The following is a 72,089-nucleotide window of genomic DNA, read 5'->3' as shown; positions in this document are numbered from 1 at the left end:
AGTAAGCCATTAGAAGATAGTTTGAGTTCCAAGTCTTTAAGCATAGATGTGAAAATTGAGGAAAAGATAGATGATGAATGTTTTGAAAATGATGTGAGTGATTTTGATAAGAAATGAGGAGGTTGATATTAATTGTGAAATTGTAAAAGACGCTTTAGATTACTCTTGTAGGAAAAAATTGAGATTTTAGACTATTAAGAAAAAGAAACGTAAGAACTACAAATGGAGTAGAAAAAAGGCTTATTCAAATACCCCAATTTGTATTCCTACTCATTCTGCAATGTTGGAAAGTGATAATTGTATTTCACATAACAATATCCGAAAAAGAAATTCTATCCATAGAGATGAGGTTATCAAAACTTAGGAGATTGGAAAAGGTTTTGGGTTTTCATTTGCAGGTGATGAAAAAATCATTATCGAGAAATTGATAGAAATGGAATGAAGAGATTTGGATGACAACGATAACAACTAATGTTTTATGAGTGTTGCACGAAGGATATAGTCTATACTTTGGTATGAGGATTTTTCAATAGGTTTCATAACTTGGATTGCTACTCATATTTTGTTATTCACACTTATAAAGCATATCAGTAACCTTTCATTTTCACATATGTTTCCTCAAAGTTCTTTTTATAATTAAAGTAGGGTGGGCTTTATCATAAGTGTTCATATCATAAAGTGTTAGGTGTAATTATTCTTTGGTGTAGTACCTAGACATTAGGTTCTTCGTTCTAGTATTCACATTCATGTTCTCTTTGATACTTCATATAAGTTGTGCTAGAACTATGGATCTTTTTTTTTTAGCAACAGCTAGCTCCGTAACCTTTGGGTTATATAAATAAATTTTGACTTAGCAAAAATAAATTTTTTTAAAAACATGTCTAAAGTGAAATTGCAATTATAAGTATTTGAATATATTTTTTTATTTGAATTTAAGATAATTTGAATATAGCTTTTTAAACAAAAGAAAAACATGTACTAATTATTGAGTCAAATTTGCTTAAGTGCATAAATGAATAATTGAGTATACTATGAATAATCCCTTCTCTTAAGTCTAAAAGTCTACTTTAAAGTATGAAAAGTCAAAATTCAAAATTATTAAAATACTAAATACATAATTAAATAAAAAGTTATCAAATGAATTTTTCTAATAAATGCTCTTAATTCACTTTTAAGTTTAGTGAAATTATAATTTTTAATAATATTCTAGCTAAAATATCAAAAACTCCTTGAACTATTTCATTTTTTAAAATAAATTATTATACTTTTATTGTACCCAAATAAGTTTTTATGCTTTGATTTATATTCAAATAAGCTACTGTTTCAAACCAAAGATTGAGTTGTGTGAAGGACTAATTTAGGTACAAATTAAATATTATGGGCTATTTGGATACAAATTAAAGTTTAAATGTTTATTTAAGTACAAATTAAAGGTTAATGGTTTTGTTTAGGTACAATAAAATTATATGGGCTTATCTAAATAAAATGGTAAAGTTCAAGGTCTTTTTGTTAGCATAATATTTTTATATTAAATGTAATCATGATAATTAATTTGATAAACTTTAATTGTTTTGAACAAATATTACCTAATATGATAACCACAGATATTTTGATACAACAATGAAGATTATTCAATTGATATAATGGACAAAATGAAGAAATATACAATGTTTCTCTTAATAAAAGAGTTTAATATGAATCGTAAAAAATTTGAAATTGATACATTTGTATATTATTCATTGAAATATCATATAACACTAACCTTGGTTGCATATAGATATGATAGAGCTATGTATAACAACTCAATCTTTCGTTTTATTTGTTGCTTGCTATAATTTTTCATTGATGCTTCCATTAATTGAATGTAATTGTACATTTTGCCAATTGAAAACTTAAATTTCTTTTTTTTTTGAAAATTTTTATTATATAAAAATATTAAAATACATAATTTTAGAAATTAAAATGAAATAAAATAAATTCCTAGCCTTGGTAATTGTCATGTTTTTTTCTTCAAGAAATTCCAATTCACAAAATAACAAATTTGTTATATAGTACCTATATGATTTATAATGATTTCATTTTTAGTATTAGCAACATAAATTTTCACAAATAAATATAACATTGGTGGTGGCAAAAACAATATAACTTTGACAAAAACACATTCAAAGGATGATTCCAATGAATTTCATCACACTTTGGAAAAAATTAACCAAAAATAATTAATCTTACTTCACTTGATAATTCTCACCTTAGAATAATTCATGTTAGGCATTCAAATACCTGGAAAACACATTATTGCAATTTGATCTTGAGTTACCGGTAACTCTATCACCTCCAAAATCAACTAATTCTATAAGTGGGAAGTCCAATTGAAGTGTTCAAAATGTTCAATGGATCACATAACGTTAATTGTTGGTAAAAAGTGCATATAATTGATTTGATATTAGTTTTTATTCATGAAATAATAATTATAATAATTCTAGAGAAAAAATAAAAAATAAATTAATTATAGAAGTAAGGTTAAACTATAAAAATGATATATATTAAAAAAATTATTTCAAGTGATTAAAAAGATTTAATTATGTTATTAATGTTCAAATGATTTGTATAAAAAAAATTATCAAACGATTAACTCATAAAATATACAAAAAATAAAATCATTAATATACATATGGTTAACAAATCAATTAAAACAACAAATTAAAAGGTAAAAAATAGAAAAAAAATAAATATGCTTCAATGACTTAATTATGATTATTTTAATGAATTTATTTATTAACATAAACTACATTTGCTATTGCTTTTACAACAATAAAAAATATACTCTATATAATTGTCTTATTGCTATGCAGACTAATAAGTTTTGATCCCATTTATTTGTATTTTATTTGATATGAAAATCATATTTTGTGTTTTAATATGAGTCTAACTAAAAAATTCATTTAAATTAAATTTTATAAAAAAATTACTACTAGTATTTTAATCTATTACTTTTAACATTTATAAAATTAAAAATTTTATTAAAAGTATTTTAGTCAAAATTAAAAAAAAAAATCACTTTTAGCATTTTTAAGTCTAATTATAAAAAGAGTAATAATAAAAAAGAAAATTATTTTAAATTAAAATTTGTAAAAATTTACTAAAATATTTTAGTCAATCACTACTAATATTTTGGAATTAGGCACCGTTTGTTTCGCAGCAAATAACTTTCAAAAAATGATTTCGCAATTTCTAATATTTCTTTGGTAAAAAAATTATTGGTAAATAAAAAATAACTTACTAATAAAAAAAAAGAGATTAATTTTATGGAATATAGCTTTCTATTGATAAGACTATTTATCTTCTTAATTTGACTCGATCTAAATATTATTATATTAATAAAAATAATTTTGTTTCTTTTCATTTAAAAATTTCACAATATTAATAAAAAAAATCTTCTAATATTTTAATTTTAAATATTTCTATAATTCTACTCAAATCAAATTTTGGATACGATTTTTTAAATTCAATTCTAATTTTATCTGACTTAAAATATTATTATATTAATAAAAAATATTTTTATCTAAATTTAATTAAAATATTAATATTAATAATAAAATTAAAATTCTTTTAACATTTTAATTTTAAATATTTGTATTTTGTGTATTATTAAAAATAAATATTTGTAATATTCTAATAATAAATAGTATGATATTATTATTTTAATATTAAATATTAAATATTAAATGGATTATTGAATAATATTTTAATTACTTTAATAATTAATGTTATATAATATAATAATACTATTTTTTAATAATATGAAAATTTTTAATCATTTTTTAATAGTTTTCATTTTAAAGTATAATATTTTTATTTTATTGAAAATTTTATTTATATTTATGTTTTAATAAATATAAATAAATAAAACTTTTATTATGATTTAATAATAAATACTTACAATATAAAATATAATTATTTTAATAGTATAAATATTTTCAATATTTAATTCTAAAATGATTACTTTTAATATTATTATATTAATAGGAATAATATTTTTAGAATACTAATACTATTTTGAATATAATTAAATATTAATAAAATATTTTAATAATAAATATTATTTTAAAATAATAATAAATAGTTTTGTTATAAGTGTTTAATATTAATAAAATAGCTTTGTAATATAATTTTAAAATATAATTATTTTTAATATTGATAATTTTAAAAAATATAATTTTAAAATTTTAGTAATAAATAAATTTTAATATTTTAATAGTTTGGTCAATATTATTTAAAAAAGAAAAACAAATTTTTTCAAAAATCTCTCAAAGAAGAAAAAAATATTTTTTCGTTAAGTCATCCACATAACAAAAATATCTTTAGTTTTTCAAAAGATGAAAATATTTTCCAAAAAATATTTTTTAGAAGCTGATTTTCATGAAACAAATGGAACCTAAAATTTTAAATTTTCAAATAGATTAATTTCACATAGTCTCTAATTTTAATTTTAGTTAATTTGAATTAAATTGAAATAAATTAATACAAAATTATATATTTAAATATAATTTTATTAATATAAAAATTCATTAAAATATTTAGATAAATAACTTTTGACACATTTGAAATTCACACTTTTAAATATTAAAAAATAATTATATTTACGAGTATTGGAAGAAATAATAATTCACTGTCAATATTATTAATTAGCTTCAATCCCAATAATCGATGTTAGTTTGAAACACATTATCATTTGACTAAAAATCTTGTACGAAGAATGTGTTATGTATAAACCTCTTAAGATTTAGTGACAATTTAATAAAGAATTTAGGATGTGTTTTTTAAGTTTAAATTAAATAAATTTAACTATATATAAAAATAAATTTATTAAGTAGGAATAAATAATGAAAAGTGTATATGTTTAAAGGTAGATTTCTCATCAAACCTCTATTTTAATTGTATGATTCTTTTTTTTTTTTTTAATTTCAACAAATTTAATATGAAATTAAACTAATAACAAAATTATTAAAATAATAATAATAATAATACTAAATAAAACACATGTGCATATTAAATTACTTTTAAAAATAATAACGAACTATAATGGAATTATGAAAAAATAAAAAGTGCCAAGTTTGATCACGCATTGATGTTTATACTGTTTTAGTATTTTGTTTGCTTAAGATAATCAAACCGAAAGCGTGACTAAAATTTAAATAATAAAAAGAGTATATATTAAAAGGTGGATTTTTCATTAAACCTCTATTTAATTGTAGGATAAACTTTTATTTTTTAAAATTTCAACAAATTTAATATGAAATTAAGCCAATAATAAAATTATTAAAATAATAATAAAAAATAAAACACACGTACATATTCGATTACTTCTAAAAATAATAATGAATTATAAAAAAATTAAAAAAAAATTAAAAAGTGCCAAATTGGATCACCCATTGATGCTTATATTGTTTCAATGTTTAGTTTGCTTATGAAAATCAAACCGAAAGCATTACTAAAATTTTATGCTTTGATTTCAAGTCAAGTTTTTCTACCAAATCAAATTTTGTTCTGGTCTTACCTAAACATTAATTTTTATAGTAATTAAAAAAGAAAAAAACAAAATCATGAGAGAAAATGTTTTTGAATGATCACTAATTAATTAAGTGAAAATGAGAAATCAACTATGGTTTAATCAATATTTTTATTTTAGATGAAAAAGTTAATGATAATAAAAAAGGTTAATAATAAAAAACCATTTAAATTAAAATTTATTAAATGAGAATTTAATATTAAAAAAGATAATAATAAAAAATCATTTAAATAAAAATTTATTAAAATTTTTATTAAAAATATTTTAATCATTCACTTTTAATATTTTAAAATTAAAATTTTATTTAAAATATTTTAATCAATCATTTTTAATATTTTTAAAATTTATACTTTTAAATAAAATAAAATAATTTGGTTTTGTTATAATCTTTACTTCTCAAAGTCAATTGCCTTGAAATTTGTAACAAGTTGTAAAAAGCATAATAGAAAATACAATATGAGTGATAAGATTCTAGTATTGACGAACCGTCCTTGTAACCAGAAGGGCCTTGGCACCCCTTCCAAAGTTTTCAAAATTCTTTAATATATATTATATCATCATATAATTAGTTCATTTATGTTATTTGGCTAAAAAAAATTTAAATTAACTCTCACATTATAATTATAATTATTATTTATTAATTTATTAATTTAATTTTATGCAATTAATTTAAGATGAACTAAAATTATATTATTATTTGTCTATTTATTGTATTCAAAATTATAATTCACATATTCTTAAAAGTAATAGATTTATCATAAATATTAAATTCACACTCATTCAAACTTTAAAAAAAAAAGCAAACTTTTTAGCTTTCACCCATATGCCAAAAGTGTATGATTTTTTAGTCTATTACACTTATTTTCTCATATCTTTATGATTATTTTATTTTTTTTATTTGATACAGCTTCAATTGAATTATGTTAATTGCTTGAATTTTTTTATTTTGTTTGAAGCATTTGTATTTAACATATATGTAATAATTATGAGTATGAAATTCAACAATCCAAATATATGTAAAATTTTAAAAAATTAGTGCATTCATGTTAAAGATATACTTGTATTTAATACTCATTCTCGAATTCGATTTACATAACAAACAAAAAATATATATTACATAATTTTATTTGGCTCCTTCAAAATTAAATATCAAGATCTTTCATTAGATTTTATATATTATCAGTGAATTAAGATAATATCATCTTATTAATAAAGTGAATCAAATGATAATATTTCATTAATAAATAAATTTTAAAAAATATTAATTATTTTAATTGCTATAAAAAAAAATAATAGAAAGCGCTATTGATGCAGTGACAGCAACTGTAATTAATCCATACGGGTACATATAGTCAGCAAAAGATTCTTAAAAAGAGCGAGAGAAGAAAATCCCCTTGTTTTTGTAGTGTCTTGGGAGAGGGTGACTGGTTTGCTCAACTCACTCAAATAGCAATAAAGATGTTAAGAGGTAAAGCCAGCTTTGGGAATATAGATCAAGATTAACAAACAAGCCCTACATCATCTGTAACTTTAAAATCTATATCTTCAGTCGTATCCCATGGAAGTAATCAGACTTCCGCCATTAACATTTGCTCTACCCATATGATAAAGCAACTAACTTGCCATTGGAAAATTTTCCACACTGCCATAAAATAAAATATAGTAGGTTTTAAAATTCTTGTTCCAACTTTATATATATATATATATATATATATATATATGTATGTATGAATGTTTTCTTTTACGTAGGAATGCGCACTCTGTTTCGTAAATTGTCAACCAGCCTAATGGAACTTGAGCTTCTAGATTCCAGCAATTATAAATTGTTAATAGGCCTAACGGAAATGGAACCTTTTCTTCTATCGGGGATTGGTTGTTTATCCACGAGCCAAGTTATTATTTTCTATTCGTTTTTTTTATTATTATTATTAACATTATAAATTAACAAATCAAATAATCATACAAAATAAATGCCTTTTTTATCTTAAGAATCATTAATCCTATACCTATAAAAGAGTGGCTTGATGTTTCGTGTAAATTATTTGAAATGTAAGAGTAAAATAATTTTTTATGGTGAAAGAAAATATCTATGGTCTCACAAGTTTTATTGATCATTTAATACTTAAGAATTAAATATAAAAATAGCTCATGTATTATATATTTTTTATCAATTTGTATCTCAAAAAATAAAATTATCAATTTAGTATTCCAACTTTCATTCTATATCTATTTTAGTACTTGAGACTAATGTCACCAATCAACTTGTTAACTTAGCATGAACATCCAATAAAATATTTATATGTATAAAAAAAATCTAGTTAGCACCATATTATCAATTGTCACATAAGTATTAAAAGAAAAATTTACAAAAATTCAAAAAATTTAAAAAATTTAAAAAATATAAATATTTTAAAAAATTTTTAAAATGAAAATTTTTTAAAAAATTATAAAAACTTAGAAAAATCAAAATTTTAATAAAAAATCCAAAACATTCAATATATTTTGAAATTTTAAAAAAAATACAAAAACTTAAAAAATTAAAAAAAAAATCTTTTTTTTTTTTGAAAAAATCTAAAAACTTTTTAAAAAATTTAAAAATTTTAAAAAAAAATTTTTTTAATCATACAATTTTAATTTTTTATATATTTTATGAATTATTTTAGATTTGTTGGATTTTTTATTCCATTTTTAATTTTTTAAAATATTTCATTTTTTTTGAAATTTTTTAAATTTTCAAAATGTTATAAAATTTTTAAGAACCTTTTTTAATATAAATTTTTAGATTTTTTTCTATTTTCCAACTTTTTTCAATCAAATTTTAGATTTTTTTTAATTTCAAATTTTGCCAAGTTTTTGTGAATCCTTTTTTAATTTGAGGAAATTTTTTTTATTTTTTTTTAATTTTAAGAAAATTTTGAAAATTTTGGATTTTTATTAAAATTTTGAGATTTTAAAAAATTTTTAAGTTTTCATAATTTTTTAATTTTATAATTTCTAAAAATATCTCATATATTTTTTAATTTTTTTATTATGGCACTAACTAAACTTTTTTTATACGTATTAACATCTTATTGGATGTTCATGTCACATCAACAAGTGAAATAACGACATTAATCTGAAGTACCAAAGTGATGACGAAATGAAAATTTGAATAATAAACTGATAATTTTATTTTTGTAGGTATCAAATTAACAAAAATATATAATATAAGAACTATTTTTATATTTAACCCAATACTTAATTTCGTAGAGAATAGAAAAAAGATACGGTGTGCCCTTTCCCTTCCTCCATTCTCTATTTTTTTTTCTTATTTTATTTTTAATTTAATCTTGTTTTTTGTTTTTTTATTTTTTAATTAGATAAATTTTGTAAAAAAATCAACAACAATAAAAATGATAAAATAATTCATATTTGATTGATTTTGATTTATACAAATTCAACATAAGTGCTTTTTTAAAAAACTCAAGATTGGATCAAGGGTTTTTTTATTATTATTATTGGGATTAGGTTGGAGATGGATTTAAGAGTTTTGCCTCATCTCTAGTGTCCAAGTGACACTTCCCTACTTTTTTTTTTTCATTTTCTTTGTTTTTTTTTAAGTGTTTGCTTTTTTTTTTTTAATTTTTTGACTATCTAAATTAATAAAAAAATTATTTTTGATTAAGATTTAAAAAAGATAACATATAACTAATTTGATACCAATTTTGAGAGTTGTGGATATGTTAAAATCTTTTTTTTTATGTAACTAATTTTCGAACTTAATTATATTGATATAGATCAGATACCTTGTTTAAGTTTAATATAATTTTAAAAATAATAGATTCATATAGATAATCAATAACATCTAGATAAAAAATATTAGTGACATCTTCATATATTTTTATTTAATGGACATGTTCTCGGATCTGAACAGTACACTCGATCATCCGAGTACTTCTTTAAAAGAAAAAAAAAAAAACTCTTTTTCCTTTTCATCAAACTACAGTCAGCCTTTTTTAACATATGCAAGAGGGTAGATGAATTGAAGTGGGAAAAGTTCTACTATTTGTCTCCAAATACACATAATCCCTGGATGGAGTAGTCTTAGTATTATTTCCTCAAAGAAACCTAAAATTTTAATATATTTTATTTTAAATTATATTTTAAAACAAAAATTAAATAAAAATTTTATTTTTATTAATTAAATAATATTTTGATCGAGCTAATATTGAATTTGAAAAACTTTATCTAAAATCCAATCTAATTTTGATCAAATTTATCAGATTGAATGATAGCTCGAATCTTGAACAAATCTATATATAAATAGTGGATCTCTGTATTTTTTGTAATTAGATAATTATAAATAACAACAAAAAAATTTTTATTTTGATTTCTCGTTATGGTTTGATTGTACTTTATGTTAATTGCCATCTTATCATAACCCTCTTTGTTTTATCCGAGCTTGGGATCGGTGGTGCGGTAACACGCAAGTAAAGTTTAATTAGATAATTATAAAATTAAAAGAAAATTATAAGTAATATACTCTTAAATTTTATTTATTTTTTATTTTATATCATATATAAGTTGATATGATAATTTAAAATATAATATTATAATATGACACAAAAATAATATAAATAAAAGATACTAATATAATATTGTTTTAAAATTTTAATAAAAAAACCGTTTGAATCTCTCTAATTCATAGTATAATAGTATTTAAATTTTAACAACCACAATCAGATTTTTATCTTAAGGTGTTATAAGTAGTAGCATGGAAGAGTCAAAGCATCTTTTTTCTTTTATTTGAGGACTTTACTTTACTGTCTAGACGAAGTCAGACAGCTTATAATTACAAATCACCGATTTTGAACTTAAAAAATAAATGACTTAGATGGAGTTTTGAAACGAAATAATTGAATTGACTGTTGCTAGCATTCCTCCAGTAACTATTTAGTTATCGATATCTTCTGCAAAGAACAGACTTCACAAATTCCAAGTTTGAGTCTGAACGTTGTCCTTTTGCTCGTTTCAATCTGCGTATTCTTCTAGCTTTCCTGCTTTGTACAATTCCCCTTTCCCCTTTTGATCGACCGTTATGTAACATTAGCATGAAGAATAGCATTTTGTTTTTTCCTGGTGGTAAAAAAAAAAAATGGAAAATCAACTTGTCATGTGGCCAATGGATGATGGACAGGAATGCCCTGTCTGTCTTTGTTTAATTTCTGTCATAATTTCTTACAACAACCAATGGAATTACGATAAACTAGAGAGGAATGGATCCGCATCTATTTAACTCCTGTTACTACGAACTTTTCGGATCTACTGTATTTATATATTTATTATATATATAAATATAATAATTTATGTATTTATATCATATAAAAATTAATAATTTATATATTTATATAATATTTTATATAAAAATTATATATCATAATTTATATTGATATAAAATATATAAAATATTTTTTTAATTTTTATTAAATTTATATATAATTTTTATTAAAATTTTAACTCATATCATTTTTTGTATTTTTTTCTATCATTTTCCTGTCATGATATAGTACATTTTCCAGAGATAGTCTTTTAAGTACAATTTCGTCTCCAATCTAACTATCAAAAATTGTTTCTTGAACTGGGAATCAGTAAGGCATGGCATTTCTAGCTCCTGTATCATTTAGATACATAGAGGCTAAATTTGTCTTGCGAGTTCAAATATCCTTTTAATATTTATAAATCTTATTCACCTGCTTAATTGCTTTAAAAAAATTGAAGTTCAAGATCCTTGAAATTCCAAACTGTAGAAAGAGGTCTTTCCTGGGAATGCATAAACAAGCGCAGGAACCTTTGATGTCTCCCAATAGAAGTTTTTCGAAGTAAAGAGGACCACCCAGTAATCTAGGAACATGGAAGTTGTCATAACTCAAACGTGCTTCCAATGAAGAACAATCTAAGAAGGACGGAAGGTACCAACAATTTCCAAACTGCCACTATTACCACAAAAAATCATTTCACCATGTGATGATGACCTTTGCATCAAGTATTTGGTGAACTGGATGTCAGTGGATATATTCTGGGAGTGTAAATAGAAAGCTTAGTTTGCAGCTGCCTGCTACAACGACAGTTCAGATTCTTAAGAAATATCTTTTTGATATTTTGAAAATAAAGAACAGAACAAAGTTTTTTTTAATCATTTGAAAACTAATTGAGTATTAAATTTCTGTCATTTATCAGAATAGTTTATTTAGCAAATCTTTAAGCACTGTTGACTCCTTTAACTTTAAACAAGGACATCATGATCTAGACACATGCTTTTTAGCATAACGAACTGTCCTGAAAAAGAGAGGACAAAAGAAAATACAAAATCAATGTCCTGGACCAACTCTGGTTTTCTCATGTTTGTTGCCTACTTTCCCGTTAATTCACAACCAATTCACTTTCCTTTCCTGTTCAATCACACTGATAATAGTGAGAAAAAACCAGTGATAGTTAGCATATTCTAGCTAGACCAAGAGAATCAGTTGTCCAGACAAAATGGGTTGTCAAATGCTATGGCATCTCCTAGTATTGACTATTATGACAACAGCATCGGGGAGAAAGAGAAGCATTCTTGAAGGATGCGACCCTGGTGACCTGAAAGGACTCACCAGTTTCAGGGGTGGAATCCACTGGGACACTTCAGGTCGGCTAGCAAAGTGGGTTGGTCATAGTTGTTGCGAATGGGAAGGTGTTTCGTGCAACAACGAAACTGGTCGAGTAACGGAAATTCGTCTTCCAGGATTCATTTCCACGGATGACTTCGTCTTTCAATCTCAGATGGAAGGTTGGCTGTCCCCATCAATCACGCTCCTCACCTCTCTGGAAGTCCTTGATCTTGGAGGACTCGTAGGCCTTTCTGGAAGAATTCCACCAATAATTGGTCATCTCCAGAACCTCAGAAAGCTCTATCTTTATGGAAACAAGCTAAGAGGGTCAGTACCAGAAAGCATTGGTAAACTTCTAAAACTTGAAGAACTTCACCTGCATGAGAATAAATTATCAGGGTTTCTTCCTTCTAGCCTTGGTGGTCTTAAAAATCTTAATGCTTTACTTCTACATTCAAATAGATTTACCGGTAGCATTCCTGATTCATTCACGAACTTGACAAATCTCATGCATTTGGATCTTCATTGCAATTCCCTGAGTGGTCATATACCAAGAAATATTGGTGAGTTGCATCTTTTGAAAGAGATTGATCTTTCAGAAAATTTTTTGAGCGGGAGGATTCCAGATTCAGTAAACAATCTGACATCCATTTCAGTCATGTACTTGGATACTAATCATCTTGAGGGAGAGATACCATTTCCATCAAATTTCGGTCAAATGGCTTCTCTTGGATTTTTAAGGCTGCAAAACAACCACCTAAGTGGAAGAATTCCACCTAATTTCAGATATCTGGTCTCCCTCCAAAGGGTTTCTCTAGCAAATAACAAGCTTGAGGGATCAATTCCTCCTGGTTTGGGTAATCTAGAAGCTTTGACAGAGTTATATCTTAGCGGGAACAAGTTATCTGGACAAATACCAATGTCAATGGGTTTACTCTCTCATCTCATACTCTTGAGCATTTCTCATAATTTAATTCATGGACCATTGCCTGATGAAATGTCTGCCCTCAAAAATTTGCAAACACTGGATCTCTCATTCAACCTTTTAAATCTAACCTCCATTCCAACATGGCTAGCAGAAATGCCATCTCTTTCCCGAATGTATTTGGCAGGTTGTGGAATCAAAGGCCAAATACCTGACTTCTTGCGATCAACTCCAAGTCCAATACAGGAACTGGACTTATCTGTTAATCGTCTCACTGGTGTCATACCAACATGGATCGGAAGACTCACTCAACTCTATTCCTTAAATCTTTCAAGGAACTACCTCATCTCAAATATTCCAGATTCAGTTGCAGAGTTCCAGGAGTTAGGAGTGCTAGATCTCCACTCAAACAAGATAACAGGCTCCCTGGATCAAGTTTTCAAGATAGGAAACAGCTTTCCGGATGGTTCACTGACATATATCGACTTATCTGATAACAGCTGCACTAGTGGAATTGAGCAAATTGGTGTAGGAACACAGCAAAGAATCAAGTATCTTAATTTATCACATAATTTGCTCGAGGGTCAATTACCAACTTCGGTGGGGGAATTGAAGGCAATGCAGAGTTTGGATCTGAGCTACAATAAGTTGGGTTTCAGCTTGGTAAACGCCATAGCAAACCTTAGCCTTTTAGAGACACTGAAGCTACAGAGAAACCATTTTACTGGTAAGATACCAGTTGAGTTTTTGAACCTCAAAAACCTGAAGGACTTAGATTTATCAGACAATCTTTTGGTGGGGGAAATTCCTGCTGGAGAACCTCTTAGCGGCTTTCCTCAGAGTTGTTTCAGTGGAAACAAAGGTTTATGTGGGAAGCCCCTTTCTCCCTGCAAGTCTTGAAATAGTTTTTCCATCTCAAACAGAAAATTCAGCAATCATGGAAGACATGTAATGGCTTCCCCCAAATGTTCTATTATTTACAAACGTTTATGTCTACACATGCTTCTGATCTGTAAATATTGATGCTACAATCAATAGATTTTACATTGTGTTTCACATGAAGTTAAAACGCAGAACTTGAACCCCTTAAAATGAAAATAATACTTCTAAAAATCTTCCATCATGGGACTAGAAAGATAAAAGGATCTCAAGGGCGTACTTTTGGTCTCTTTTCTTTCCTTTCTGTTTTTTTTTTTTTTTAAATAAATTCATGACCATATCTCTCTGTTAGTACAAATTATTTGTGCATATCTCATCACGATTATTGCCATCCTAGCTGACACGTTTTGACCAAAAACCTCTTGAATTGCATTTGTTACCAAACACATTGAGCAGCAACGGCAGCAGTGACTGTAAGCTCTAAATGTCACCTGAGTAGGGAGATAAGAAGATGAAGAAGTCCACTTATCTCTGGCTAGAGGCTATTGAGCTCAGAAATTCTAGTACCAACAAGGAAAGCAATGAAATTTCTCTGAAATTAGCCTTCTATTAAATAATAGCTATAAGCATTACAACATTTCAGCACTTACATCAAAGGATTCTTGAACTAAGCCCAGTTGGTGGTAATTCATATAGTCAATGCCACTTAACCGTATACAACATAAGATCTGCTCTGGCAACTCTTCAGGTTTATTACCCTGTTTTAGAAGGCAAACATCAGGTGTAAGTAAATGATATTATAAAGCCAGTCCACTATCCCAAAAATCCAACAACCTTGTTTGGAGGGAGAGGGATCATTGAGAAAGTTGGCAGGAGGGATTGAAACTTGCCTGAATTGTGAGGCCAACGTCTAAGATGCAGAGCTTTAGCCTATCTAGGAATGTATCAAAACCTTTCCTAGAGATGTAACTGAATCTGTGCATATCTATATCAATCTCAAAATAATTTTCTCCCTGCAAAATTTACTGGAGTCACTTGTGAGCCTAAGAAGGAAATCATAATAAAACAATGTATTTTTACATTTCCAGTGCTACTCAAACTAGCTTCCAATGGCAGGTCATTTGATATTAGTAGCTAGAAATTTATTTTACAGTGCAGTAGTTATAACCTCTTAGGCCAATCGACAATTAACCCTTCCGCTTCCCACTTTTATTAATATACTTTGACTTGTGGGGGTGGGCTGGGGGTTGTTAAGAGATGGTTGAGAGATACACTTGATGGTGCCGCCCAACCATTTGACCAGAAAGGAAAAGAGACAAGTTAGTTTGAAACACAAAGGGGGCATGCAGAGACATGGTTGAATAATTTCAGAAGCTATGTGAACAGAGCACTCTCGCTCAATGTTAATGGGGATTCCAAACAGTCAATCCAATATCACATGTTATCAACCTGGGAATACAAATAAAATGCTTATTGCTGGTATTGATGATCTTGAGCTGTAACGTATCAGATGGCTTAGATGGAGATGCCACAGCTATCTGTCAGCACTAGCCACAAAATCACAGATAGTAAATTGTATTTATGAATGAATATATTATTAGTTGCATCCTAACTTCATATAACCTATATTTGGAATAATGCAACATACTTTCATAAGAAAACAATAAATTACAGACTTACAAAGTAGAACTCATGCTGTGGACGTGAAAGAAACGGCTTTTCGTTATATGCCTGCATAAGCTTCCTCTCTGCTGCACTCATATGAAGATCTTTCACATTTGCAACACGGCCTAATATTTTCAACCTTTCTCGAAATGGGACAATTGTATCTACAGGGAATCCTTTAACCTTTTCAACTTCATCATTGATTAACCTCTGCTTTAAAAAGAAATATAGATTCAATAAAGTAAACTTGGCAGTAGATCAGATAATGAGGTGGGGAATGAATACATGAAAAGATCACTTAAATATAAAAACATAAAGGAGCAGAGACAATAAGACAAATGCTTCAAATAACTAAGTGGCATTGGCAAATTGAAATTGGTAAAAGCTAAAATCTTATGGCATGATAATGAAGGTAGTAATCGAAACATTATGACTGGATACTATTATTGCATCTCTACTAGGATTAGGTTGTAGCAGTATAGCCACCTAAGAAAATATGTTGACAATTAGAAAGGAAAATATTACATTTAAATTTACTAACTATTCATCTTACCCTGATGTTTTCTTGAAAGTTAGGTGGCAGCTCCTTCATGTAAATTTCGGAAAGCTTAAAGTACAGAACAAAACTCATCCCTTCCCCATCAGTTTCACTCTGAAAAAGTGCAGCAGGATACAAGGGAATCTGCATAGTCACTAAAGGTTAGCATTAAACTCTATGGAAAAAGAAGTTCTATAAATGCTTAAGATTTTTTTTTTTTTTTTCATGTGGGATGGAGAGTCCACCTCATGAAAAAACAAGATTTATAATGTTAAATCAAACAAGCAACAATGCAAATATTATAGAAGAAAAAAATATTGACACGGCAAACTTAGCACCATTTTAGAAGGAGATGGGAGAGGAAAAAAAGTTGAGGAAGGCTCAAGAATCAAAATGATTTTGTCATGTGATGGAAGTCATTAGTCGCACTAAGAAGTGACTAAAGTGATCGTTGAGGGCATAGGGAGGACAAGAAGAACCATTACACTGCACTTCCATCCCAAGGAAAATAGAACAAAAAGCAACAAACGCTTATCCATTCACAAAGAGCAATTGTACAAAAAATACCTGAACATTTACAACAAGGATAGATGGTAGTTTCCAAGAATGGCTAATAACAGGGAGTTCAACAAATCTAGCTATGTGATCTATTTTTCGTGGAGATAAGAATACATCAACGCCAAAAGGATAATATGCAGCATGGTTAGGTGCAAAATCCTTCTTCTTATCCCTGTCAATTAAAACAAGTAGTTACCTAGCTAAGTGAGAAAGAGTCTTGGTAATAAGAGATCCATGTGAGGTCTAAATATAAAAACTTAAAAAAGTCTCAAACATTCTATTACTTCATAAAATCAATAATTTTCCATAAAAATAATATTCACATATATGTTAAAGTAAGGAATCATGGACAGTTTTACATACCTAGAATAATTTTCTGCTCGAACCTTGAAAGTACCAGGTTCAATATGAGACCAATAATCAAACATTTTCTTTTCTATACGGCAAAATGGTACTTGAGACCCTGCTTTTGGTCTCTGAAGAAGCATCTTTGACGAAACTGAGTTTAGAAAAAAAAATAATAAATTAAAAAAATTCTAAAAGAAAAACTCCTGTCCTTTTTTTTTTTTTTTAAATTCTTATGCAACATTGCTGCTTTAAAAAAGACTCCAATTGTTAACATGCATTAATTAGTAAATAGCCATCACAGAAGCAGACTGCTTTTGCTTCTGTATCCACGAAACCGAGTTAAGAAAGAAAATTAATAAATTAAAAAAAATTCTAACAGAAAAACTCCTGTTCTTTTTTTTTTTTTTTAAATTCTTATGCAACATTGCTGCTTTAAAAAAGACTCCAATTGTTAACATGCATTAATTAGTAAATAGCCATCACAGAAGCAGACTGCTTTTGCTTCTGTATCCATGTATTCCAGTTTTAGATGATTCCATGAGAAAAATATTGTAATATCTTTACTCAAATCAGAAGAGATAAATCTAATCAGAGCTGATACGTCATTGAAACTCATCCCAGCTTCACAGAAAACCACTTCACATAGATCCAGCAGTCCCATAATAAGACAGTTCAACAAATTTATGTTCAATGGATAAGTAGCATAGATACTCACATAGGGCAGCATTGGGATGTCCTTCTCTCAATTTAAATGGAAGTTTTAAGGCAGTCTTTTTCCTTGCACTTGGTGGGCTAGAGCTGAACAATCTTCTCTTTTCAACTGATGGAACAGTAGATGCAAGACAAGGTAAACAATTGCTAGGAAGAATGCCACAGTTATCCAACAATCCGTCCTCTTTTCCAGAAGCTTCATCCACAGAGGAGGCAATATCATCAAGGAACACATGCTGCTTTGCTTCATTTGAGGGCCCATCAGATTTTGGTTGGGGACTAACATCCTCAAAATTCAAGACCTGACTATTTGAATTTCTAGTGACCTCACTAGCAGAGTTTCGTGCAGAATTACCAGTTGATAAATCCTCTGGTTTCTGCATCTGTCCAATGAAAGAAGAATGTTCTCCATAATTAGCATCTCTTAGAGAAGAAATACTGGAGACAAATACACCTTCAAGACCATTTAAAGATAGCATATCTGCACATATGGATGCATGTGTAGTCACTGGTAAATATTTCATATATTCTTCGAGTAAAAAGAAAGTTAGTTTAAATGAGAGATTTCTGAGTAACATCACCAAGTATCATACCCTCCTGAACACTTTCAAACTCCTCATCACAGTCTGAGTCGAATGCTGCAACTGGATCAAACCACAACTCCTCGCTTCCTACCAAGGTGGCATCATAAAAACATCAGCTATTCTGCTATAACTACAATAATAATGTTCTAGCTGAAATACTGTAATAATGCCCATATTTATACATAACTTAATACACTAGCTATTCTGCTGTAACTAAAATAAAAACCATCCTAACTGAAATGCTGTAACAATGCCCATACTTAAACATGACAAAGTAAACAAATAAAATCATAAAACAGGGATAATTATAGTCCCCATATATATAAAAACAGGGTCATTACCCTATCATGATCACATCAAATTAGGGTCCAGGGAGGGTTGATCTAGAGCACACTTTTGGCTCCCATGTCCCAACTTAGCAAATGGCAAATTTTATATAGTAATACATAAAAATGAGAACCAGGAGAAAAAAAAAGGTAAATAGATTGGAAGTAAGTTATATATCCAAAAGGCAGAACTTACTAATATTAAGAATAAAAGATAAAAAGAAAATCTACTGGAAGAAAAAAGATAAATCACAGACAGTGAACAATGAAGAACCACAGTAGTATATGTAACAATTAAAGGAAACATTCTTTTAAATTTTAACTAATTTAACAAGCAATTCAGATACCCAGATGTAATTTTAATACATTTAGATTAATTTACACCGTTGTTCCTAGCTCTTATCAATAAGAAAATCAAGCAAATGTATATCAATATCCATTATGGTTGAACAAGTACGATTCCAAATTGCAAAATTGATGACCTAATATAAAGATAAAGCAGGCACCAAAAAATGCAGATCATATATGCATAGCCATCTTCCAAAGTCTAGAAAACAGGTCTGCTAACATATAAACAAAAAAAAAAAGAAAAAGAGATAGGGTATGATATATTTCTTATGGACAAAACCACAGTGAATGATGCAACATACCATGAGAGAAACAATGGAATGATATAGAATCTGCATTGAAGCAAAGAATTGAAGAAGAGAAGGTGGAGGAGAGGGGAAAATAAATAAATAAATAAATAAAAGGCCTCCAATCTTTAGCTTTTTTCCTTATTCCATGGTCAACAATTCCCATCTTGAACTCCTTGCAGTTTCTACCTCTTCAAGTGAATGTATAGCAGACTATGCATTAAGCCTCTAACACTAATATTTAAATCTTACCTCACAAACTACAATCCATAACACCAATGCTGTTAACTCAACAGATCAATATAAAATACAAATAATAACACTAATTGTCTTGATCAGCCTATAGTTTATCAAAAGGCCTATTATTTACCACTCGCACAAGGGACATAAAAAAAGAATTAGCTCTATCAAATCTCCGTACCAACTTTGGCCATAGAAGAAAACTGTTCAACACTAACTCATTGCTTAGAACAAATTGAAATAATAATCTTAGCAACAACCATTGTAGTCTTGAGACCACCAAAGAGAGCACTGCAACAGCTAGCTCCAACTCAAATCAAACCCCGACCAGTTGATATGTATCTACTACAGATTTAAACCCAATTTGCTCAAACTTAATAGAGAGGCAAATTAAGATCTTTAATGGATCAAACTACTTACTTCTAGAGTCAAGAAAAATTAAAAGTGAAATTTTCTAATTCTGATTTTTTATTGATATCCTTTTAAGCAAGGAAGTAAATTCCACCAGAATTCTAATTCCAAATTTTGGTTACGGTCAAAATTCTCCTTTATCAATTTGCATTCCCTCTGATTATCAACAAACATAAAGAGCAACAACCTGTATCGAAATCCCAGTGTTGGACTATATGCTCTGAAGAAAAAACAGATGCCAATTGATCAGATAAAGAAAGAGTGGGTCCCCACCATTACATTTGTCAACAAAAATTTAACCCACGTAGAAAGAAATAGCTACTAACACATAAGTCTTTAACCTATAATACAGGCATGCATTTCCTGATAACAAAGAAACCAGAATCAGAATCTTAAGTCTTAACCACCCAAAGCCTTCCATGCAACTACCAAAAACAAGCCAGCCTCCGGAACTCATCAAGGAAATTAACCTTATCACATTGCAAAAATGGAAATCCATAAGCACATTGCAAAAACAAAATAGTAAATAAAATAAAAAAAAAAAAACCAACTTTTGACAACACAGAGAGAAGGAGGAAACGACCTTGAAAAGTTGGGTGGATGAAGGAAGAGTGATGGTCAGGTGGAGCAGACCTATCAAGCTTATCGGAGGATGCCTCGGATAGCCGAGAAGGCACTCTTTTCTTGAAGCTTTTCCTCCTTTTACGGTTTTTCTTCTTAGAAGACCTTAACCTTGGGCCAACACAGCCTTCAGGTCTAGACGCACAAGACCCCATCTCTCTTCTTCTCTTTCTTAGCAGATCAATTCACCTGTCTATGGTATCACCATGAAAACAGAAGACAGAGAAAATTTCAGAGAGAGAGAGAGAGAGAGAGCGGAGTTTTTTAGAGAGAAAAGAGAGTTTTCTTTTTAAAATTTTTAATCATTGTTAAATCTCAATCAAAATCTACTCATATACGAAACATTAAGCATTTATCTACTCATTTACGAAACACTAAGCATTTAAGTCTTGTCAAACTAATAATTGGCAAAATTTTAGAATTAAAAATCTCAATTATAATTAAAAATAAAAAAAATAATATTTAATTGGCAAAATTTTATATTAATTTCTAATCCACATTTAACTGTAATTTTTATTATTTAACTCAAATAAAAAAATATTAAATGCTTACAAAAAGACCTTTTTTGATTGATATACATCCTAAATTAATACTAGGTTAGCCCAAAAGAGAGATATACAAACAGTAACAGCAATATGATTATTATTAACGACGGCAAACAAAAACTACCATTTTTTTTTTGGTTGGAGAGTTTTATAATAATATTGAAAGGCAAAATTTTCATTTTGTTTTTGTGGGTTTTTTCAAAGTAAAAAAATAAAATAAAAATTTATATAGAGAGAGAAACGGGGAAAGGAACGGCAGCTGTTGTAGCCTGCGTAAAGGCATCTCCTTATAATTTCAATCTTCTGCTACAATTTTGGTGTAGAACCCCCCGTGAAGGTGGAAACATGATACCACGTGGCAGATTCTGGTTCGGTGAACGTGGGGGAGAAGTCTGGCACAGATAGGAGATTTTGGCGGACCTTTGCTACTTCTTTGGGTTGTTGCTTTCCTTGTTTTTCTTCGTCCGACGGCGTCCAACTCACGTCTGATTTTCTTTCCTTTTCTTTTCTTTGTGGGTTTTGTTGTTTTGTTCTGTTTCTGATCAATTTTTTTTCACATTTTCTCTATCGGTTTCATGTTTTTGGATTTTTGCTGCATGAGACGGAAAGACAGGTCAATCCAAACTCCCAAAACATCAAAAACATTTGTCTACTCATGTGTGTCAATCACACTGGAGAAGGTGAGATTAGGTCGGACAAAAATCTTTGGATACAAATTTACTGGCTTTGTTAATGGCTTTTGTAATGTTTATGTATTTATGCTATTTTTTGTTTTCTGTCAAACATCAATAGAATATAAAAATTATTTTATCATAATTTAATTAACATATCTATTATAAAATATTTTTTTTTAATTTCGTTAAATTTATATATAATTTTTATTAATTTTAAATTAATTTTATATTATTTCGCATTTAAATTTATTAAATATAATCTTATGAACACAATTTTTTTCATGCATTTTAATCATTGGTCGTCAACAGAGCATTGATTTTTTTTTTTAATGACTTATTCATGCGTGATTTTCATAGTTTTAATATCTGAATTATATTTTATCAATGAAGCATAATTTTTTTATAATTAAAATTATTGAGAATTGAGTTTTGATTATCCAAAGAATTGAATATTATAAAATAAATCATACAATTTACCTGTATTGGAAAGTTTTGAATTCGATTGTTTTCAGAATTTAACCAGTAAGATTGACATGGGGTTTGAACAATGATCTTAAACTTGAGTTTTAATATTTTATTTATAAAAAAAATAATACTACTACTACTAAAAGAAATATCTTTGCATTTCAGGTTATCATATATAAAAATGTAATTGAGTCAAACAAATAAAATAAAAATTTTAAATTTGACTCAAATTTCATTTACACGTTTAATTGTGTGAAAAGAATGGGTTAACTGTAAATAATAAAAATAAAGTAGTAATAGGTATAGTTGAAATTGTTTTAGTAGTACTTTTTGTTTCACCAAACAATATCTAAAGAATTATATTTAAATATTCCAAAAAAAGAAATAATAAAGAAACTAAAAAAATGAGCTTTTTGTTGATACCTAAATAGTACTGTAGTTGTCAATTTTTCTCATAGAAAGCGGTTTGGCGCACAATTTTTTTTTCAGATTTATCATTTATGATCCTCCCATCAAAAGAGAAACAACCACGATTAATTAAAAGATTAATATGTAATTTCATTTTTAAAATATATAAATTTTTTTATGATTTGATATTTATAAAAAAATTAATAATTTAATTTTTATTTTATTATGTCATTTATAAATTAATCAATATATATATATCACATCATTATTTTATTTAATATTATTGATCAATGATATAAAATATGTCAAAAATATTATTAAAATATCAAATTATAAATTATGTAATTCAAAAATCAATTTACACATGAACCCTTAATTAAGTTGTTAGATTCATGAATTTTTGCCGGATATAATTCTGAATTTTCTTTCTTTTCTTGAATATGAAAGAAATCTCTTTTTTCAATTAAATTTTTTTATTTAATTTTGGAGGTTAAATAATAATTCTATCCTATTTTTATGAGAAAAATCAGAGAAAAAGGTTCATGTAGTAGTGGGGCAAACTCTGATTTGGAAATAGAGGCCAAAATTTACATTCATAAGCTTTGCCTCACGAGAAAGATCAAAGGAACAGAAAATAACGGCCATACCTGAGAAAGCAGATCTCAAGACTCATGAGTCATGGACTTCAAGAGAAAAGAAGAAAAACTCCAACTTCATTGTTATTTTGGTCTCAAAATCAGAAAAAAAAAAAATTTTTATTCGAAATTGTGAAAAATTAAGATTTTATAGTTTTATTAATAAATCACAGAATTATTACGATAACATCATTAGATGATATTCACGAAAATTAATTTAATTGGTAAAAGAATAACGTTTTTATCAATCAAGAGTTTTATTTTTATGAAAAATATTTTAAAAATAAAATCATAAATACTTAAATCAATTTGAGAGATGGGAAAGATATAGCAGAACAGAGCCGTACTATAATAAATAAAAATCAAATTTTTGGTAAAAAATGTTTAAGGTGAAAGTTTTCTCAATCAAGATAGATTATAGATTTTAAAAATAATTTATATTAAACTTTACAAATTATTTATAAAAAAACAAATTTTAAATTAAACAAGTGAAATATTTAAAATTTACTATTTTAATTAAATTTGAATTTAATTATTTCCTTAAAAGGATTAATATTCACAGTGTTACCTGGACGGCGAGAAAATAGTTGTTGGAAACGTAGATGTGATCGTGAAACTATGGCTGCGCACGAACCGGCAGTGGGGACCGTTTGACAGAGAATTAAAGATTATAATTATTGTTGTTGAATGAGCAAATCAGACAAAGGTTCCAGGAAGAAAAAGTCTATTAAAATCATCGTTCGAGGCATAGCCGTAAAAAGCAAGGAATAGGGAGCCAGCTCTGGCCTCTTCACCGTGGCCTGCAATTTGGATGGAAGCACGCAGCAAACGCTCCCACCTCTGTATATTTTTTTGGCCATTTCTATTTAAGTCTCAAATTTTCTAATTACCTCATTTTTAGTACTCAACTCTCTCATACTTACTAAATTTTTTTAGAATAATTGGATATCTAATTTAAAATTAATTAATAATAGATGAAGTGATTTTTATTGTTAATTTAAGTGATGTAAAATTTTTTATTATTTTTTATTTTAATAATTCTTCACAAAAAAATCGTACAGTTCTTTCATCCCTCTCTTTAAAATTTTTTTGAAGATATTTATTTTTTATATTAACAATAAAAAGATGAGAGAGAAACATAAAAAATTATGAATGAATTGAAGTAAAAGAATGGCAATTTGAGTTCTCTATCTGCCTACTTTCTTTCAATTTGTACTTCTATGTCCTAACAATGTATTAGGACTTGAAATGGTCTTTTTTTAAAACAAAGTAAAAAAAAAAAAAAAAAACCTTCTTCTTCTTCTATATCCGATTCTTCATTTTTTTTTTTTTTAATTTAAAGATTCATTGCTCAAGCATAATTACAATCCTTTCCTACAACTATACATTTTGGGCATTCTTCCATCCAATATCTAGTCTCTTCACTTCTTATTGCAAGTTTTGCTAAGGTGTCGGCTGCTTCATTTGCGCCTCTTCTTCCATAGGAGCATGTCGATCCATAAAATTTCCTTAGCATCAACTTTACCTCCTCAATCAAATTACCAATGGAAGATGGGTCTGTTTCTGTTTGCCATATCTGTCTGATGATCCCTAAAGCATCTCCTTCTAGAATGATTTTATTAAAGCCCATGTCAGCAGCGAATTCAATCGCCTTTGCAGTAGCCATCCCCTCAATAAGCACAGGATCCACAACATTCAACATTGGCATGGACATTGCACCAAGAACACTACATTGTCTCTGATTAGATCTCCAATACCCCCTTTTTTATATGTGTTATTTATTGCGCCGTAAAAATTATTTTTACTACCTCACCTATGGGTGCTTCTCATCTCTTAGGAAACAAATAGTGATTTAATAGTAGAATAGCGGCCGTACCACTTGTCATAGTTATTGGAGGAAATACAGTTAAAAAATTTATTCATAGTCAAAACAGTATGTAACGATCACAAAAAAAATAACATAATGAGGAATAACAGTAATAACGGACCGTTATTACGTCTATTCTCGTTTTTCTCATCACGGATCACTAGTTCAAGTTATAAGAAAAAAATAAAATTTCAACACTACCAAGAATAAGAATAAAGCAACAACCTGCAAAAGTAAAATCAAAAGCAACAACAAACTCAAAACCTTAGTTTCAAAATTAATCTAAAAACAAGTTAGAAAACAATATTAACTCATTTATCAACTAATCAATTGGCAGCAACCCTAATTCGATCCATAAATTACCCAAATTTAAATCAACTTTAAATTTTCAATAAACAATCAAGATAAAAAAAGGTAAGAAGAGAAAGTTGTATTATGTTTTTTTTTTTTTTGCAAAATATTTGTAAAATGATGTCTATCTTTGTGAGAAATTAAGAGAGATGAGTAAGGTACTTTGTAAGCACTAAGCAAATGATAGTAATGAGCAGATGCGAGAGAGAGTGAGAGATGAAAGAAAAAGGGAGAAGAAGAAGATTCTCAAGGGCCAGAGGCATGAAGAAAAAGAACGGAAGAGAGTGAGCTGGGTTTGCTAGGATTAGGCAAAATTGGGGGAAATTTGGGGCCACATAGGTGGGGAGTGGCTGAGTTTTTTATTTAATTTTGTAATTTTTTTAAAAAAAATTTTAGATAAAATTTAATTAGAGGTATTAAGAATTTATAATTAAAAATTTAAGGGATTAATAATTTAATATAATATATATAGCTTTTAGATGAAAAATTTTTATAAATTTTTTTGTATAAGTTGGATGAAAAATAATTAAAATCAAATATTATATTTTGATTTTGTTATATATTAATTTATGATTTTGTATTTAAAATTTAAATAATTTTTTTGATGTTTTGGCATTTATATTGTTGTCAATTTTTTTTATATTAGATTAATTCTTATTATGTTTGTATAGTTATTGAAGATTCTATTTATTATATAATTATTGAAAGTAATTTGTGATAAAAAAATTTTATACCAATTAGTGTATTAAAAAGATTAAATTACTTAATAAATTTAGCATTTTATGATCTATTACTTTTAAAATTAAAAAACTAAAAAATAAAAAATATAAGTTTGAAAATTTTATCAAAATATAAGTTTAAAAATTTTTAATTTTTGAAATTTATTTAGATAAAATCTAATTAGAGGGATTGAAGATTTATAATTAAAAAAAATTAAGGGATCAATAATTTAATATGATATATATAGAGATTTTAGATGAAAAATTTTGATAAAATTTTTTTGTATAAGTTAGATGAAAATTAATTAAAATTAAATATTATATTTTGATTGTGTTATATTAATTTATAATTTTGTATCTGAAATTTAATAATTTTTTTATTATTTTGGTATTTATATTGTTGTCAATTCTTTTGATATTAGATTAATTATTATTATTTTGTGTAATTATTGAAGATTGTATTTATTATATAATTATTTAAAGTAATTTGTGATAAAAAAATTTATATCAATTAGTGTATCAAAAAGATTAAGTTACTTAATAAATTTAGCATTTTATGATCTATTACTCTTAAGAGTAAAAACTAAAAATTAAAAAATTTAGTGTAAATTCAATTTATAATGATGCAATAAGTAATATTGATATTTCTAAATATAAGTTTATTTTGTTTTTATACAAAATAGCAAATATACCACCACGTGAAGAGTTTACAAATAAAAGAGTAAATGGTGCATCAAGTGATGATATAAGTTGGCATTTTGGAACACCTATGCCAAATACAAAAGGAAATGTTTCATGTAAACTTTGTGATAAAGTTGTAAAATGAGGAATAAGATGTTTCAAGAAACACATTGCTCATAAAATTGACAATATTGCACCAGCCCCCAACATTATTGGTATGTTATGTTCTTATAATTCATTTGAAAATATTATTGTTAATTTTTTAATAAAAATTATAAAATTACATAAGCATGTGCGAATAATTTTCTCCTTTTTTCTTAACTATATTATTAATAGGTATAGTAAAAGAAAGATAATGAAACTCCTCCAAGAAAGCAAATAAAAAAAGGTTAGACAATAAAAGGAGAAAAAAAAATTTTTATCACAGTTAAGAGGGGAAGATGATTATGAAGGATTTTATTGATGAAGATATCACTACTAGATAAGCCATGCGAGATAGTATCCAATTACAACATGAATGGCATAGAAGACAAGAATTCAGACAAAGAACTAGTGGTTGGAGTAACATATATATATATATATATATATAAAGACGAAGCTTTTATGGCTCAGCTGCTGAATATTTTAAAGAAAGAATAAGAAAATCAACTTCAAATGAGTCTAAATTTTCATTAAAGGGGCTATACCTAAATTGGTTAGAAGTAAGAGTTCAAGGAAACAAAAAATAAGTGATTCATTTTTAAAGACATTAAGAAGAAATATAGGTGAATTAGTATCAAAATTTTTTGTATATGATCGACTTCCTTTTTAGTTAGCAAATTCTCCATGGTTGCATATTTTGATTTCTATGGCAGCAAAAGTTGATCAATATGTAAAACTTTCAACACCTTATGAGATTTTAGTTGTGTATTTAGAGTCTAATATCAACAAGTTTATGAATGGATTAATAGATTAAAAGCTCGTTGGACTGAATTGGGTGTCACTTTGATATGTGATGGTTAGACTAACAATTTGAATCAAATGCATATAATTAATTTCTTTTTTATTGTAATAAATGGACCATTTTTTGGAAATCTATAAATATCTTTTGAAGATAATGATCTACAACAGAATGGCTATAAGAGAAAGAAAATCTTCTGTTAGATGATCAAAACTCTAATTGGTTATCTGCAGATAATTTTGATAATGAAATGAATGTTGAATAATCATACCAATCTTAAGAAAAAAATATGTCTAATTCAAGTTCAAGTCTAACACCAAGTCAGAGTGATGATGGTGGGGCTTTAAGTCCATATAATGATGGTGGTGGTGGTGGTGGTGGTGGTGGTGGTGGTGGTGGTGGTGGTGATGGTGATGGTGATAATGTGAATTATGGTGATAATGTGAATTATGGTGATAATATGGATGCAAATCGATGTTATAACCTACTTGGAGGAGAATTTATGCTTGTTGCTACTGGTAAACTTTTCATTAACATGGTAAAATACGAAGTAAATCCATCTATTGAATCTAGTGAAGGTCAAAATACTTGTATAGTTCGATAAAAAAAAAGCCAAAAAGTACCATTATGATATTTCTAGAGCTTCTTCATCTTTAGGTGAAAGATCAAATTTTAGTAACTTTGAGTATAGTAAATCATCTACTAGTACTCAAAGATATTATTATGCTCGAATTGAATAATCATATGTTGGGCAAAGATGTGCTCATGATGAAATCATGTTATTGCCCTAAAGATTAATGTGTGAGAGATATCAACAATGGATAAAAGATGAAAAAAAAAGAAAAGAAAATGGTGAAAGGTGAAAAAAAGAAAATGAAAAAAAAAAGATGAAAGGAGGAAAAAGAAAGACTCAAATTAAAAACCCGAAAGGTAATTTTGGTAGACCAAATCTCTGAGCTGAAAGTTAGATGAATAGCTCAAATATATAGAAGATCAATGCATTTAAAGATCTTCTAAAGCTGGAGTAAAGTTTGATGAGCTCAAAATGATTTTGACAATCAATGGAATGAGTTTTTGAAAAAAAATCTTGAATTAATGTTCAAAATTGTTTGAATATTCATTTGTCCCAATGTCATACATTCAACTTGTTTTTTTTCTCATTTACTTTGGTACCAAGACTCATTTCTCATTCTCTTAATGCACATTCCATTCTTTTGTTCTCACATTTCTAAAATGAATTGAGAAAATACTTGATTGTATTGTATTTGTCAAGAATTGAAATAATAATGAATGAATGAATATGTACTTAAAAGAGTCTCGCATTCATTTGAAAAGAAATCTAAAATGATAAAAAAAAAATGAAGAAATCATAGAAGCTTGAGAAAGATGATTTGAGATAACACGTGGTCTAGTCAAATGATAAAAATGGTGATGGGTTGGCCAACAAATGAAGAAAATGCATAAACTTGAAAGGTGATATGACCAAATGATGAATTGGTCAACATGACTTGCGAGTTATGATTGAATAATGAAAATAATATGGATCAGTGGATAAAGTGGTTAGGGTTGAGAAACCTATGAGTGTAACCTAGTGACGGATGATGAAATTTGTTCAGAATGGTTAATGTTGAGACACCTATGAGTAGTGACCTAGTAATGGTGGATGAAACTTGTTTTAAAATTTATTAGTGCTGAAAAGCCCATAAATGATGGTCAAGTGATGATTGATTGAAGAAACTTGTCCCAAAATATTGAAAAACTGAACAAGGAAGAAATGTAAAATGGTGGAGTTTCGATAGCCATATTACCACAATTATTTAGGATTTCATGACATTATTAATATTCGTATTATATGTATCATGTTTGCATAATTGCTTGAATAGTACATGCACATAATTTGATGAATTAAACTTTGTTTGGACATGCATGGTACTATGAGAATCTAGGTTGTTGCATTTGCATCATTAAAAAGGCATTTGCATTTTTGGTCATAACAAATTCATTCATGCAAAATTTTGAGTCACTTGAAAAATAAATTTTGAATATTTTGATGAGATTTTTTGAAAACTCAAATGAGAATTTTTTAGTTTCAAAATGAGAATATTTGAGGAGTGAAACCCTAAAGTTCATCGAATGTGAATATTCGAACAAATGAAAAGTTTTGAACTTTTGGATGTGAATCTCCAAAATACAAAGCTTCAACTTTTTGGATATGAATTTCTAATGTTTTAAATAAGAACCTTTGAACTTAGATGTAAAACTCTAAGTTTTATTCCATGTGAGCCTTTGAACTCAAATGAGAAGCTTTGAATTTTTGGATGTGAATCTCTAAAATTCAAATGAAAAGCTTTAGATTTTTGGATATGAATTCCAAGTTTGCCAAATGAAAACCTTTGAAAAGCCTTGAACTTTTGGATGTGAATCTCCAAAATTCAAATAAATATCTTTAAATGTTGGATACGAGTCTTGCAAGTTACAAATACAAATCTCGAGATATTACAAATTTGAATGAAACTGAAATTTTGAAAATCAAATTTCAGTAAATTCTTACGAAGTTGAAAGATTCTTGCAAATCTAAACCTTTGAATGTTGAACTCAAATTGTGAATCCTTGAGTTCCATTACAAAATTCCTTCATTCAAGATCTATAACTCCTTTGGACATGATTGTTAAAGAGCAATTTATTTTTTTCAAAATTTTGTTACTTCTGTTTAGAAGAGCAATTTATTTTTCAAAGTCGTGGTGCCTTTATTTAGATGAGCAATTCACTTTCAAAGTTGTGTTGCCTCCGTTTAGAGAAGCATTTATTTTTAAAGTCATGGTGCTTCTGCTTAAAGAATTTATTTATTTTTCAAAGTCGTTGAGCCTCTGATTAGAAGAGCCATTTATTTTTCAAAATTGTTGAGCCTCTGATTAGGAGAGCCATTTATTTTTAAGGTCGTAGAGCCTCTGTTTAGAGGAGCTTTGTTTATTTTTTGCAAAGTCGTAGAGCCTCTACTTAGAGGAGCTTTGGTAAAAAAAAAGGGGGGCAAAAAATGTCAAGTTGAGTCTTGAATGGGTGTCTACGTCTTTGCATAATTCATATTTCACAGAAAATATGCAAATAGGGCAACTGTAGACACTCTATTTGGTCTGGGCCTAAGGCCATCAAGCCTGGTCCAATAGGATTTGGGCTTAAGCCTATTGGATCCGATTCAGGATCCAATTAGCAGGCCCAATTGGCTTTTATTTTTATTTTTATTATTTATCTATTTATTAATATATATTTTTATTTTTATTTTTTTATCTATTAATATTTTTATTATTTATCTGCTTTTATTTTTTTATTATTATTTATCTATTTCTTTTATGTATCTAATTATTTTTTGTTATCTATTAATATATTTATCTTTTTTATTTTGATTAATTTTTGGTTAAGATTAGGATTAGGATAAAAAAATTAGAATGAATTTGACCGTGATTTGAGAATTGGCAGAGTTGGGATTGGATTCAAAGATTGAATCCAAATCTCATAAGAAGTTGGGATTGATCAAAAACTCTTTTGATCAATCCCTATAAATAGGTCCATAAATCACATATAAGGGATGGAGGAAAAAAAAAAACAGAGAGGTGAAACAAAAGAAAAAAGTGTTTAGAGGCAGTATAGGATTTTAAGAAGTTTTTTTAAATTTTTGGAGTTATCTTTTTGGAAAATTTTTAAAAATTTTTCAGAATGCGACGAAATTTTTTGATAAATTTTAAATTTTTTGACGAGTTTTTCGAGCCAAATTTGAAGATTTCGATGGCTTTTTCTAGATTTCGATAGGAATTCAATCGAAATATAAAATTGTTTAGAAAGGAGGAAAAGAAAAAAAATGGAAGAAAGAGAAGGGGAAAAGGGAATTCTGAAAAAAAAAATCGATTTTCAGCTTATATATCCTCCCAAAAACGACGTCGTTTTTACATTAGTAAACCCACAGGATCCGCGCATTTTGCCAAGATCCGACCCGACCCGTAGCGCACCTGAACCAATGAGCCGTTTCTCTACTTGAGTTCCAACCAAGTCGAGCCGAGTCGAGATTTCGAGCAGCGCATCTGAACCGTAATTTTTGTCTTGAGTCGAGCCGTATCCCAAGCTTGAGCCGAGCCGTTTTTTAGATTTATGATATTTTCTTATTTATTTTATTTTATTTATTTATTTTACTTGTTTTTTTTATTTTATCAAAATAAAATAAAATAATAAAATAAATATTTGAGAATAAATATTAATTATCTAATAATGAAATTTATAAAAATTTTAAATGAAAATTTTTATAAAATTTCGAGATGAAAAATTTGTCTAGATTTGTCCCAAATGGTGGAATAATATAGATAAATTTTTAATAACAATAATTAATATTTATTTTCAAATAAAAAAAATTAAAAACATAAAAATATAAAAAAATTTTGGAATTCAATACAAATTACCCAAATATGAGAATTTTAGAAATTTCAAATGGTAAATTCCTAAGAAAATCTCTATGTGAGAAATTTTCTCTAAATTTAACCCAAATTGTGGAATAATTTAGATGAAATTTTAATAAAAATAATTGTCATATTATTTTCTTTTCAAGAAAAAAAGAGAAAAAGAAAATTTCTAAATAGACCAAAATGGTGAAAATTTTAGAAATTCAAAAGAAAAAATATTTTTAATTTGGCCCAAATGGTGGAATAATTAAATTTATTTCCAATAAAAAAATTAAAAAAAAATCTTTTTCCGACGACGGAGTCTCTTCAAGAAATCAAATGAGATTCTTGAATACTCTTGAGGTGAAGAAGTATTTTTTAAGAGTTCTACCAAATTAATGGAGAATCTTAAAAATTATTTTCAATATTTAACATAAAACTTGAAACCATTAGACTCCAAACCTTAGGATAAATTTGAAATAATATGGTACCATCCTTGGGATGGGCATGTGGGGGTGTTATAACCTTCCCCACATGTAACCGAATTTTCAAACCCTGTTCTGGTTAGTAGACCTGGTTAGTAGACCTGAACCTATTCTTTTAGGGACCTTTAGTTAAGCTTAGGAGTTCCTTAAAAGGATAGATTCTCTAGGTGACCAATCACACCTAATAAAAAGATTGGTGGTGACTCCATTCATTTGTTAAATCTAGCTATAGATTTTCGAATCTATATGTTATGACAGTCTTATATTAATGGTTTCGGCCCATGTTCGCAAATAAACCTAGGTCAATCATGTTAAAAATGTTATGATCAAATTTGATATCTACAATACTGAAATATTTTAATAAATCCAACATTATCATTAAAATCAAATTTTTAGTGTGGTTTAATTTTTAAAAAAAATATATAATCATCAAAATATTTTTAATATTTTGCACAAAAAAGCTTTAATATTTAATGATTTTATATGAGAGTAAATATATAAAATGAAATCACAATTACAATAAAATGACTTTTAAGTTTCCACGCACATGACACAAATATTACTATTAGTTTTAAATAATATGCTGTCAGTGAATTAGATGATAACATTTCATTTGTGAATTAGATGATAATATTTCATTTATGAAGTGAATAAGAAGATATAACCTTATTAATGAGTAAGTTTTTTTAAAAAAATTAATTATTTTAAAAGCTAATATTTACTCATTAATAAGGTGACATCATCTAATTTATTGATAGTGTATAAAATTTATCATTGATAATATATGAAATATAAACTCATAAAAAAACAAAAAAGATATAAATGTAATTAATAGATACTAATAATTTAACCTAAGTTTGGATTAAATTTGTATATAACAAAATTCAAATTTGAGACTTAAAAGTTTTTAAATCTCTTACTAATCATAATCATATGACATGATAATATAGAATCAAACATTTTATAATATATATTTTTATAAAAAAATTATAGTTAAAAAAAATTACAAGTGTTGAGATTTAAATTATAATTTATAAAAATTTTATATATTTAAAGGTGATTATATAAATTAATTAAATTAAATTTCAAATTTTATAATATTTAATTATTTGATAACTTGTCCAGACAACATTTTGGATGGAAAAATCCGTACAAAGTCCAAATTAAATCAAGTTCAATACAAGTGGGAAAGCTTTGTCATAGTGAATTAGATAGCTCCTTAGTTCCAAAATTTGATACTGCTCTGTGTCATCAGGTGACATTACACGAACAATTCCATCATCAACTTTCCAATCATTATCAACAACACAATCATTTTATTAAACTAATCACATCAGGCTTGATCCCCATTTAATAACATGCTAGTTTTAACCCATTAGATATGCATATATGTAATTATATGTAATTATATATATAGTTATAATATAATTAAAAATTTTATATGAGAACATAAATATTTTCAAATAAAAATTATAAAAAATGTCAAATATAACTTCAAAAAAGTTATATATACTCAACGAATTCAAACATGCATTTGTATAATTTAAAAAAAAAAAAATCTCTGAAAAAATTAAATAAGAAAAAATACTAAAAGAGGAAAAACAAAAAAGGGAATTAGGAGTTCTATGCAATCTTGGTGTATGGATTTTACTTTAGGCTTGGAGATGTGTAAAGTTACATTACTTTGGCTGAAATTTGTGCAAGAAAGGCAATATGCAACAAATTATATTAGAGATAGACTCGAAAATAATGAAAGAAAGCAAATTGTAATGGTCATACTCTTGAGTTGATAGTAAAGTGGGCATCTCCAAAACATCTTATTTATTGTTGAATACGAATTGACTAACACTAAAATTAGGAGTAATTACAAGAAAATGTTCAAATTAATAGTAATAGTCATGTAATATTTTCTCAAAAACTCATAAAATAAGGAAATGGAATCAATGAAAATCTTAGTATTATTATATCATTTTTTGTTGAGAAGTTGTTATGCTAGAAAAATATGTTTAGAGGCAGAATTTTTTTTTTTCATTTGAAATTTTAATGTTGAATTCTCTGCCATTTATATATTCATTGGATTAATAATTAAAAATTCTTACCAAATTCAAAACCAAAATTAATATCGTTACTGAATAGTCAAAGTAAGCAATTTAATTTGTTTGAAAAAAGTAGAAAGAAGATATTCAAGATAAAATTAATTTCTAATTTCTAATTTGAAATTTGAAATTTCAATTTTAATTATTAATATAAGATAAATTGAATTAAATTGTAATAAATAAGACAGCAACAATGAATATTAAAAAATAATAATCAATTTTGTCAAAAATTTTATTTATTAAATCTCATATTTGCTCACATCTACATAAAAGGTAAATCAATTAAAAATATAAAAGTAAATAAATATAATTTATTATATAAAATATTTTAAAATTTAAATAAAATCAAAATAAATTTTCTCTCAAAATGAAATTAAAATGATTAAATATATGACACATGATATTTATTTGAGATTATATGTGTCAAAAGAATAAACCTTTCACATTATTTTTTTTTCTAAAAGTTTTAGTTTTATATATTTATATGCGATATATAACTTATATTTACATAGTACTAACATATATACACTCAAAAATAAGAATAAAATATAATTTTAAAATTATTCTATAAAATAATTTATTTTTTGATATATCAACTATTGATTATCATATTTAATATAAAAATATTATTATGAATACATAATATTTTAGCTTATTAAAAAAATTTCTTAAAACATTTGTTAATCAAATCTAAAATAAATAAATAAAAATAAAAATAAGCACCTTTTTTTTTTTTTCCGTTTACTGGGGACTTCTGTACTAAATTTAAGTTTTTTAGCCTTATAATAATGTTAGTAAAAAATAACCATTAGATTTATATAGTTAAATATCAACTATCGATTAAATTTTAAAGTAGAGAAGGGTAAAACATGTTTATTAGGTAATAAAATTGTAAAACAAAATTTATAAAATCCTATACAAAATTTAAATAATTTTCACTTTAAGTAAAAGTTTTTTATTTTCTACTTTATTACATGTTTATGAAATTACTTAAATAAAAATAATTATTAAAAATATTCTTTTTTAAATTTTTTTTAAGGCAATTGGTATATTCTAAAATAGCTAAAAAGATTATAAAATAAAAAAATAATTATAAAGAAATTTTAAAAAATATTAACAAAAATTCTTTCAAAGAAAAAAATTAATCTAAAAGAATTTATATTTAAAATAAAATAAAAAATTATTAACATAATAGATGAGAGAAATAATAAAATTTATATCAATTTATGTAAAATAGAATAGAAGTGTCGTAATATGCTAAAAACGAATTATGAAAAATTTTAAACATAATTAAATATAAAATATAGAAGAATTATTTAACAAAAATAATTAAGTTAATAATGAGAATTTAAATTAATAATTTCTTATAAATATATAAGAAAAATAGTTAAAAAATACTTTCAAGAATGAAAAATAATATAAAGGAAATTATATTTTAGAATTAAAAATTAATAAAAAATTTAATAACATAAGTAGGTGAAAGGTATTGTAAAAATTGTATCATTCACCATAAAATATATTAGAAGTGTCATAATACCTAAGAAAGAATTATGATAATTTTAAACATAATAAAATACAAGAATAATCGTAAAAAATTGTTATTAAAATTTAAATAATTAAATTCACAAAGTAAAATTTTAATTAATTATTATTCCCCTAAATATATAAAAATATCTAATAAATAAAAAATAAATAACGTAAATAGGTGAGAGGAAACATAACATTCGTATCATTTGATAAAAAATATGTAAGAAGTGTCATAACATACTAAGAAAAATTTATGACAATTCTAAACATATTGAAATGTAAGAACAAACATAGAAATATATTATTATAACATAAAAAATTATGATAACAACATAAAATTTTGATTAATTATTGTTTGTATGTATCATTTGGTATGAAACGGATAAAAAGTATTGTAATATATTAAGAAAGAGCCATTATAGTTCTAAACGTAATTAAATATAAGAACAATTATAAAAAGAAATTATTGTGACATAAATAATTAAGTTATCAATTTAAAATTTTAATTATTTATTTTTTAAACATATAAGAAAAATAGCTAAAACTTAAAAACATATTAGTAACATAAACAAGTTAGATGAAATATAGAAAGGTATGAATTATCATAAAATTGGCATCATTCAGTATAAAATGTATTAGAAATATTGTAACATCTTAAAAGAGAGTTATGATAATTTTAAATGTTATGAAAGTGGAAACAATTGTAAAAAAAATATTATTATAACGTAAATAATTAAGTTGACAATATAAAAGAATTATTATCTTAAACCCAAAGAATAATTTTAAATCAATAAATAAGTGTTAACGTAAAAAAGTGAGAATAATCGTAAAATTAGTATCATTTAACATTAAACAAGTTATAAGTATCGTAACATCCTAACAAAGAGTTATTATAGTTATAAATGTAGTGAAAAATAACAACAGGCATAAAAATATATTATTGTAACAAAAATAATTAAGTTGGTAATGTAAAAAAAATAATATTACAAATAAAAAATAATTTTAAACAAAAAAATAAAAGTTAATGTAAAAAAACTAAAAATAGTCGTAAAATTAATATTATTTGACGTAAAATGGTTACAAATATCGTTACACCTTAAAAAAATATTGTGATAATTCTAAATGTAATGAAAAATAATAATGAGTGTAAAAAAAATATTATTAAAACTTAAATAATTAAATTGGAAACGAAAAATTTAGTATTATAAATAAAAAATAATCTTACACCAAAAATAGGTGTTAACATAACTATATAAAAATAATCGTAAAATTAATATATTTTAGCGTAAAATATGTTGGAAATGTCATAATACCTTAAGAAAAAGTTATAATAATTTTAAATGTATTAAAAGATAAGAACAAGCTTAAAATATATTATTATAAAGTAATAATTAAGTTGACAATATAAAAAATCTATTATTATAAATAAAAAATAATTTTAAACAAAAAAAAGTGTTAACATAAAAAAGTGAGAGTAAGAGTAAAATTAGAATAATTTTGTATAAAGTATGTTAGAAGTGTCGTAACGTAAAAAAATAAAAATAGTTGTAAAATTGATGTCACTTGGTATAAATTAAATTAGAATTATTGTAACACCTTAACAAAGAGTTGTGATAAACTTAAGTGTAATAAAAAGCAAAAACAAGTGTAAAAAATATTGTTGTAACATAAAAATATTTTTGACAATGTAAAAAATTATTATTACAAATAATTAACAATTCTAAATAAAAAAATAAGTATTAGTGTCAAAAAAGCGAGAATAATCATAAATTTTGTATTATTTAGCATAAAATAGTAAAAAGTATCATAACACTTTTAAGACAAAAGTTGTAATACTTTTCAACGTAATAAAAGGTAATAACAAATGCAAAAAAATATTATTATAACATAAATAATTAAGTTGGCAATATAAAAGAACTATTATTACAAACAAAATAATAATTTTAAATTAAAAGTTAAGAGTTAGATCGTAAAAATAATCATAAAATTGATATTGTTTAATGTAAAATAGTTAGAAGTATTGTTACACTTTTAAAAAAATATTGCAATAAATTTAAACGTAATGAAAAGTAATAACAAATATAAAAAGATATTATTGAAATATAATAAATTGGTAACGTAAAAAAATTAGTGTTAACGTAAAATAGTAAGAATAATCATAAAATTGATATCATTTGGTGTAAAATATATTAGAAGTGTCGTAATACCTTAAGAAAAACTTGTGATAATTTTAAACATAATAAAAGATAAGAACAAGTGTAAAAGATTTTATTGTAATGTAAATATAAGTTGATAACATTAAAAAAAATATTATTATAAATAAAAAGTAATTCTAAACAAAAAAAAAAATGTGTGTTAATGTAAAAATGTAAGAATAACTAAAAAATTAGAATCATTTGGAGTAAAATATATTACAATGTCATAACATAAAATGATAAGAATAATTATAAAATTGGTGTCATTTTGTGAAAATTAGATTAGAAGTGTCAGAATACCTTAATAAAAATTTATGATAATTTTAAACATAATAAAAAGTAGAAACAATTATAAAAAATATTATTATAACATAAATAATATTTTGAGCAACATAAAAGAATTATTATTATCAATAAATAATAATTCTAAACCCAAAAATAAGTGTTAATATAAAAAAGTGAAAATAATCAAAAAATTGAAATCATTTGACATAAAATGGTTAGAAGTATTATAACACTTTTAAGAAAAAGTTATGATACTCCTAAACTTAATAAAAGGTAACAAGAAGTATAAAAAAATATTATTATAACATAAATAATTAAGTTGAAAATGTAAAAAAAAATATTATTACAAATAAAAAATAATTTAAACAAAAAATAAGAGTTAACATAAAATGGTAAAAATAATCATAAATTAGGTATTATTTTACATAAAATGGTTAGAAATATCATTACACTTAAAAAAAAAATTGTAATAATTTTAAATTTAATTAAAAATAAAAATAAATGTAAAAAGATATTATTGAAACGTAATAAATTTGTAATGTAAAAAAATTAGTATTATAAATAAAAATAATTCTAAATAAAAAATAAGTATTAAAATAAAAAAGTGAGAATAATTGTAAAATTAATATATTTAACATAAAATATATTTAAAATGTCATAATACTTACAAAAAAGTTGTGATAATTCTGAATATAATAAAATGTAAGAACAAACATAACGGATTTTATTGTAACGTAAATAATTAAATTAATAATATAAAAAAATTATTTTTATAAATAAAAAATAACTTTAAATCTAAAAATAAGTGTTAATGTAAAAAGGTGAGTGATCATAAAATTGGTATAATTTAACGTAAAATATGTTAAAAGTATCATAAGTAAAAATGTGAGAATAGTCGTACAATTAAAATTATTTTGTGTAAAATAGGTTAAAACTATCATAATACCTTAAAAAAAAGTTTTGATAATTTTAAGCGTAATGAAATATAAGAACAAGCGTAAAAAAATTATTTTAACATAAATAATTAAATTAACAATATAAAATAATAATTATTATAAATAAAAAATAATTCAATCAAAAAATAAATATTTACATAAAAATGTGAAAATAATTGTAAAATTTGTATCATTTTGTATAAAATGTATTAGAAATGTTGTAACACCTTACAAAAAGGTTGTGATAACCCTAAACGTAATAAAAAATAAGAACAAATATAAAAACATAATATTATTATGTAAATAATTAAATTGGTAACGTAAAAAATTATTATCATAAATAAAAAGTAATCCCAAACTAAAAAATAAGTGTTAACGTAATAAATTAAAAAAATAAAAATAATCATAAAATTGATATCATTTACCTTCGTAAAATATTGAAAAAGAGTTATGATAATTCTAAATGAAACAGAAAGTAATAACAAGCATAACAAAAAATTAAAATAAATAATTAACTTGACAATGTAAAAAAATTGATATTTTTAAATTAAAAGAATTCTAAATAAAAAAATTGTTAACATAAAAAGATGAAAATAATCATAAAATTTATATCATTAGATGTAAAATGAATTTGAAATATTTTATCTTAAAAAAAATTAATAATTATAAATATAATGATAAAAAAATATAAAAATATATTATTAAACATAATTAATTAAGTTGATTTCGTAAAATAAATTGATATTATAAAATTAAAATATACTTTAATTTTTATTTGTTAAATTAAAACATTAAATAAAATTATATATATTTTTTAATATTTATTTGTTAAACCTTTATTTTTATAGTTCATCATGATAAATTATGAAATATTATGATATCTTATGCCGTTAAACTAAAATCGATATATATTGTCTCTTTGCCGGAGACAAACCTGCTTTCACTACTATCTTTTTTGTACTGTCGTGGCAGCTTAAAAAATGAAAAACACGTCCATCCATCTCACTAGTAGTTTGCAAGACTGATTCTGACCGTTGACTTAAAGATATGGAGTGATCTGATTGTGGAGAAGTGAGGTGGAGCTGCACGTGAGAAAGAGGAGGGTTTTTGAAGCATGAAAAATGGACACCCACCGAGAAAACCTCACTGGAAGTGTCTTGTTCGCAACTCCCGAGGTCGTTTTCTCTCACAAAACAGAAACACGTGAAAAACACAAGTAAGGAGAATAGATGATAAACTAAAAACAAAGAACGAAGCTCGTCGAAAGTAGGAAACACAGTTGCGAACCAATCTCCACTGTCTAAGGAGATCAGCGCACTACAGACAAAAAAAAAAAAAAAAACTCATCATCTCTCGCTTTCTGCTCACCTTCCTCGTATATAAAAAGAAAAAGAAAAAGCCAGCCACCCTTATTAACAATCAACAATAATTTAAAAAAGTTTACATTTTTCCCTTTTTTTTTGGGTTTTTTATGTGAAATTTGAGGGTGAGTTTTATTTTATGGATCCACCAGCTATGATGAGTGATGGGGGGTACAATCTTCCGGAGATCTGGCAGAATCCAGTGAGTGAATCTGGGATAAGGAGGGGTCAGGTTGGACCTGGATTGGGTCAGTTCGGGGACCCTAATCGAGAGGTTTCAGGTAATTATCCGGTTAGCTTGGAGCAGCAGCAGAGAGGGGGTGGTATTAGGAGAATGCGTGATGAGGAAGATGAGGCAGCTAAAGTTGTCTCCACTAGTAGTGGCAATACCATGGTATTCATTTTCATTTTAATTTTAATTTTCATTTCTTTAATCAATTGGATTTGTGATCTGAAATGTACTAATTCAGATGGGCACCGTTTATTTTGGTTATCATTTAGCTTGTTTCTAAAGCTCTTTAACTTTGAATGTCTGTTCTTGTTGGCTTTATGGGATTTGCTCTTTCTTAGTTTTGTGGTGATTCTTATTATATTGATCTAGATTGCTGTCAAAGGAGTGAATTTAACTAACCAACAAATACTCCTGTGTTTTGTTTGTGAGTTTATAATTGTTTCTATGGAGAAATGATGGAAGTAAGCATTCAAGGAAAGTTAGATTTAATATGACAGTTTTGTTAATAATTTGGGCAGAACGATGATGATGAGAAGAGACTTAAAGCGTCAGGAAGTAGAGATGAGAATCATGATTCTAAAGCTGAAGCAGAACCTAGTTCAGGCAAGCCTGTGGAACAAAAAGCTCAACCACCAGAGCCACCTAAACAAGATTACATCCATGTGCGAGCAAGAAGAGGTCAAGCTACTGATAGTCACAGTTTAGCAGAAAGGGTAATTTGCATCAGGATAGTCCTTAAATCATTCTGAAATCCTTTTGGTGAATAAAAACCAAAATTTGATATAAAGGATACGCCTTCTGACTGTGGAACTTGTAACTAATCTTTTATATTTTATTGACTCGTACTACCATCATTGTGGTGTTTTCGTCAAAATTCATAGAATCTGACATTGCTGGAGGTTTGAATATGTTTCACTGATCTGAATCATTATGGACAGGCTAGGAGAGAAAAGATTAGTGAAAGAATGAAAATTCTTCAGGATCTGGTTCCTGGTTGCAATAAGGTATACCATGGAATTTCTATAAGGTTTCTTGTCTACCAACTGTATGCCAGTTTCTTCAATATTTTGTGTATAAGAAATCTAGTGCCTAGTGTGCACTGAGCTTTGACCCGTCTCTGCTTAGTAGTAAATTGATAACTTATATGGTGACATGGTAAGTGATTTTCTAATGCTTGTAATACCAAAACCATATCGAGATTTATCTTCATTCTCCTTGAACATGGCATATTTTAAGCCACTTGCTAAGTTAGTTTGGACTCAGGTTATTGGCAAAGCCCTTGTCCTTGATGAGATAATTAATTACATTCAATCACTACAGCGTCAGGTCAAGGTGTGGTCCTGCTTATTTAAACTGAATTTATTTTACATTTTTCCCAACTAATCTCAAACTTGCGTTCTGAAACATTACTGTTGTTGTAGTTCTTGTCAATGAAGCTTGAAGCAGTCAATTCAAGAATGATCCCTGCCATTGAAGTATTTCCTCCTAAAGATGTAAGAACCTATTCTGTTGTTGACTATGTAGTTTTATATGATTAATTTGAGCCCAAAAGTTTATCACATTTTTTTAATTGCTAGCTTATACACATGCATTCTATGTTGCTTTTTCATTCATCTTAAGTTAGAGGCTCATAAGTCATGTCAAACTTGAACTATCTTTTGCTTAGAATTCATGTCTGGTTGAGGGATATCTTCTTTGATAGTCAATAGCCCAAAATAAGGACGAGCACATCCATATTGCCTAAGTGATTAATCACTTCAGAAACCGGTTGGCAGATTTTGTTTTCTATAGTAAGGGTAAATTGGATAAGGCTTGGAATTACAATTTAGTGAAGAGAACATATTCAAATGTCATTATTGTTTTTCAAATTCTTTGTTTCTTGCATATACTTTTTGGCTTCTAGTTTCCAAGTAATTAGTAATTTCATATGTCGTGTTGGTAAAATTAGTAGCTCACACGCCAATACATCTTACCTGAAATTCTTAATGGATTGCATCTTTTCCTGCTTAAGCATTGTCATAACTTAGTAAAAACAGATTATAAATATACTATGAATGTAATTCCTGAATGATCTGTCTTCAAGTGAGTAATTTCACTGAGGTCTCGATATTTTTTTGCAAACTTTTTGGTGCTATTTTCACTTGAATGAAATAATTATAGACATCATTCAGTAGCACTGACCATGTTAGGGGGGAAAAACTTTGGAGTGATACATTGAAGAGATCTCTTTCCTTTTTCTCCTGACTTATATCTGTTATAACAATTGATTTGGTATTTCAGTATGGCCAACAAACTTATGATGCTACTGGTATGGCATTTGGTTCACAAGAGACAAGCGAATACAGTCATGGTACATCACCAGAGTGGTTGCATATTGGCGGTGGTTTTGAAAGAACATAATCTAGAAAATCCCTTGTCAATTAGTGATAAGAGCATTAATTTGCAATGCTCCCTCCTTCAGTCGTCGCCAAAAAAGTATACTGTATCATGTTAAACCAAAGAGACACTATATTTGGTTTCTCAGCACGAGTCATGGAGCCACTATCGCTGTCTAAAAGAATGCTAAAGTTAGTACCCGAACATCTTCATTGTTTTGTTTCGGCATGTGTTCTTTTACTCCATATATCAACTGTTAGCCTTAACAGTCATCTTTGTACAAATACCTGAACAGAATCTCCTAGAATGATTATTTTTCTTTTACAAGAAAGCTGCTTGTTCAGAATTACTGATGCTTACATGTTAGAGTCAACTTTGTTTTCACAGTGGGTTTGTCAAAAAGCTGATATTGTGATCATTAAATAAAGCCATTTTACTTCATCTTGAGCTAACAACTATAGCCTTCACAACAAAGTACAGGATGGATACTACTTTTCACTAATTTTTTTTGTCTTACTCGCGTACAAATTTTCCAGTACATTTAGGTTAAAGGGTTTCTTGAACGTTCATGAGTTGTTTTGTTTGCGGATCTTAGAGCACAGACTCGGTATGTTAGTTTGGCGTCCACACCCTCTTCAGGATCCGCTCTTCAGGATCCGAGTATTGTGCTTCGTGGTATGTTTATATACTAGATGGATAATGATTCCCTTCTGAATACTTAACCAAAAAATGCCCTCTTTCTTTTCCTTCTTGCCTTTTTCCCCTTCCATCGTAGTTCAATTCTTCTGTTCTGTTCTTTTCTTTTCTTTTCCTTTTATCATTGGAATTCTGAAAGAAGAGAGGGGATCGAGGGATGGGGATGGAGGGCTTAGTGTCACGAATTTAAGGGGGAGTCTTGAATCCCACATCGAATATAATAGGAGGGTCACTGGGGTATAAAAAGGTTCACACCATCTCCGCCTTATGAGGCGTCTTTTGTAAGACAAAACCGTGAGGCAAGGGAGCCAGAGCGGATAATACCTCACAAGAGTGTGAACCGTGATGGTCAGGCTGATTCGGGATGTCGGAAGGGTGAATGCCCGGGTCCTGGAGCCGCGCGGGTTCGGAGCTTGAGTCTCGACCCGTGACAAGTGGTATCAGAGCCAACCCTATGTCGTTCGATCCACGTCGAGCACCTCAAACGGAGGTAGGCAGGGTGGCCAGCCTCCGTGACGAGGGCGTCACGAGGTTGGGTGCGGGAGAGTCCTGAATCTCACATCGAACATAATAGGAGAGTCACTGGGGTATAAAGGGTTCACACCATCTCCGCCTATGTCGTTCGATTCACGTCGAGTACCTCAAAGGGAGGCAGGCAAGGTGGCCAGCCTCCGTGACGAGGGCGTCACGAGGTTGGGTGCGGAAGAATGTCACGGACCTAAAGGGCTTTAGGTCCTGAATCCCACATCGAACATAATAGGAGTCACTGGGATATAAAAGGGTTCACACCATCTCCGCCTTGTGAGACGCTTTTTGTAGGATAAAACCGTGAGGTCAAGGGGGTCAGAGCGGACAATACCTCATAAGGGTGTGAACCGTGACGGTCAGGTTAATTTCGGAAGAGTGAATGTCCGGGTCCCGGAGTCGCGCGAGTTCGGAGTTGAGTCTCGACCTGTGAAACTAGGAGGTTCCTGGACCCAAACCCCTGACTTGGTGCGAAAACACTTGGGTCAGTTACCAGCCATACATGGATGGTTGGCTCCGTTATAGTCTTTTGACGAATGATATTTAGCATATATCTCGAGGAATATCCCTCACTGTTCATGCGGGCTCTTAAATCCATGATAAGCAGGGCTTCCACGTTGAGCTGGTCATATCGGTGGAAGATGCTGGAATACTGATGGTAGATTTTTCTGTTTACTTGGCATGTCCTGGGCGTATCAATAACATCAGAATATTTGAAAGCATTTAAGCCTGGAAAAAGTATGTAGTGATTTGAGTTTTACAGTCTTGGTACTTCCAGACCATTAAATTGATGAAAAGGAACTTGAGCTGAAGGAAAGCATGACACGAGTTTGAATTCGTTTCCGGTCTTGCACAAGTAAGGTCAGGGTACATGAACCATTTGATCAATGATTCAATAGTATCAGTGTAAACTAGTATGATTGTCACATTTACAAGAGGAGAAGTAGCACATCCGTAGAAAATTCCAAATCCATAGATCTTTTGGATTCTGGAGCGGTGCTCCTTCCAAACTCGAAAGAGATCACTTTAGTCTTTAGCCTTTAGCCAAAGATAAGGTTATGTTATTAGCTGTGTAGTGCGGAAGTAGTAACCCTCACCCTGGTTAAAACTGTTCCCACTTAATTCGAAATACGAAACTGTAACCCAGATCACACGTAGGAGCCGGATAACAACTAACACAGTCCCTCCAAGGGTGCAAACCAGCTGCAATCAAATAGTTAATATCATTTCGGTTTCTGGCAATTATCTTCTTTATCAAAGCAAGTGGAAGACAATTTCTGAAGAATGATACAGTTGGCAGCATCAATTCACAGCAATAGGAGTTTAATCCAACTCTCTAGTAATGATTTGGTTTGATTTAGACTCTTAATGAATTGACTCTTATCTGACTTATCGACTTCTAAATTAGTTTATAGATATTTAGTTTTGATTATTAATATTTTAATATATTTTTTTTAAGTTGCTAAAATTGAGGTTAATGTCCAAACAGGTAGATTGTTTCATTGAACAACCATTTACGGAATAGATTTTTCACAGATCAGTTATTCACAAAACCATACTCTTTTTATTCACAAAACTACTCTCTTACGGAACAGTCATAGAGTAACATTTTCATAAAACAGCCTTTTCACGAAATAATATTTACATAAAACAACACTTCCATGAATAAATATCTAATTTTGTTAGAAATAATTTAGTCGCATTTAATTTTTATTTTTGATTTGAACATCCAACTTTGGACAGATTTAAGCTTGTTAATTTGATTTATTTTGTTAGGCTCATTTCGGCTTTATTTTAAATTAAATGTTTTTAGATCATTTTGTATAAAATAAGGTTAGAGGTGTCAGATGCGTCATGCCTATTAAAAATTAAATCCCAGTGTTAATGTATCGTGCAAGTTCTATACTATTAGTTAATGTATTATGCTAACATGATCCATGAAAACTGATAGAATGGGGTCCAACACGACACAATGTTCATAGCCTTTATGGATCATGCTGTCCCTGAGACAACACTTTTTCTCATGCTGTATCAGATTAAGCACGGTGCATTAATTTTTTTTTTTCAACTTCTTTTAGAAATTAATGTATGAAAATAATTCGCGAGGAACATAAAATGAAAGGATCCTCAGGTCCTTTTCGTAATTCTACCGATTATAAACTATCTTATTTTCAAAGTAAAATAGAACTACAACAATAGATTTCAAGCCACATAACTTATGTTTCCCAATTTTCTAGCTATAACTTTAAATTCTTGAAGATTTAATTCTTACCAATACTACTTCCGGCTTCATAGCTAAGCTTGATCAAAATTATAAGATGCAGCTTTTTGACCAAAACTCCTATCAAAACTAAACAAAAAAGTTACTTAAAATTTTCATCTTTCAGATGTTTCTCGGTCAATTACCAACCCTATAACTACTAGAGCTTTCAGAACCATATGAGATATAGAAAAGTAAAAAATCTTAGTCTAACAGAAAACAGTAACTAAATCATCCTTAGACCCATATGCCAACACCTGGCAAATGGCTTGAGATTCACATATCCACAAAAATACGACAACAACAAAAAGAATATATCAAAACACAAAATTATACAAAAGTAAGAAAATTAATCAAATTCAAGTACCAGAACATGAGGGCTAAAGAAGACCATTACAATTAATCAGATACGCTCTAAAGTTATGGAAAGATCATAAGGAACCAAAAGGCTGAAGTGATCAAATTCTAAAGTAAACAACTATGTAATAATAATCACCCCTGTAGAATGCCAAATTCATGGTAACATCATTCGATTAAAGACAATGCAATTCACAATTACTCAAATTTCATCCTCTAAATTAAGTACCATACCTATCAATGCAGGTCTAGCGATTTGAATCTCAAGGACACTTAATACAAGATAGGATAACAGCTTTCTATGTGACAAATCAAAATTGAAAATCCATACCTTAGGCAGAATGTATAACCTTGAAAGATAAAAAAAATCAAAGAACATGTTTTCCTTAAGATATATAACTTGCCTGGTCACTCCAAGACCAATGTTATGAGGAAAAATAGTGGCCTTATATACATTGTTGTGGCCATGAACTGCATCAATCCCATATATCATGAGAATCCCAAGGCGGGCGGACAAAGACCCTTCTTGCATTGAGTTCACCATTTTAATCCAAGTCTCAGGAGTAGTTTTTGAGGCAAGTACACTCCCTACACAAACCATACAACCTCCATTTACAGCACAACTCAATTTTCATAAAAAGCAGCATTAAGCATGACAAATATTTTGATAATATAAGAAAATAAAAGATTATTGTCTTACACAATGGTGGCAAGTTAAAAAATTTTATGGCACAAATTTAATTCCTCTACTATTCTCAATCTTTTCTTTTTTGCGTTCATTTTCACTCTCTTTTCATCACTCACTATATGCCACTTTTCTGCTGCCATTTTCTATTTTGGTAACCCTTTCTCTACTTCTCTATCCATTTTTAGCCCATTCAATCTCCCTCTTTTTTCCACTCTTTTCAACCCTCTTGAAATCTTGTCTGCTAGCATAGGGACATAATTTCAAAGTCACAGAAAAATAATGGTGAAGAGCATGGGAAGAGAAATAACTTATTCTTTTTTTTTTTTTTTTTGTTCCCCGTGAATACCATAGCATCTTATGTTTTTATGGAAGCAAAAACCATTTAGTTCAATCTCATGGGTTTAGTCATTGCCTAAAATCAATATTGATTCTGTTTGTCACCAAATGACTGTAACAAAGTTTAGCATGAGTCCAATAGGATTTTTATTAATTATAGCTTGATGGCTATAATCGTTAATCTACCGGACCTCGAATCTCAAATATACATAACCAAGCAAATATTCAAAAGAATATTTGTTCCTAAACTTAGGTGCTACTCATGCAATAAACCAGTTATAAATTTCTGAAGAAATGACTCATTTCAAACTTAACAGTGACTTAAAAGATCTCAGTTTAAGACAATAACTGAAACAAAAGAATCGTTCATGTCAAGCCCATTGATCTTTATTAGAAATATTCATCCTTTATGTCACAGTAATACTCCATAAGCCCATATAGAATACATCATTATCAACTATATCATAACATCCTACTCACCCTATTCTTTACCATCTGCTTGCATGCACCCCATGCATAAAAAACTAATAACTTTATTTAACAACAAAACTAACTTATCCAGACTACTTTTAGAATATATGAAAGAGATTGAATGCTAAGCCCAAGCAAACAGTTGAATCCAATGTATAAGACCGCACAATCAACTCTCCATTTGAATAGTAGAAGGGAAACCCCACATTCTATGAGCAGCCACATTCTGCTATCTTTTTTTTCATCCTAAATCGCTATTTTGTTACATTGTAATCAAATAAAAGCAGATGATCAATAAAACATACAATATAGCTGACTATAAAATCCCACTCCTTAGCTTTACCGGTTAGAAATTATTCTTTTCCTCATCCCCTGTTTCTGTTGAGAGATTGAAAAGTTGAAGATAAGAAATATTCAGTTTTTTAATCACTTCTTAATCAATCTAGCAAGTTAAATCTTATATTCCTTAATTACCCCTTTAATTTTTTTTTAAATACATTAACGATGTGTCCAGCAAATTAGAAAGGGGGAAGTCAGGGGATTAAAAAACTAAATCTTAAAGAAAGTGAGGAAGAAGAAAATATACCAAAGTGAGAGTACAAATCAAACTAATAATCAGCACTGGTTTTATCATCATCGCCATTGCAATCAACAAAAGAGACGTCAGGTTCTCCCATGAAGACATCTTTGGTAGCTTTATCAACAGCAACGAGATTGGAGCTGTCAGTGGCAGCTTCCTCGTTGCCGGTGTCTTGGAAACGAATCTCAATTCCTTAAAAATTGTTCGAAGAGCTCCTCGAGGCTTGTACTTTATAAGGTTTGGTGCATGCAAGTTCAAAAGTGTCTGGATGAATAAATAAAATTTTTTTAAAAATATATCCTCTTAATTATGGATTGAAAGCTCAAATAAAGGATCCATTCCATGACATCAGAACAGAAAAAAAAAAAATTCAAAATAAAGGATCAATTCCTCATCGTTCACCTTTCTTGAACGACAACTCACCAGATTGTCCTCTTTCTCGTCTTTCTTCTGGGGGTCCTTGGCTAAAGCCTTACTAAATTTGTCAACATCTTCAAGGGCAATGCGTACCTGCAAAATCAACCTTGAATTTAGACTATCTATACAAAATGCATGCGCAAAAGTCAACTTAAAGTATTCATTCACTCACATCTCTATTCAAATGGCAAATTTCTATAAAATATTTAGCTTCTGCTCCAAATGGATCAGGGGAAACTTCAGCAGAAGTTGCCAATGAGTCAGTAAGCCTCTGTGTAGATGTTAAGCCCGTAGCTCAGCTGAAACAACCCCATTTTGTTCAGAGATCAAATCCATTTCAACAACAGTTTTGCAGCAACCCTCCTACCCATTAAAAGGGCCTAAATAAACAGAAAATATTATAGATATTAAGATTGGGGCACTCGATTCTCTCGCTTTACTTGGAAGTGAATGAGATTTGAAGAAGGAAATCGAAAAAGGAATGCTCTTTTCAAAGAACTAAGAAGCTTCTGGAGAAGAATAAAAATAAAAATTACCCTCCAGTCCATTTGATATCATTGCTGAACTGTTCCCGTTAAAACTAATTGGGGACAGCTTTTATATATTTTATAAATTATAGATTCTCACTTTCTTCTGTCACAATTTATGAAGAGGGTCAACTTACATGACGGCATGACAGCAGCCTTCCCCTCGCATTCAATTCTCCCAAAATCCTCACTTTCCCTACCTCCCAAATTGCCTCATCATTTTAGCAGTCCATTTTCCCCTTATCATTTTACCTTATTCACCTTCAACCTAATTTGATCAATTACCCTTCACTTTCCCTATACTCAGAACCAGCAGGCACCACATCCCCAAAATAAGCATGTTCCACTGTCCTAAAAGCCAGTAGCCATTGCTGCAACAAAGTTCCAAAACCATCAATCAAATTAAGTCAATTTGCTGGACGCCAAGCAGAGAGACTTCAAATTCTCTCATACTATAATAACCTTCAGCAATTTGACAACGAGGGATTTTTTTCAAAGAGAGAAACAAGAGTAAGAAGCAAAAAAAAAGCGAAAATTCCAACTCTCTATTCTGTTTGCTGCCACTGTCACCTCCACCCAATTCACCACCCCTTTAAACAACCTCCCCTCACAAGTCTGCACCACCACTGCTTGTGGCCTTAACCAACCTAAACTGCTACAATTAAACATCAAACCTTGCCCAAAGACCATCACCATATACCCACTCTATCAACACCTAAAAAAAACTTATTTTCCCACCAAAAGACTCCATACACTAAAAAAATCATGTTGCGTATTTTTACCAAAAATCAAAAGAAAAAAAACCAAAAAATATAGCCTCATTCCTCACTAACAGGTGAAAAACAACGGTCAAACCAAAGAAAAAGCCCAAAAAAAAGAGGTAGGGAATTTTAGTTGTTAGTTTGGGTTGTGGGGCTATCAAATCGGAAAGGAGAAGGAAATGGGGAAGCTTGTAGCTCAGCGGGTGTTGGATTTCAGGCAACGGCTTAAGCAGGGGCTTGATTTCTGTTTGGGTATTGAAAGGAAGAGTAATGAGGTGCTGTTCGGAGAAAAGGAAAGAAAGAAAAAAGAAAAGGGCCGTAAGCCGCCGGTTGATGGGTGCTTGCAAGGCTGCGGACGTTGGGTTTCAGGCGGCAGTGAAAAAAGCTCTGGTTTCAGCTGAAGAGAAGGAGAAGGGAGCGACTGGAAGAGAGAGAAGAAGAAAAGTAAGATGAAAGAAGGGAATTAGGGTTTAAAAAACAAAAGAAGGGAGTTTTGGGGTATTAGGCAAAACGGTGTGCTTAGGAGAAGGGTAAAAATCAAAAGGGCTGAAACGGGCTGGACTTGGTGGGCCCTGACGGAGCCCACTCTCCTAGGTTACCTAATTCAGCTATTTTGGGTTTAAGCCCAAAGATTTGTTAGGTATATTTTCTTATATTTATTATAAATATCTTATTACATGAATTTGTTTAATTTGATAATTATTTGTGTTTTAATGTTTTTTTCAATAATACCGATAAAAATAAATTTACTAAGATAGTTGAGATTATCGGTGTTACAAAAGTTAATGAAAAATAATAATAAACAAAAATTGTTTTCGTGTAATATATGAATAATAAATGGAATTGGAAATAGATGATTTTTTAAGAAAAGTTTTAAAAGTTAATTTTAAGGAAAATAAAATGAAAGATAATATTTTTAAGTTAAATATAATTTGAAAAACCTTACTTAGATATTGGAAAGAGTTTTAATAATTATTTTTTATTAAAAAATGTTATCTTTGTTTGTGAAAATTATTATGCAATTTTTTAAATTCCTCCTAAATATTTTATAATTTAGACAAAATGTTTGCATTACCAAAAACTATCATTTTATCCCTAAATAAAAACTTATTTTAAAAAAATATAATAAAAAGGTTGAAGGTTTTAAAAAGAGAAAATAAAATAAAATATGTTTATCATTTAAATTTTGCTTACATTGTTTATTTATTTAGCTCATATTGTCATATATGTATTGTATTAGGTAATAATAAATATGAAATATTGAGATGATTATTTAAAACAATGGATTTTTTTTTTAGATAAACCAGGATGATATCTTTAAATAAAAATAATTTTTAAGTCACAACCCAAATATTGGAAGGATTTTAAATAATTATTTTATGAATAATTGTTACCTTTTATTTTAAAAATTATTGTGAGAATTCTCAAGTGAAGAAATATTTTTCGAAATTCTACCAAAATATTTGAAAACTTAAAAAATTTATTGAAATTGAAGATTTTCATTTTATTTCTAAACAAAATGATTTTTAAAAAAAATAACAAAAACAGATGTGACCATAATAAGAATTAAGGGAATTATTTTAAATACTTAAATTAAGATCATTTTTATCTAAACAAAAAAATAACGCATGATTTATTGATACCATTTAAAAAAAAAAAGTGTGGTGAGGTGTTAATCATTTCTCGTGTGTAACTGTACTCCTAGACTTAGCTTTGTTTTTGAAACAGTAATACAATGCATGTAATACAAATATGATCCAAACTATAATCAAATGTAAAGAAATAAATTGAATCAAGCAAGAATTAACAAGTAAACAAGTAAAACTAAAAATTTAGAATGAAAAGAAGGCAAACAGCTTACCAAGGAGAAAGCAATTCCATGCCAAAGTTGATTGATCACATCAGACCTACATTTGTCACCTACATCAAAACAAATGTTTCAAGCTTGATATGGAATGTTGTGGTTAGAGTTTGAAACTGAATTTTTAATATGTTGTAGCTAAATGAATTAGGATACTATGAAAAAAATTTGAGCAAAAATAGTGTCAAAGTTTTTGATCAAGTCTTTAGGGGCTGATTTTATTTTGGCATTATCTTTCTCACTATACCATGGTTTTAGGTAGTCATCAAAATAATAAGGTCTAACATAGCCCATATAATGCTTGGCTTCCTCATAAGTATTGGAAGCCCACATATGAAAAAAAAAACAAATCCTAAACAAAAACTTTAACAAAGAAAGTTAGTTATGTACAACTTAAGGAAACAAAAATAAATCAAGTTAGTAACTAGCCCAACAAAAGTACACTAAGGTACTAATCTATAGAACATGGTGAAAGACAATATTAGCCTAAAACTCTTTACACCTAATATCCACAACAGCACCAAAAACTTGATTGGACAAAACTTTGTAAGTGTACAAGCCATATAAGTAATAATAATAATTAAAATGCCAAGATGTCGATCCCACGAGAATTAGCTAAAGAAATTCTTAGACTAAGTATCTATTATCCCTAGACTTTTTAAAGTTGGTTCGATCAAAAAATAAGCATGAAAATTAACTATGAAAATAAAAGTGAATAAAGTATAAAAAATATAAAGCTAAGTAAATGAAAAAAAATGAACAAGAATAACAAGTACATTAATGATATAAAATGAAAAATGCAGTAACTAAACTAAATGAAATCATATTTGAAATGAAAATTAAGAGCTAAAATCACAAAATCTCAAGTCATAATACAAAATAAGTGAAGGACAAGTTATGAAACCAAAACTACAAAAAACTAGGAAAATCGTGAGAGCTAAAGCTAACCTAAATCAAAATGGAAACAAATTACATGGAATCAAATTTAAAATTGCAAAAAAGTAAAAATTCAAAGTGCTAGCAAGTTTGAAATTTAAATGGAAAGCAAAAGTTGCAAGACTCAAAGCTAAAGGAAAACCGAGAATGAATATGCTAAACTTGAAAATTTGAAAACTAATACTTAAAAATTTTATTTGATTCAAATGAAATTAAAAGATTATCGCATGAACATGAATGGAACACTAAAAAGATTTCAAGTAAAATTGTTTTAAAAAACCAACTCTGAAGGAAATTGCAAGTAAGAATAAAAGACAAATAAACCAAAACAAACATTTGCAATACTGAAAATCAGATTTTTTTAACTACTATGTTGCATCCAAATTATAATTGATCAAATGAAAACATACTAAAATTTTAAAGATCTCTCAAAGAACATTGTGAAGAATCAAATTGGAAAACAAAAGTAGGGGAAATCGCATAGAGGAATGGAGGAATACAACACTGTAACTAACACTTAACTAACTTGTAACTAAATTTGAATTTGATTAATCTATATCTAATTGAAGCTAAAGCAAATGATCATGTACTATAATTAAAAAGATCAACTAAGAACTAAAAGGAAGAATGACTTGCAAAACAGAAAGTTAAAGAAAATTTAAGAACTTACTAAGGAAACAAAAACATATTTTAAAATTTCCAATCACAATTCACTAAATTCATGCAAGAAAAAATTAAATCAAGAAATTTAGAATGAAAATGAACCAAAACTAAGCTAAGAAAAAATTAATCAACAAATTTATTACAAAATCAAGTAAGAAATTTACAGCAAAAATAAGAAAAACAAGTTCAATCAACTAGTAAACTACACAACATTCAAAAACGTAAAAAATAAAGCATGCGATACTAATGTGATCCAAACAACAATCAAATGTAAAGAAATAAACTGAATCAAGTAAGATTCAACAAGAAAACAAACAAAACTAAGAATTTACAGTGAAAAGAAGGCAAATAACTTGCTAAGGATAGAGCAATTTTGCACCAAAATTGATTGATCACACAAGACTTTCACCAGTCACCAGCATCTAGACAAAACTTCCAAGCTTAATCTGAAATGTAGTGGTGTGAGTTTGAAGTTGAAATTTTAATATATTGTAGCTAAATGAATTAGGAAATTAAAAAAAATTAAGCAAAAACAAGTAAGATTTGAATGAGATATGCTTTAAAAACAACAGGTATATCATAATTGATAGATTCAAAAATATATTTGAGTATTAATAAGAAGTGAATAGATTTGAGCTAGAAATTCAAATGAAAATTTTATTAAAAGATTTGAAAAAAATACTGAGAAACACTTAAGGAATAGTTAAATTGCAATGAAATTCAAAAGAAAAATACTAGAAAGAAAATGCTTGGTAGCTAAAAAAGTGTAAAAAGCAGAAAGGAACGTGCAGGAAAGTAAAGGAAAAAAAAATTATATCCTAAACTAACTCTTCTTTTATGGCTAGCCCTCTTACCCTATTTATAGGTAGATGGGAGAAGTTTAAGGTTAAAAAAAATTTAGAAAGTTCTTCATTTGGCTGGGCACTTCTGGAGCTTTTTTTTTTTGGTGGTGCAGCTTAGTTGTTGCACTTGGTTTGGTTTTTGGCCACTTCTTCAATAGCTTGTTGCTTCATTCTTCATATGTAAATGCTTATTCAAGAAGTCAAAATAAGGACCAATCAAAGCTTTTCAAATTAGCACATTAGCCCATCTAATTGGTGTTCTTGAAGTAGCTTGAAATGGCTTGGCATTTGTATGCTTCTTCAATCATCCATGCACACATGCATTGACGTGTTTTGCATTTTTTGTTTTTTTTTTACAAAAAAAAATTCAAACATTTTATGAACATTTTTATCCTATAATTCACTAAAAAAAACTATGAAAATAATACTAAAAAAATATTCAAGAAAAATCAAGAAAACTCCATAAGTGTCAAATTTGCCTATTGACACTAATTTAGGCCATTGGCATAAATTGTATCAAAAATCCTCCAAAATTGTATAGAAAATATTTAAAATTCGTCAATTCCAGTATTTGTACCTACACATGAGATAAATGTGTATTTAGGAGTAATTTTGTAAAAAAATATTAAGGAACAAGCTAATACATATGAAAAATTACACTAAAAATGAGTATGAAAATACTAAAATTTTAGTGCAATCAATGAAATAGAAGCTCCCCTTGGTGGATGTCTCCTTGTGGCAAGTGAAGGCTTTTGTTTTGGGAGCCATAAAAGAAATTAAGAAATTGAATATGAGAAAATTGATAGGATTTTGTAAAATTGATGGAGAAAATACTTAATATGTGTGATAGGGATGAATATATGTTTGAGAGAGGCAAGAAAATTGAGTAAAGATGGTGGTTTAATGGAAGCATGAAAGAGGATCAATTTTTAGAGAGAAAAATGAGATATAGGGGTTTTGTGATGATTTTGATGAAATTTGAAGAAAAAATTGCAAGAAATTAATGAATTATGAAGATTTTTGTAAGAAATTGTGTTTAAAAATGATGATTTTTTGGATAATTTGATAATAGATATCCTAAGGTTTGGAAGGAAATAAAGTGCGGAAGAAGTGAATAGGATTGATTGAGTTAAAGGAAGAAGAAATAGATATAATCATTTCTTAAGGCTTCATCTATGTTATTAGGTTCAACATGAGAAAGAAAAGCAATATAATTACATACATTGTACGAAGATCTAACTCTTACCCCTTAAGATAGATCACCAATAATCTTATTGTCTTTAACATGCCTTTTTTCTTTATGGTGATTAGGTTCATACTCTATTTATTGTGGTTTCTTTAGAAATTCATCATCATCTTTTTCATAGTTCTTTTTAATATCATGTGATGCATCATTGATATTTTTTTGAAGTATTCTTATATGATCATCATCAAGAGATACCTTTCTCAAAAGAGGATTAAACTTATAAAAAATAACATGTATGAATTTTTCAACAACCAATGTTGTTTTATTAAAGATTCTATAAGCTTTTGAACTCAAAAAAATTTTATGAAAATACTTTTATAACTTTTTACATCAAAATTTCCAAGATTATCTATTTTATTATTCAAAATAAAATTTTTGTAATCAAAGGGATGAAAACAGCTTATGTTAGCCCTTTTTCTTTTAAAAAGTTCATAAGAAGTTTTTTTTTCAAAATTGACCTAATCATAGCTCTATTTATAATATAACAATAGGTATTTATGGCTTTTATAAAAAAAATCTAGTTAAATTATTTTCACAAAGCATAGTTCTAGCCATTTCTTCTAAAGTTATATTTTTTCTTTATGTAGCTAGGATGTGGTGTACTGAAACCTCTAACATTCACCACTAAATTTGTTGATAGATCTACTAAAAAATCACAAGAAATGTTAGAGAATGTTCTGGTAAAAGTTAGTAAGTATGCCTTTATTATGGATTTTGTTGTTTTAGATATAAAGGATAATAAAACACTCTTACTTTTAGGTAAACCTTTCTTTTTTACATCAAGGCCTTAATTGATGTGTATAATTATGATCTAACTTTGAGATTTAACGACAAAATAATACAATTTATAACTAGAGGATATGGTATCATTAGAGATGATGAGGATGTTCAAGTAGTAACTAGAGTTAAAGCAAAGGTGATTGGACAATTTTGTAAGTGAACAAGTCATTAAAGTAATAATAAAGATTGAAAGTCTAGATATCATTCTTACAAGGATTAGCTAAAAAGGTTTTTAGCCTAAGTATCTATTTTTCTCAAACTTTCTCTAAAGTTGGCTCAATCAAAGGGTTGATAGACAACTAAGCTAATGAGTACAAGTGAAGAAAACCATAAACAAAACATCATTCTAGTAAAGAGTAAACTAGACAAATATATAAAAATAGTGGCTAAATTGATTTGTAATAAATTCAACATGAATTGAAATATAAATCTAATCTAAGAACTAAAAGAAACAAGATTACTAACAAGTAAAACAGTAAATTAAAAGCATAAACTAAAATAACTAACTAGAACAAAAAACTAAGTACCTCAACTAACTGCCTACTTTTAACTAAAGAAACATATAGAAAATTCTTAGAAATTGATCTAAACAAACAAGAATCTACAAAAACAAAATGTAAACTGAAGATCCAAATAAGTTTAAAATGGAATTAATGGAGCAAAAACCATAAATTTAAGAAAAAGCATGCAAAATGAAACTTACGTGCAAGTTCAAAACTGAATGCATAACAAGGAATATAGATCTAAACTACTGCAATTTAAATGAAATTGAACTGTAAATTGCAAATTTAGTAAATGAACTAAGATAGAAATTGAATTATAGAACAAGTAATGAAAAGAAATCACAAGATCCAAATAGAAATTTAAAAATTGAAAGTTGTAAGTAAATTTGGAAACTACCATTTTTTGAAAAGAAAAATTAGATCTACAACTCTCAAGATGAAATGAGCTCAAATTGAATTAAGATAACATAGATCAATAAGTTTATTACCTAGATCAAATAAAATATCACATGATCAATCAAAATCCATGCTCACTGGACTCAATTACAAATCGAGTGTAAGAACAACAAAAATAGAGGACTTGCAAGAAAAATTAGACAAACAGAACTAAAATGCATGAATTTAAATGCAATCAAATGAAATTTAACAAGAATATTGATGAACTAAAGAGTGCAAAGCATGGAAATTGCAAACCAAAGGCCCAGCTAGAAAGTCACTTGAAGTACTATTACTCACTCAAGCTCTAGCTCACTTTCTAGATTCAACCCAAACTTTAAAGATTTTTCTAGAATTATGTAGATTGAATTTGCATGTGATCTTTTCCAAATTTGTAGAACAATGAATCAAGAATCCACAAAAAAAGCTTGGATTGAAACAAGCATGATTTGAACAAGATCCCATACAAAAATTGCAACTAGGTCAAAACTAAGAATAGCCAAACAGATTTAAGGAACACTTGAAATTGCATCAAATTGAACTTTAAAACTGAAAGATCTTGAACTTTTTCAAAGAATCTTAAAGTGTATGAAAAATAAAGGTAAGAAAAGTAAATTTTGCTAGAAATCTTAAAGTGTATGAAAAATAAAGGCAAGAAAAGTAAATTTTGCTAAAAAATAAAGGTAATTTTTTTTCCAAACGACCCTCTAAATGAATAAAGAGGAAACTATTTTGAGAGGAAAAAAAGTAAATACAAAAAAATATAAAAATATAAAAACTAGCTAAAAATTCTCTCGATGGTCGGCCACTCTTCTCTATTTATAAGCAAAAATGAGGTGGTTCAACCAATCAAAATGCAAAAAAAAAAATTCTAGCTTAACTGCGACCTCTTCTAGATTCTTTTGTCTTAACTAGCTTTTTTCCTTTGCTTCTTATTGCTTGACTTCACTTCACTTTAAGCTTTCTTCCCTTAATCTAGTGAGTTTCAAATTGTCAAAATTATGTGCAATAAGAAGCCTTCAAATTGTCAACTAAGTAGCTCCAATTGGTCTTTCTTTGAATCTCCAAAATGGTGCCACAATCTAATGGCTTTAGTTAAATATTGCTTCCAATAATTGGCACCATTTTGTAACCAATTGCTCTTTTAATTAGCTGCCAAATATAGACCATTTAGTGGACAATTTATACATGAAAAATTCACAAGTCCAAAGATGGCTTTGAACTACATTTATATGCTAGTCACCATTCTATCACATGTAAAAACACTAAAAAGGTGACAAAGCAACAGTGAGCTAAAAAAGGTATTTTCAAATGAAAAATATGAGCGTTAAAGCTTGAAATAAAGGTCCACTAAGCTTATATAAGCTAAGAAAATCATAGAAGAGAAGGGTGAGAAAAACTCCCATAAGTGGCAATGTAACACAAACACATTAGTTTTGGCTTTTCATAGCTTTTTGCACTAAATTTCCTCCAAAATAAGTCCAAAAGCTTCCAATTTCCTCATTTTCCAAAATTTCACCCACACATTGAATAATTATGCATTTAGGAGTATTTTTTTGCCAAATTTCTCAAGGAACAACTAATATTCAAGAGAAATTACACTAAAATAAGGTAAGAAAATGCTAAAATTTTATTACAATCAAATCCCTAAACTTAGGCTTTTACTTGTCCTCAAGCAAAATAAGATTGAGCAAGAATCATCACTAACTTTCAATGCTTCATTCAACATAAATGCCTAATGGATTAAATAATAAATATAACTAAAATAAAATTATGAACATGTATTAATCTACAAGAATCAACCTAAGTTAAGTTCATTCCTAACTATGGTTCCAAATGCAAGTAATACATCTCTCAAATCATTGTATGAAATCTAATGATATTATGTAAAACATGAAATTTTCAAAACAAAGGTCAATAAAGAATGATCACGTTTCATATGTTTACGTATCACATCTTTTTTCATTAATGTAGATAAACACATGATCAAAGATCATTTAGGACTTTATAAGCTTGTAATGTAAGGCTCAGGTCAAGGTATGATAAACTTCATTTTAGGCTTAAGTACCTTAACTATGTATTACTTTGTCTAAAATCATTCATAGTTGAGCTTTCAAGGTAAAAAAGTTTAAACTTGTTTAAAGAATCACCCTCAAATTTAATTTTTGCCCGCTTTTCCTTTCTTCCTTTCTTTGTTTTTTTACCAATTTTATTACATTTTTTATTCTTTTTTTTTCTTTTACAAGCTAACTTAACTTTTTTTTTCTTTTTTTTAATTTTTTTATTTTTTTTCCTATTTTTTCCAAGCTTCACCTTTCCTCCATAATAATGCATGGTTTATAAATGATATATGAATGTCTTAATACACATAAGGTAAAAGACCAAAAGATAGGAAATATCAAAGTAAAGGTTTGGGTTTATAATGTGGTTTCATCTAAAAGAAAGGTGTCATTAGGCTTAAAAAGGTTGACTATAGAAGAATTATATCAAGGTTAGCTTGAAAAGGTTTAAATGATCCAAAAATAGCATATATTATTTTCCTAATCATGTGTTATTTAATATTTTACCTTAAAAGATGATTTAAACAAATTCTAGAACATGAAACACTACTTTGAAAACCAATGAAAAAAAATTTCATGCTTACATAATCATACACTAGATAAAAAATATAATTCAATGATTAAAAGATTAATTCACAAATGAAAAGCCATACTCAAGAAGTCATTAAACTTAAGCATCATCTCATATTTCACACAATATTCAATCTTTTTCTAAAGTTATATTCATTTTCAATCTCGACCTATTATTGGTTTCATGAAGAACTAATCCAAGAAACATACTAATGATTCAAGCTACAACAAATCAAGCTTAATTTCAAGGTAAAACTTAAGAAAAATTCAAAAAATTTTACAAAAATTTTGAGCAATTTTCTCATACCTCTAAATATAAAAGACACATTATCCTCAATGTGTAAGCAAAATAAAAAAGAAATAAAACACATAAGAAAGGAATAAGAAAACTCCTATCTTATTTTTGGATGTATGGTGGTCGTATCTTCCATGTAGCTTTAGTCAAAACTTGTGCATTCACTTTTCACACTCTTATTCATCCTATAAAACAAAGAAAACAACTATATAAAAAAATAACATCAATATGTATAAGGATAACAAAAGCAACATAACTAAATGAACAAATGACAACATCATAAAAAAGAAACAAGATATATACACAATTACGACAAAAAAAAACATGAAAAATAAAACTTAGGTTGTTTCCCAAAAAGTGCTTTTTTTTTTTAAAGTTAAAATCATAGACTATGAGCTTAAATGAAAGACATCAATCACACCCTAACCTCTCATCCAAAATAGTGCTTCAATTTATGCCCATTTACTTTAAAGCATACATTTTTCATCTCATCCATAATCTCTATAGTGCCATATGAAAAAACTTTCATCACCATAAATGGGCCCAACTAGCTTAACTTAAGCTTTCCTATAAAAAGCTTTAAGCGAGAATTGAAAAGCAAAAGAAGCTGTCCAGGCTCAAATGTCCTATCCAAAATTCACTTATCATGCCACTTTTTATCTTTTCCTTAAACAATCAAGTATTGTCATAGGCATACACGTGAAACTTGTCAAACTCATGGAACTGTAAAAGATGTTTTTCACCCATAGCATCTAAATCAAAGTTGAAAATTTTTATAGTCCAAATATACCTTATGCTCAAGCTTTACTGGCAAGTGACAAGCCCATTTATTAACTAATAGAGTGATATTCCAATTAAAGTCTTATAGTCAATTCTATAAGCCCATAAAGCATCATTTAATCTCTTAGACCAATTTTTTCAACTCAGATTAACACTTTTCTCAAGTATGAACTTGATCTCCTATTTGACACTTCCATTTGACCATTACATTATAGATAATAAATGGTTGCAACCTTCTGAGTGACACTATACTTAGCTACTAATGCATCAAAGACCTTATTGCAAAGATGAAAGTCCTCATCATTAATGGTAACTTTAAAGGTTCTAAATATAGCAAATATGTTTTTCTTCAAAAAGTTAAGTACTAACCTAGCATCATTAATAGGAAAAGTTGCCACCTCTACCCATTTGACACATAATCAATAGCCATCAAGATATAATTGCTACCACAATATGAGATAAAAAGTCTTATAAAATTTAAACCCCATACATAAAACATCTCAACCTTAAGAATCGAATTCAAAGGTATCTCATGTTTCGTAGATAAGTACCTAACCCTTTAACATCAACCACATTTTGAACAAACAAGTGTGCATCTCGAAATAGAGTTGGCCAATAAAATCCTGACTAAAGCACTTTTGTAACTGTCTTCTAACTTTCAAAATGTCTACCATAGTTAAATGAGTGACAATGTCATAGTATATCTTCTATTTCTTTCATTAGGACACATTGCCTCAAAATATGATCTTTACACTATTTAAACAAATAAGGCTCATCCCAAACATAATACTAAACATCATGCAAGAACTTTTTCTTCTGGCAGAATGACAACTCAAGAGGTAAACACCTCTAATAAGAAAATTAACATAATCGGCATACCAAGGTAGACTATGATGCCTAAATGCCATCAATTGCTTATCTAGAAAACTCTCACTAATGCTCAAATCACTATCAATACCACCATTATCTAACCTAAAAAGATGGTCAGCCATGTGGTTCTCTAATTCTTTTTTATCTTTAATCTCCAAATCAAACTCATGTACAAAAAGAATCCATCTAATCAACCTAGGCTTTATATCTTTCTTGGTCATGGGAAATCTAATTACAGCATGATAAGTGTAAAGTGGATTTCTAAGAATGATTACCCATAATGGAATGAAGTTGCTTATTCACTATAAAACATGGCATAAAGTTCCAGTAGATATTAAAATTGATGTTTTAAACTTTATTGAAGTATTAGTACAATTAATTATATATAAAAAAAATTATTTTAAAGTTGGTTTGCTTTTTATTTAATTTAAACGAGGTGTTATCTCGATTTTGTGGGATAATTTATAAATCTTTAAATTAGAAATATTTTTGAAGCTCTGCCTAACTATAAGAGAGTGAAAAAAATGTTTTGATATTTAATGTGCTTTTATTTTGATCAAAAATTTTTGTTTAGATTTGATTTGTTTTCATTTTCCAAAAAAATAAAAGAAGAAAAGGAATTAATTTTAAACATTAAGGAAAATATGATTGTTTTAACCTAAATTCAAGTATAACATGCAATCAATTGGCATCGTTTTTGATAGGCACTGTAAGAGTGCTAATCTTTTCTCACACGTAATCGACTCTTGAACATAAAATGTGATTTCATGGACCACAAATTTATTCTCTTTATAAAACTTTTAAACCAATTTTAAAATGTTTTGTTAAAAGGATAAAGTTTTTGGATGGCTAATCACACCTTAAAAAATATTATTGGTAATTCCTTGTTTTGTTTTTATCGAAAATATTTTTAGCCCTTATTTTTCAAAATTTTCCATTTGTTCGGCTTTTAGGTCATCCATCCTTTGGTCCCGAGATGTCATGATAGCTTAGTGACTCCACTAAGGACATATTTTTAAAGAGTTAAGTCAAATATTGATTGCATGTTATCCTCAATTTTGGTTTAGTAGTCCTAATTGGTGTTTAACCTTAATTCTTTGATTTTGATTTTTTTTGTTTTCTTAATAAATGGAAATTTTTAAAAAAATTAAAAAAATGAAAACAATGTTTTGAATTTAATTATCTTGTTTTTCCAAAAAATGAAAAATTGAAAAAAATAAAAATGGAAAAAAATAAAAAAAATGTTTTGATTTTAATTTTTTTGTTTTCAAAAAGCAAAAATTCAAAAAAAATTCAAAAAAAAAAGTATGTATGTGTTACATTTCATGCATATTTTAATTATGTCATTTATTATATATTATTGTTCTTTATTTTGTTTTTAATATTTGTGGGATATCTAGAATATGGGTAATTTATGAAAGTGTGAAAGGTTTGTTTGTTCCTCCAAACACTCTCATTGCATTTCATACAAAAGCTCTATACTCAAGCTCTAACTTTATTTAGGAGAAAGTAAAATAGTTACACCCTTGTGAGGTGTAAATCTATGCAATGGCTAGTGAAGCACTCTTGCTCAAATTGAATTTTTTCTACTTATAACCTATAATGGGTGAGGATTGAAATGCCACACTAGTTTGTAATGGACGATGATGTGAGGAGTAATTTGGGAACCTTTAGATACGTCAATTCCCAACCCAGCATATAGTGAACTTTAGGGAGCCAACCCTAGGTAAAGCCATGCCATACTTTTTCTATAGTAATTATCCCGAATAAGTCACACAAAGGAACATCCCTCACTTTTCTTATTTGTTTTTTTGTTAATTTGATAGTTTGTATCATTTCCTTTAATAAAAAGGAAAAGAAAAGAATAATTAAGAAAACAATCCTTGGTGTTTTAAAAAACAAAAAAAAAAAATGCTTCTAGTAAAATTTCTTTTTTCATGTAGTTCGATTCATTTTACTTGTGTTCAAAATTAGTAGTAAAAAATAAGAAAAAAAAAAGAAAAAGAAAAAGCATGAAAGGTTTTTCTTAAATTATTTGTTTATTGGCTTAATAATAACTATTAGAAATGAAAAAAAAAATCTTCAAATCTTAGTTACTTTTGTCTGATTCTTTTTATGTTCCTGAATTTTTCTTGTTTTAAACAAAAAAATAAAGAAATAAAAACAACAGAAATGAAAAAAGAAAAAAATCTTTGAATTGTAGTCATTCTATGTGATTGCATTTCATGTTTGTTTTTTGAAATTTTCCTCCTAAAAAAATAGATAAAAAAAGCTTAGAGTTTGAATGTTGTTCCTATTTTATATTTCATTCTTTCATACATTTTTGTCATGATTGAAAATAATAAAATAATATATGTACCACATCTCATGCACATCATATTAGGATAATACATGTATTCCATCTCATCCATATCAATAAATAGTACATGCATTCTATTTCATGCATATGTTAATAGATGGTACATACATTCTATCTCATGCACATCTTTATAGGTAGCATATGCACTCCACCTCATTACATATTTTAAGTAGTGTCAACCTCATTAAATTAGCACAACGCATGCATTGCATTCTTTGTAGACATGTCTTATACATATAATATGTCAGTGCATTTCACACAAGTTTGTTGCATTAGTCATAGGTATACATTTCATCACTCATGTAAATATGTCATTACATTTCATGCACATAGATTCATGAAAAACAAGATTTCATAAGATATGCTTTGCATTTCATATCCCACCACCCCTGCAATGGGACAATACATTTCTTACATACACATTCATAGGTGATGAAATTTTTATCATTTAAGGCCTTATACATATGAAAACCATTGTCTTAGACATCTTTGCATTTCATGACATTTTTTACATTATCATTATCATATTCATGTATTCATAAACATGTTCTATGTATGATGTGAATTAGCATTTGTTTAGAGGTATTCATTCATAAGAACAAAACCATAGATTTTTAGTTTAAACTTTTTGAAATAAAATGTCTATCTTAATGTGTATCAAAATGGCAAAAATGAGAGATCAATTAGAAGCATGGATTAGTGCATTAGAGATAAACTAAGAGGAATTCAGGCATGAGCTTTGTGAAATAAAATAATAGATTACCCAAATTATGGAAATGGTTAAGGGTAATGAAAAGGTTAAGATTATTGCTCCTTAAAGATCTTCATTACTTCCAATTCAATTAATCAAGATCAACTGGTTCTTGCTAGATCTAATATCTCTAAAAAAGATCTTGATGCACATTGTGTCATGAGTGAATATCAGAGTTTGAACTAGCTTATAAAAAGATGAATGACTTGACCACATAAATGATTGAACTTAAAATTTGATTTAAAAAATGGAGTCATCAGTTTTCAAATAACCCTCACTAACTACCTTAAGTCCAAACTCGCACTTAAACTCTTCTTATGTTTGTTTTCAACCTCTTTTCCAAGCATTTAACATTAGGCTCCTAAATTTTGTGCAGCCTCCAAAAATCTAATATCTAAATCGATGTGCCCAACCACCTATTCGACTTTCAGCCAGTTACTCCCCAACCACCTATTCAACCAAAGAAAACAAATGTGCAAATGGTAACACATGAGAATAAATTATTGGAGGGCCTCACCCCATGCAATCCCTATCATTCTCACCTAGTCATAAATAGTGTTTCCCAAAGTTTCTATCTTTATCAAACTAGCTTTCAAGAAAATCCTCAAATGACTACCAGTACTCCTAGATTGGCATTTAAAGTTAATACTAAACCAATGATAAACTGAAGTGGGCCAAAAATGATCATGGAAAGCTATCCATTCCCATATCTCTTGCCTTTGCTTGTCATAAACCAATACCTCATGCCAGAACCGATGAAAATGGTTCCAAATCCATTAGCAAGGAATTATAATCCCTGTGGTAAATGTGCTTATCACATGGAAATAATTGGTCATTCAACAAAAAAATACAAATAGTTGAAGGAAAAGATTAATGATCTAATCAATAATGGTATTTTAACTTTAGAACTCATGGAGCAATACAAGTTAATTCTTTTCAATTAGAATTAGTGGCTATGATAAGTGTCATAACATATCGGTCCGCAAACTCAATCGCTAGACATGAAATTTAAAAATTATGAAAAACACAGGGAGTCACCAACATTATTTTGTTAAGGTGTGATTGGCCGCCCAAAAATTTTATCTTTTAATAAAACAATAAAATAGGTTTAAAACTTTATTAAAAAGATAATTTTAGTCTATGAAAATAGATTGGGTTTGAGGGATAATTACATGTGAAGAAGAATTAGCACCGCTACAACTCTCATAAAATTGGTACCAATTAATTATGTACTATTTGTAATTCTAGATAAAAATGGTTTTTTGTTTGAAATTTAATTATAATTCTCTTTCTTTGTGAGAAATAAAATTAATTTTAAAAAAATCTTTTATTAGGAATACTACGAAAATTTTCAAATTAAAGAAATACCTTTAAAGTCTCCAACATAAAGGTAGAATTCAAAAATAGTATTTCTATTTAAGATTTATCTTAATATTCATTCTAAAATAATAAAATAACACTCTTTGTAAATAATAATCATTGATGACTATTTAACATCTAGGTAGAGTATCAACAATTATATTTCACAGAATGCTATTTTAATTTTATTCATTCAAAACTAAAAAAATTTTAAAAAAACTTTTTATGTAGTAAAAAAATAAAAAATAATATAATTAATATTAAACATCCATAACTAGAGCAAACATATATATATATGTATTATAAATGAGGATATTAATTTAAAAACGAAATGTATGTAAATGATGATCAAATACAAATTTAAGAATTGAGTTTTCAAATATAAAGAAACCATTTAGACTCTTCAACATATAAGCATAGTTTGGGTGTGAATTTTTATATTTAAAATCTTATCCTATTATTTTTTTTATTTTGTATATTTTACAATCATGGTTTTAACAAAGCGAATTTATTTTGAGTTGTGAAAATGTATGAAAATTCTTAATAAAATAAAATATCCTAAATACCCCCACATCTATGCGGCATTCGAGAACAGATTATTTCATAAATGGTTTTCATGCAAATCTTTAGAATTTTAAAACAAATTTGGGGTTTTATAAAATTATACACGTGATAAAAAGAAATTACATAAATGCCATTATTGAATACATGATAAAAGCAAGACAAAAAAAAAAAAAAAAACTAATTATAAGCTTATGCATTAACAAAACTAAATTACAAACAAGTTTCATATGAAAATTCAAGAGAAAAAAAAAGATCAAACATAACAAACTTTTGAAATTGGTTTGAATGTTCCACCATTTTGTTCTTTAAAAATCTAACCAAACAAACATAAAAACCAACCAAACAACTCTTTCAACTATCATTTTTCCATTGAAAAATTAATCCAACACATTGAAAATTTAGTAAACATGACAAACACAATTCAAATACATAAGATCAAGTAACATTTGGCCACAAATGGATGAACAAGTTTTGGCCAAGCAAGGAAACTACCTTGGTCGAATACTCTATGGTGTTTCCCTATGCAATCAACATTTCATTTCGTTGGAATATGCATTGAACATCACCATTTCCATCATATGAAGGCATCTACAATATATGAGGAGTTTCAACAAGCATATGACGAACTAAGAAGAGAAAAAAACATGGAGTCAATATTTAAAGTCAAACAACATCTTCATATCACATTCTAGCTAAAATTATGTAAACAACAAATAAACTTATCATTTAATCATCACAAATAACCTTCAAAAGCATCGAAAATATCAATGAATGACTAAAAGAGGTTTGGACATGGTGAGGTTGTTTGGTTGAACCTCCAAAGGCCAAAATGGTGGATTGAAAATTTTTGTTGCTTGTTTTTCTTATTTCAATCCAAACTATTAACTAGTTAGATGTAAGTTGATCTAAGCTTAGTAAAAAAAAATAAAAGAAGAATTACCACTTTCTTAAAAGAAAGAAATAGTAAATTAAAAAAAATTAAATGTTATAAAGGATGTGATGAATGTTATGGAATGGAAAGAAGAAAGAAAAAAAAAAGAGAAAAATTCTACATATTCCAAGCTTTTCACAACTATTTTTGTTTTTTTCTTAATTTTTTTCTTCCTTTCCTCGTTTCACTAGCTGCCTTCCTTTCTCCAAAATTATCAAGAACATCCCCCCTCTTAAAGAAGATGAAGACAAAATATCCATCCAAGATTGAATTATAGCCATTAGATCAAATCTCATCTAAGGATCAAAATTTTTCTCTTTTTTTTTTCAAGGAGTAGTCTTTAGCCAATGGGCCAAGATTCAATAAGAGATCTAATGGTCCACATTATTCACTACAAAGGTTGGATTTTTATAGCCCTTAAACCAAACGAAAAGATCATTTTACCCTTGTATAAAATTTTTTATATTTAGGCCGTTTTATTAGAAATCAATGTTCTTATGCTTATTTTTGAGATTTTAAAGCACAAAAGATCATGAAAATATTATAAAATTGAGATATAAAAATTTTCATAAAAATCGGAGCTCGAAAAGGTCAAATTATGAAAACACCCTTAAGGGGTGTTTCGATAGTTTCACACCTCCTAGGGTATTGCTATGATTTCAAATGTACGAAAAATCATGAAATATTATGAAATTAAAATATGAAAAAGTTTCATAAAAATTCGAGCTTAGAAAGGCTAAATTACAAAAATATCCCTAAATAGGTATTTTGATAATTTCACACCTTTAAAGATGTTGCTATGATTTCAAATACACCAAAAATCTTAAAATATTATGAAATTGAGATCTAAAAAATTTCATCAAAATTTAAGTTTGGAAAGGGCAAATTATGAAAATATCCCTAAAGGGTATTTTAGTACTTTTGTAATTCCCTAAGTGTAATAAAAGTTTTAGTGCTTTAAAAATGATCAATTTTAACTTTTGAACCACATTGATTTCAATTAGGTTACGAATTTTGAGAATTGACCAAGGTTCAATCTATTTTGACCAAGTTTTATGCAAGTTTGACTTTGTTTAACTAATTTTAACTTTATTGACTAAGTTTGACTATATTTGACTTGAGTTGACTTTGGATCTCCAAATGGGTGGATTTGTGGGCTCTTATGGGTTGTAAATGATCATCCTAAATAGTTTACATAATGGTCCTATATTAATAGTTTTGACCCATGTTCACAAATGAACCCGAGTCAGTCATGTTAAAAATGTTTTGGATAAAATTAGGTGTCTATAATAAGTTGAATAATAAGAAAGTCAATGATCAAAATTCTAAGGATTGGGTGTTTTTTTTTTTTTTAAAGTCTGTATATCTTTGAGAGTGTTGTAAAAGGTTTGAATGTTTACTCCAAATGAATAAACTTTAAATTTTGGTTATGATACATTGCATTGTCACATAAATTTGTGAACATTGTCATTTGAAGTTTTTAATTTCTTTTAAAACTTTGGATTTTTAGGATTTTTTTCCCAAAAAATTATAAAACGAAAAATTGTTGGATTTGAATAAAGCCCTACATAATTAATTTCCAAAAATTATGAAAAGAGAATAAAATGCCTTAAAAAAAAGAAAAAAAGAAAAAAAAAAGGAAAAAAAAGTTTCTTTTGCAATAAAAATAGAGGGAGTCTAAAAAAAGATAGCATTCACTATTAGAAATGAACTCATCAAAGAGACAACATTCATTATTATAAATGAACTCATCAAATGCTTCCACACTTTTTTCAAATAGCTAATTTCACTCATCAACCATAATCCCTTAAGAGGCATGAACTTCAATTCGTGAACCTTATCTTTACTTGATAATGTTATGAAGATGGTATTCTTTTCTTTGACAATGAATAATAAAATAGCCAATTTAAAAAAAAAAAATTGAGATTCCTAGAAGATCAAGCAAACATAAGTTTTTTCTTAAAAATTTGGATAAGGTAATTTGATAGATATTAAGTTTATGTTGTACCTTCAAAAATCCTAAAAAATCAAAACTACCTAAATCTTTTAAAATGATCCCAAACACACTAGCCTTTTAGTCATCTACCTTAAAAATTACCCTTATCTAGTATCTTACGGCACGTTGACCAAAATGAAAGACCTTATTGCCCTTAAAATAACTAGAAGTGTGATCAACTCATCCTTTGTTATAAAGTGACATGAACTCTTTGGCACTTTAAGCAAGTTTATTCCACAAGACTCTTTAGTTCATATTAACCTGCAATAGGGGTGGATTGTCAAAGTAATATCTTTCTTAAATGGTCGTGGGGGCATTCAAAAAAGAAAAAAATAGAAGAAAAAAAAAGAAAAATAAACGAAACTTTTGATTATAACATCATGCATTTGAGACATATAAACGAATCCAAAAAATAATAATAAAGATATCAATAAATTTATAGAAAAAAATAAATGAGCGAAGATCAGAGAGTTCAAAAAGAGTTAAAGTCCAAAGAAGTCCTGCAAAAAAAATCTTTTTTTGAACCTTTTCTAAACAAAATCATTCTTCAAATTTAAGTGATTGTGCTTAAGATGATAAATAGTTATTTTTCATCATCCTTTCACAAATATAAAAATTTATCCCTTGTTATCCTTTTTGAGCCTGATAAAATTCTTTAAAATAAACTCTGACCATGGATCACTTTCCATACTAGAAGGTAAAAAGTAATGCCTTTAAGGGGTTAAATATGGTAATGCTTAAAGAGGAATCCTATATGTTAAGGGGTAAAATGTCCGATAAAAAGATCCTTAAGTTTTTAATTCATTTAAAGAAAGGGAGAATATAAAAAATGT

The 72,089-nt window shown here is 27.8% G+C and overlaps 4 protein-coding genes and 1 long non-coding RNA gene across 16 annotated transcripts; 2 read left to right on the top strand and 3 right to left on the bottom strand.

Moving 5' to 3' along the window:
- Nucleotides 1–11,852: 11,852 nt before the first annotated feature.
- Nucleotides 11,853–20,940, bottom strand: LOC111282913 (uncharacterized). Of its 9 annotated transcripts, XM_089760821.1 has the most exons (12): nucleotides 20,599–20,679; nucleotides 20,357–20,485; nucleotides 20,203–20,235; nucleotides 18,413–18,490; nucleotides 17,824–18,300; nucleotides 17,124–17,259; nucleotides 16,770–16,932; nucleotides 16,218–16,346; nucleotides 15,680–15,874; nucleotides 14,890–15,012; nucleotides 14,650–14,757; nucleotides 14,048–14,490 (listed from the first exon to the last, which is right to left on the bottom strand). In XM_089760821.1, exons 2-12 carry the CDS (start codon nucleotides 20,373–20,375, stop codon nucleotides 14,329–14,331), a joined length of 1,623 nt encoding a protein of 540 aa, XP_089616947.1. In that variant the 5' UTR covers nucleotides 20,376–20,485; nucleotides 20,599–20,679; the 3' UTR covers nucleotides 14,048–14,328. The 9 variants fall into 9 exon arrangements, with proteins under 9 accessions (XP_089616946.1, XP_089616947.1, XP_089616949.1 ...); XM_089760823.1 differs by lacking the exon at nucleotides 20,203–20,235; XM_089760825.1 differs by lacking the exon at nucleotides 20,599–20,679 and having other exon boundaries at nucleotides 17,824–18,202; nucleotides 20,342–20,485.
- On the top strand, nucleotides 11,988–14,179 carry LOC111282912 (uncharacterized). Its single transcript, XM_022871200.2, has one exon. The coding sequence runs from the start codon at nucleotides 12,086–12,088 to the stop codon at nucleotides 14,018–14,020; it is 1,935 nt and encodes a 644-aa protein (XP_022726935.1). The 5' UTR covers nucleotides 11,988–12,085; the 3' UTR covers nucleotides 14,021–14,179.
- A 3,774-nt stretch (nucleotides 20,941–24,714) lies between the features above and the next one.
- On the bottom strand, nucleotides 24,715–25,077 carry LOC149518733 (uncharacterized). Its single transcript, XM_089760383.1, has one exon. The coding sequence runs from the start codon at nucleotides 25,075–25,077 to the stop codon at nucleotides 24,715–24,717; it is 363 nt and encodes a 120-aa protein (XP_089616509.1).
- A 15,747-nt stretch (nucleotides 25,078–40,824) lies between these two features.
- On the top strand, nucleotides 40,825–44,220 carry LOC111281988 (transcription factor BHLH094-like). Of its 3 annotated transcripts, XM_022869837.2 has the most exons (6): nucleotides 40,825–41,623; nucleotides 41,980–42,174; nucleotides 42,400–42,465; nucleotides 42,725–42,793; nucleotides 42,883–42,954; nucleotides 43,742–44,220. In XM_022869837.2, the coding sequence occupies exons 1-6, from the start codon at nucleotides 41,369–41,371 to the stop codon at nucleotides 43,859–43,861; spliced, it is 777 nt and encodes a 258-aa protein (XP_022725572.2). In that variant the 5' UTR covers nucleotides 40,825–41,368; the 3' UTR covers nucleotides 43,862–44,220. The 3 variants fall into 3 exon arrangements, with proteins under 3 accessions (XP_022725572.2, XP_022725573.2, XP_022725574.2); XM_022869838.2 differs by lacking the exon at nucleotides 42,725–42,793; XM_022869839.2 differs by lacking the exons at nucleotides 42,400–42,465; nucleotides 42,725–42,793 and having other exon boundaries at nucleotides 40,826–41,623.
- Nucleotides 44,221–47,801: 3,581 nt separating this feature from the next.
- Nucleotides 47,802–51,901, bottom strand: LOC111281989 (uncharacterized). Of its 2 annotated transcripts, none has more exons than XR_002689196.2 (5): nucleotides 50,832–51,901; nucleotides 50,340–50,547; nucleotides 50,174–50,260; nucleotides 49,757–50,014; nucleotides 47,802–48,263 (listed from the first exon to the last, which is right to left on the bottom strand). It is a non-coding gene; the product is annotated as an uncharacterized LOC111281989 (long non-coding RNA). The 2 variants fall into 2 exon arrangements; XR_002689198.2 differs by having other exon boundaries at nucleotides 50,340–50,466.
- Nucleotides 51,902–72,089: the final 20,188 nt, after the last annotated feature.

Source organism: Durio zibethinus, chromosome 5 (assembly GCF_047325235.1).
Source record: "Durio zibethinus cultivar Kanyao isolate XHJ-2024 chromosome 5, ASM4732523v1, whole genome shotgun sequence".
Lineage (NCBI taxonomy): Eukaryota > Viridiplantae > Streptophyta > Magnoliopsida > Malvales > Malvaceae > Durio > Durio zibethinus.
This window is presented reverse-complemented; position numbering and strand designations above follow the sequence as displayed.

What these genes read in the sequence shown, in the direction of transcription:
- LOC111281988 (XM_022869837.2), top strand. Translation starts at nt 41,369, where the DNA reads ATGGATCCACCAGCTATGATGAGTGATGGGGGGTACAATCTTCCGGAG. An exon ending in CTAGTAGTGGCAATACCATG is followed by an intron (nt 41,624 to 41,979) that starts GTATTCATTTTC and finishes TAATTTGGGCAG; the next exon opens with AACGATGATGATGAGAAGAG. An exon ending in CACTACAGCGTCAGGTCAAG is followed by an intron (nt 42,794 to 42,882) that starts GTGTGGTCCTGC and finishes CTGTTGTTGTAG; the next exon opens with TTCTTGTCAATGAAGCTTGA.
- LOC111282912 (XM_022871200.2), top strand. Translation starts at nt 12,086, where the DNA reads ATGGGTTGTCAAATGCTATGGCATCTCCTAGTATTGACTATTATGACA.
- LOC111282913 (XM_089760820.1), bottom strand. Translation starts at nt 20,791, where the DNA reads ATGGGGTCTTGTGCGTCTAGACCTGAAGGCTGTGTTGGCCCAAGGTTA. An exon ending in CATCCACCCAACTTTTCAAG is followed by an intron (nt 18,491 to 20,598) that starts GTCGTTTCCTCC and finishes CCACCTTGGTAG; the next exon opens with GAAGCGAGGAGTTGTGGTTT. An exon ending in CGAGCAGAAAATTATTCTAG is followed by an intron (nt 16,933 to 17,123) that starts GTATGTAAAACT and finishes TTTAATTGACAG; the next exon opens with GGATAAGAAGAAGGATTTTG.
- LOC149518733 (XM_089760383.1), bottom strand. Translation starts at nt 25,077, where the DNA reads ATGTCCATGCCAATGTTGAATGTTGTGGATCCTGTGCTTATTGAGGGG.